Below are 72,089 nucleotides of genomic sequence, written 5' to 3'. Positions count from 1 at the left end.
TCCTGTTTTTCCCCAGGCATCCTGTACTTCATGTATACAAGGTTCAAATTTCTTAATGGTATCAAGTATAGAATGATGTATCAGCAAAAACTTAGCTTCATAGCTGCCATTATGTTTAAGCTCAGATTATGTTGTCCATGGAAGATACAGAATGAGTAGCCTATGGTAGTATCGTTCTACATCTCTTTGCTTTGACACAAAAAAGTAATGAAGTACAACAGATTTCTGTCGTTTGCGTATCCACCCAAGGCCGTTCAAAAGTTTGATGTATGTTGTTTTTGTATTATATTCAGACTCAGCAATATCTGATATTACATCATCATTGTCATTCTCGTCATCCATAACTGTGTTTTTGTAGGTATAGCATGAAGCAAACTCTGCAAGGCAATATGTGTCAAACTTTTAGGTCTTGCTGCATACTTGTCAAAAATGTTTGTCATATATACACTTTCAACGTTTTCCTCCATCTTATCAAGTTGTGTCATATTTTTCAACATTATTGTACGTTCATGTTCAAATCCTGTAGAAACAAACTTAACAACTGTATTGGTTTATTGTTGTGGCAAACCTATCAATCTGGCAATTGCTTCATGCTGAGAAACTTATGATGACCGCAGAAATGCATTTCCAATACATTTGAGTTTGTCAGTTAAAGTGTTGGCCTCTTTCACAGCATTCCTCATAAGTTCTGACATTTTCCTTTCAGGTTTGCACATATAGAACGTAATGTATGCAATGCATGCCCAAACATTTGTTACATACTGTATATCTATGTTTGTTCTAAGAGCCTTCAGAATATATGGATTATATGGATTTATACTTCCCTGGGATGGTTTTCTCTTTAGAATAATTGTTATAGGTTTCTATGATATAGTCAATGCAGTATTGTAGTCAACATAAGAGACATTAGCATCAGCTAACAAGTCTGACAAAGTAATGTTTGTACCACTCTTATCTAATGCTTCCATTATTTTATTGATAATCATTCTTGAAGTTGTGGGAGATGGTGGGTTTTTAAAGTGAAATCGACATTCAACACCTTACTTTTACCTTACTGGTGATGTGTTTGACGTGATAGCACTAAGTCACCAGGGATACTGCATGTCACATATTTGTCAATAAAATATATGACGTCTTCGTCAGTATTCTTATCTAATATTGGTGCATTAATAACATGAACAGCAGCATGAAAATGTGATGTCCCTCTGTTTTACATCTCTTTTCTGATATCATAATTCAGAATTTGCTCAATTGGGTGAATGCCACTCAATATAACAGATTTCCATGTCTTGTTAAACATGTAATCAATATGCCTAGCAGCAGTTACTGGGTTTCTTGCTATCCAATTGCGCTTTGTAACCCAATTCACTTCACTTATCTCTTCTAATGTATAGTGTTCTCCATACTGTGTGGCAATGACTTGTATTAGTTCTGGCAAATATAGATCAGCTACAGAGCCAGAGAGGAAAAATGTATAAGATCCAAATTTTATGATTTTTGCTATCATTTCCTTCCATTATTGTGGGCTGCCACGGATATTTGTAAATGCTGCATATATTTCATCCTGTTTCAATATTTTCAGGGTTCCTTAACTTAGCTGCATTTAATCCCTTTCTTTTTAAGTGTCATAGTAATACTGTTTGCTATATCAACATTCTCTGCCCAGTGCAAGCACTGGAAAGTGTATTTTGTACTTTCAGCAAAATGACCATCATTTACGAGTAATCTTGCATTGATGTACTTCTTAACTGAGATTTGTGTTTCTCTTTTTTCATTGAATGTGTTTTTACCATCTGGGAAAAGTGTAGGAAATGTCATGGATTCCCAGTCTTTTTCATGGAAAATATGTGTTGGCCCTTGACCTAGGGGCAAGATGTAAAATTTCATTTGTTTAATAGTTGTACCATCTTTAGGGTAAAGACAGGTTGCTAAATTCATTGTTTTTCGTATAGCAAGTTCTGTTCTTATATGTTCTGGATTTTCATTGTCTTCAGAATCAATGATAGAAGCAGTGTCATCTTGCTGTGAAGGTGTCAATTGCTGTTCATCACTTGGATTAGAATGGTTGTTTTCCAAAATTCAGGATTTACCATTCTACTGGTATCAGTCAATTCAATAATGACATCCTTATAGTCTGGGTTGCATCGCTGGCGATGCATTATAGCATTATTGACACACTGTGGTCGAATGAACTGCTTGACTACTGAATGTTTGTCAGATAAACGTTGCTTCAAACTAAGTGCCATAACTTGTGAAGTTTGTCTTGGCAGATTTAAAGCAGTCTCTGTCACTTTACTAGGAACAAGAACTACCTGTCCTCTCAGATCATGTTGACTATCAGTTGGTAAAGCTACTATTTTCATAAACGATATGATTCTACTGATTAATTGCCTTTCTAAATGACATAATGATGATAATACACCTGGAACTGATTGCAGTTCCAATTTGTTTGCAATAGCTTGAGCAGGCATCTTGCCAGATTTTAAAGTTTTTTTTACAGGTTAAACACAACCACAACATCTCCTTCTGATGTATCTTCATTAATACATCGTGATAGTAGATCTTTATCAACAAAGCGAAATTCACCTCGCTTAAATGCAACAACTGCACTTTTATACTGTAACATGAATCTATTACAACAAACACATACATATGTTGGACGAGATTTTAAAGAACTGAAATATTCCTTTAAATCAATTTCAAAGGCAGCATGGCTTGTTGAACGATTTGACTGAAAGTTTGATATACATATCTTTTTCTCTTCATTAGTTAGTATTCTTGCTGCATTCTTTTCATGTTTTTTGTCTGTCTTTCACTTTTTCTGATTCAGGTATTTTGGTTCTGATAATGCTCATCTTTTTCTTGTTTTGTTGTTTGTCTTTGGCTATTTTTATTTCAGATCTATTTGATATCTCAGTTTGCTTTCTTAATACTTCATTTTACCTTTTCAATTTCTCTTTCTGCCTCATTGTAAGTGTCTTTTCTTTACTTGCATCATTTTCCTTCTTACTTCTGTATTGTACTATACTGCGTTTTTGTACATGTTTTGCTTGACAATTTTGTTAATCATACTTGACACATTTATGTCTTTCACTTGTGTAACCACCTCATAATAATTACCATTACAATGCTTTAAATATATTGACCTGTGTTCTACTTGCATAGAATTATCCACTATTTGATCCGAATATTGTACCCAACGTTTGTCAATCATGTATGTATAAATACTGGTTTCTAATAAATGAGAAGTAGCAACTATTTCAACTTCACTTGTCCATTTACCCAAGTCAGCTAGTTTGCTCATTAGTAGATATTCTTCTAAAGTCTGTCCTGGAATACAAAGGATATTGATGAATATATATTTATGTCTGATCATGTGCTGTACTATTCTTGCTCTGATATATGCATGATGTTCCTCAGAACCAGTAACAATACAAGATATAGCTCTAAAAAAACAATTGCCATCTGCAACTATGCTTTTTGTTACTGGCTCTGTTAGTGGAAGGCCATGTCCATGAGACGTAAAAGTGTTTTGAGCTGGGAATAATCACATGACTGATCAATGGGGTTGAAAACAAAAAGCAATTGATTTTCACAAATAATGAAACAATCATTGGTGCTATTGTTTTTCAGTACAGGAGAGTGTTGTACTGTAGATGTACATGTACTGCCATGTGCAGAAAAATGTGGCTTGTCATTTTTTTCTTTTTCTTTACCCAACTTTAATTTTTCCCTTTTGCAAGTTTTTTAGCTCCGCTGTCGACTTTGTAGGGTGGAGCTTATCATATGAGTGATTGTCCGTCGTCGTCTGTCGTCCGTTGTCGTGTCAATGTTTTAGTCTTTCGACTTCTTCTTGAAAACGACAAGCCTGAATGCTTTGATACTTGGTGCATATGTACCTTGGGTGGACCTCTCTTAGGCTTGTTCATTTCATGATGATATCTTCAATTATCTAATTTTGGTGAATATTTTTGTAATTTTTGGTAAAAAGTGATATTTTCGTCTTCTTGTTAAAAACCGTCCAATTGCTTTGATATTGCATATATAGGTACTACATGTGGACCTCTCTCAGATTTGTTCAATTTGTAATGATATCTTTAATTCTCTAAATTTGGTGAATATTTTTGTCATTTTTGGTAAAAAGTGATATTTTCGACTTCTTGTTCAAAACTGCAAGTCCAATTGCTTTGATAATACATATATAGATACTACATGTTGACCTCTTTCGGATTTGTTAATTTCGTGGTGATATTTTCAATTATCTAATTTTGATGATTATTTTTGTCATTGTTGGTAAAAAGTGATATTTTTGACTCCTTGTTGAAAACAGCAAGTCCCATTGGTTTGATACTATACATATTGTTCATTTTCTAATGATGTTTTCTGTTCTTTAATTGAAATGTGCATTGCTAACAGCGGAGCTATCTAAGCCGACCGGCTGCTTGTTTCGTCTAACTCAATCATTCGCTTATTATGGTATTGTCTATCAACTATCAACTTCAGGAGATATCTCAAGTTCGTACACCATCAATCCATCTTGTGGCATTCTGGTGAATGTTATTGGTGCAATTTCAAACTGCACAGCACCAAGAGGATTTTATGTTAATGTGCTAAGTCAATTCTCTGAAAGAAGCACAAAGTTCATTTACATTACCAAGACCAACAAGAACAGCATGTCCATCAGGATGCAGGAATCGTTCACCATTCCTACTGTGTGGATCAAAGACGTAGAAACTAGTTTCTTTTTTTAAATACAGCCAAACCAACGCCTTTAACAATTATAATGCAGTACGGAGAACATCAAAAACTATAGTTAGTGCATATTCTAAGGGCTTATACAAATCTTCCGTCCACGATGCATCACTAGCCATGTTACCAAACACAGATAATCCTTGATTACAGTTGAAATGCTCATGTATAAATACAAAGCAAATTTTCAAATCTGTAATTAACAAATCTGGAGAGTCATCAACAATTTCTCTATGTGGCTAAACTTTATTGTAAAGAGCTTCTCCATAGATTAGAAGTGCATCAATAACAGAACAATTTCAATATTGTTGAATATGCAAGAGAAACCAAGGAGTTGGTCATGCATGTACTTGCTCCAGACGAATTGTTTGTATATGTGTGGTTTGGACCAGGATTCGTTTTAATATCACCTCCGAGAATAAGAATTGTTTTCATTTAATTATAGAAAAACATAATCCATACTTTATTCAGCTTATTAGTCACACACTGGAAATTTACAACCAATGGACTGTACTGCTGTAGATAACAGCTCATAACTAGCTGCAGTATCAATTTCAATACAAATATTTGCACGAATACAATATAAATTCAGTAATTGTATAAACTATCTGTAGAGTAGTACTATTTTATCTGGATCTCACAGTATACAAAGTAGAGCAAAATGTTCAGTTTTACATACAGAAATAATCTTAAAAATGTTGCATAGCAACAAGGCAATATTCTGCATATTATGTATCATGTATTGTGTATTTCAGTGATTTCTGGCACGGTGACCAGGTACTTGTATTGTTATTTCATATCTTTTTGACACGGTGACAAGGTATCGTTCTGTTTATATTTCTGGCACAGTATCCAGGTATTGTTATTTCGTATATACTTCTGGCACGGTGACCAGGTATTGTTTGTTAATACGTTCGGCATGGTGACCAAAAGCAGTAGTACAACACAGTGGCCAACTCTGCCTTAGCCTCTAGAAAACAATATTGAGAGGAATGTACTCTGCTTGAACAGGAATCAGCAGTACCAGAATTCTGAAATCAAACACACAAAAAATTACATCAGAGAAATTGTATAAATGATAAGTGAAGATTCTACAAGAAAAGAAGCAGCATGAACATTTTACCCAGGGAAATAATCTGTATCTAAGCATTGATGTACACAATGTACGGGCATATTGAGAAAGCTGACAGCAGCATTAGCTTATATTAAATTACAATATTTATAGCTTCACATCATTCATTTCATACAATCTACGTTTACAACAAACTGGATCATTTATTTGAACTACTAGCAGGTCTGGTAGTTTTGTGTTGCCCTCAGCATGAAATGTTACCAGATGTACAACCCAGGGCATACAAGGTCAAGGACAGACACCAACAATACAAGTATTCTTAATGAAAATAAATGTTATTTATTGTTACAATTTGTGTACCATTATTATCCAAGAAATAATAAAAAAGCGAGTGAAAAACTGATTTGTTCCCAGCACTACAAATTGTTCAAAACGAAGAAATGACTTTTGACTAGGTTGTCCAGGAATAATTGAGTATGCCCTACACGATGAATTAATCACGAATTTAGACGCGGAGACAGATTTGCCGATAATGAATAAAGGTCGGAATCCTATACTTCTGAATGTAAGCAACCTCGATCAGTTGGCAGATTGTTTGACCTTGTTAATGTGTAAATCAACATTGAAAATTATAAACGGTCTTGCAATACAAAGACTACAATATCACAATGGATCAGCAGCGTTGAAAGGCCACAGATCAAGTTCAAGTAGGGGACAAGCCACCAGACATGTAGCGGCGTGTACATCACAATCCCGAAATGAGTGGACCGCTATAGCGAGGAGATTTGTGAACACGAATATATCCCTGTACAAACTATGCCAATGAGCAATGCACTCTACTTCCACGATTAAGTTTCATATCTAAATGGCTTAGAAACAATAGAAATAACAATCCAGCAACGTAAATTTAGAATGACACGTAAATTGAAAAACAAGTAATAATATATACGGCCGATTGTGATTATATTTGTGAAAATAACACGAGACACTACCTCTATGAAGAATAAAGATGACCAGACCGAAAAATCCAGTCTGACAGCAAGGCTATAATGTAATGATAATTCAGCATTCGTACAACGCGATTCGCAATGAAAAATTGTCAGATGAAAAGGCATGCTCAGAATCGAAGTTACTGCCCTCTATGATAGTATCGACAATTTTCTTTGTCTTTATTCTGACCAACTGTATGGCGTAGATAGATTTTAGTTTAGTGGTTTTAATTCATCTATTGCATGATAACCAGGTCGAGGAATAACAACACAATTAATTAATTAACTTAATTGGTCAAATTATAGACACATCAAACAAAAACAACAGTTGGCAGAAGTCATTCATTTCAACTATAAAAATCTTCATGCACAATATAAATTACATTGTTTCTTTAATATTTATTCTGACACTTATGATGTAATATTCATTCAGTTTCTTTGTTTGATTCATATCACTCTGTTTGTAGCACATTGTATTTTCCATTAACACAAATGATATTTTATGGCAAATAGAATAGCAAATAAAAACAGAAAGAAAACAATAGACGTGAACAGTAAAGACAATGTCAGAAGTATGGAACTAAGTATGGAACAACATTGGCCACTGAACTATTTTGAGTGCATTCAGTAAAATAAAATAAATACATACAACAAGTTTTAAAAAGTTTAAAAGTGTCACATGAAGAGCAATATTGCTGTAAAACATGATTGTAATCAGCCAAAGAATGTCAGATACATGGCGAAAGAACAGTTTTCATTGTGCTATGCTTGAATTTGGCAATTTGGCCAGCACACGGATGCATGGACGCACAGAGGACAATCCATAAGTCCCAGTCTTTTGGACTGTGTCCAAACGGCGACTAACAAAATGGCCACCAGTCGGCCATTTTGTATACATCTATATATCTATAACATGATGTAAAACGAATATATAAATTTGAACATAATGAGTCAAAGCATATCAGAGATATGGCTCTCGAAGCGCATTCATTTAAACAAAATAGCCCTCAGTCAGCCATTTTTAATCCGATCTAAAAAATAAAATGACGTGCATCTGAAACCACAAATCTCTAATGTAATGTTCTAGAAGCCAGATTTGTGATGTTTTTTAGCACAAAAATTGCTGCCATTTGGCCATTTTGAATTAGATAGTCAAACCAATATACTTGTGACATGATGTTCAATGAATATATAACATTTTAACATATTCAGTCAAAACATGGCAGAGATATGAAACTAGAACTGCATTCATTAAAACAAAATAGCCGCCAGTAAGCCATTTTAAATAGGGTCTGCAAAATAAAATGACGTGCATAAGGTCCCATAATGTCCAACATATGCAAAATGTTTAAAAAAAATCCATCCATAAATGCTTGATTTAGATTATTTTTAGCACAAAAATGGCCGCCATTCGGCCATCTCGAATCAGATCGTGAAACAAATTGACGTGCATATGTATAATATCATGTATGATGCATGTGTGATTGCGATCGGTCCAGGCATTTCTAAGATACAGGTCCGGACGTACGCACGCACGGACGGGAACACGGACGCACGGAGGTCAAAACAAAAGTCTCCGTTTTCGGACTGCGTCCGAACGGAGACTAACAAAGCGAATTGACTTTAAAAGGATATTTAACGTAGATAAAATCTGGCAATAGAGCACTGTGGTAGGTCGAGAAAAAACTTGATAATGTTTTCCTCGGTTACGTGCATGGGAGTCATGAAATGAAATGAAAATCGAAATTCAGAATAAATGGTGAAGTAGTTCGATAAAATAATAATAAGATAAGTTTCAACCGTTATAATGTATTAGCAAATTTCCCGATATAAATGCTGTATCATAAATAATAAATTTATGTCTTGAATAGGTATAATATTCTGAGTCAATTTCTAAGACGCATAATTTTAAAAAAAAATCATTTTTATGGGATAAAAATAACCAAGCCCAGCGTATAACCGGCAATATATACCTGCTCAGGGGGACAACACGTTGACAGACACTATGAAAAAAAATGTATATTGAGGTCATGTTCCTGTACTGTACCGACGTAAGTTGCAACAATAACACAGTTCAAATTTAACGCACGACTTCACTATATATGTTTCCATTATATTTGACAGATATTTTTCATCCACAATGCAATTCACAGTGAGTTGATACAGACCTCAAATTTGGCTCGGACTCAATTGAACGTCGTTTGTACAACGGTTCTTTTGATTGAGTCAGACATTTTGAGAGATTGCAATCTCCCTGACCCCCACTGACTCTACATGGTGTTTAGTGGCTATACAAGTATAGGTCTAAGAAGCCTGAGATAAGTGCAAGCGGAGAAATCAGCTCACTGAATTTACATTGTCATTAATTGCTATCTTACGATTCCTTCGCCTGAATGACACTTCACTTGGTTACATGCTATATAAATCATGTCGTGTATTCACAAACGTGTCTCCCACTGCATTTTGCGTCGTTGCTCATGAATGAATTTTTGAATTATATAATAGTATAAGCAATGCACCCTTAAAAATCTTGATTTCAATTCTATTGTACCAATTCTATACGTCTTCGCTTTTTGCTGTCATTTATTTTAATTGATTTTCATTTAATTATACAAGAGGAATTCGTTCGTAGATTAAGGTTGAAGATTTAATTAAATCCTTCGAACGTGCCTAAGATGATTATACACACAAACGCCATTATTAAATTATATACCAGAATGTCATATCTAAAACATACATGTTTAGATGATGAGCGAATAATGATTTGAATAAAATAAATGCCTTTAGAAAATTTCTTTTGTTTTTCCAAAACCTTGATTTGTGAAGTGATTAAGAATAATTACAAGTACATGCGTAAATAATGTTTCATCCTCGGTCATCTGCTAACAATTTGACATATGGAATTGTATCTAATGTATATGCATCCCTGCATTGTGAACCAGTTATTCTTGTAGTGGAAACCGGTAATTATTGCAATGTAAACAAGTATTTCCTGCAGTGTAAATCAGCAATTCAAGTATCACGAACCAGGCGTTGATGAATTATGAACCAGACATTCCTGCATTAAAAACCAAGTATTCATCTGTGAAATCCAGAAAAACTTGCAATGTAAACCCAGACGTTCTTGTAGTGTGAATCAGCTATTCTTTAATTGTGAACCAGGCATTCTTGCATTGTGATCCAGATATTCGTGCACTGTGAGACAGGCATTATTGCATTGTGATCCAGATATTCGTGCAGTGTGAACCAGGCATTATTGCATTGCGATCCAGATATTCGTGCAATGTGAGCCAGGCATTCTTGCATTGTGATCCAGATATTCGTGCAGTGTGAGCCAGGCATTCTTGCATTGTGATCCAGATATTCGTGCAGTGTGAGACAGGCATTATTGCATTGTGATCCAGATATTCGTGCAGTGTGAGCCAGGCATTCTTGCATTGTGATCCAGATATTCGTGCAGTGTGAACCAGGCATTCTTGCATTTCGTTGAAAATCAGGAATTCTTGCAGTGTATATTCCAGATAGTCGTGCAGCGTGACTCCTACATGTCTGCAGTATGAACAAGATATTCTCCCACTGTGTATCAGACAATCTTGCATTGTGAACCAGGCATTCTTGTATTATGAACCAAATATTCGTGCAGTGTGAATCTGACATGTTTTCATTGTGAACCAGGCACTCTTGCACTGTGAAGCGGGTATTCTTTCAGTACAAATCGTGCATTCTACACTGTGGTCCGTATGTTCGTGCTGTGTGAACATGGCCTTTTTGCATTTTAATCCAGATATTTATGCTGTATGAAAATAGCATTCTTGCAGTGTGAACCAGGCACTCTTGCAGTGTGAACCAGGCATTCTTGCAGTGTGAACCAGGCATTCTTGCAGTGTGAACCAGTCATTCTTGCAGTGTGAACCAGGCATTCTTGCAGTGTGAACCAGGCATTCTTGCAGTGTGAAGCAGGCATTCTTTCAGTGAAAGCCAGGCATTCTTGCAGTGTGAAGCAGTCATTCTTGCAGTGTGAACCAGGCATTCTTGCAGTGTGAACCAGGCATTCTTGCAGTGTGAAGTAGTCATTCTTGCAGTGTGAAGCAGTCATTCTTGCAGTGTGAATCAGTCATTCTTGCAGTGTGAACCAGGCTTTCTTGCAGTGTGAACCAGTCATTCTTGCAGTGTGGAGCAGTCATTCTTGCAGTGTGAACCAGGCATCCTTGCAGTGTGAAGTAGTCATTCTTGCATTGTGAACCAGGCATTCTTGCAGTGTGAAGCAGTCATTCTTGCAATGTGAACCAGACATTCTTGCAGTGTGAAGCAGGCATTCTTTCAGCGAAAGCCAGGCATTCTTGCAGTGTGAACCAGGCATTCTTGCAGTGTGAATCAGTCATTCTTGCAATGTGAACCAGGTATTCTTGCAGTGTGAAGCAGGCATTCTTTCAGTGAAAGCCAGGCATTCTTGCAATGTGATCCACATATTCGTGCAGTGTGAACCAGGCATTATTGCATTGTGAACCAGGCATTCTTGCAGTGTGAACCAGTCATTCTTGCAGTGTGAACCAGGCATTCTTGCAGTGTGAACCAGGCATTCTTGCAGTGTGAAGCAGGCATTCTTTCAGTGAAAGCCAGGCATTCTTGCAGTGTGAAGCAGTCATTCTTGCAGTGTGAACCAGGCATTCTTGCAGTGTGAACCAGGCATTCTTGCAGTGTGAAGTAGTCATTCTTGCAGTGTGAAGCAGTCATTCTTGCAGTGTGAATCAGTCATTCTTGCAGTGTGAACCAGGCTTTCTTGCAGTGTGAACCAGTCATTCTTGCAGTGTGGAGCAGTCATTCTTGCAGTGTGAACCAGGCATCCTTGCAGTGTGAAGTAGTCATTCTTGCATTGTGAACCAGGCATTCTTGCAGTGTGAAGCAGTCATTCTTGCAATGTGAACCAGACATTCTTGCAGTGTGAAGCAGGCATTCTTTCAGCGAAAGCCAGGCATTCTTGCAGTGTGAACCAGGCATTCTTGCAGTGTGAATCAGTCATTCTTGCAATGTGAACCAGGCATTCTTGCAGTGTGAAGCAGGCATTCTTTCAGTGAAAGCCAGGCATTCTTGCAATGTGATCCACATATTCGTGAAGTGTGAACCTGGCATTTTTACATTGTGAGCCAGGTATTATTTCATTTTAAACCAGGCATTCGTGCAGTGAAGATCATGTATTATTGCAGTGTGTACCTGAATACATAACACTAAACTCAGAACAGATGATGAATTGCTATTCACTGGTATTGGAAATCGATTTTATTGCGCATATGTTAATATTATTATATTTTTTATGTTGCAAAAACAAACAAAACAATTGTTTAACTGCTGATCAGAATATATATATATTTCAATCAATCAGTGTAATGACGATTGGTGCAATTTTAAAAATTTGCGCGACGCGAAAGTCAGCAGCCATTTTAAGCTTTTTATCTTGATGATCGACGTAGGTTATTTTACTTGTTAATGTATGTTTAATTAAATTCTTGTAATGTATAGTTTCCAAAAATGATTGAATATGTTTGTTTAAAAAAAGGACAAGCACTATATCAATGCGTCGAATTTACATGTTTTCAACGGCCTGTTTGAAAATTTTACGTCGATCTAGGGAGTTTTGCGTTAGGGAGATTGAAACTAAACATTGCCAAGCACTTACAAGCATTCCAATCAACCAATCAACGAGCAACGAGCACCATCTCTGTACACACATGATAACGTTTATATGGACTACAGAACCATCCATTATATATTATATTATATTTTTATGGGAAATAGTCGGCGAGCCTAAACGACTACGCGAAATTCAGGTAAGACCGATTTTATTGTTAAGAGCGTCGTGTATATCAATATGTGTTAGGAATAATATACAAGAGATAACGTCAACTAAATTGCGCAAAATAATAACAATGATGCTTTGTCACATTTGAAGAACATTTTTGCCCAAGTTGTGTTTGTATTCATGAATACGTTAATCATAAAGGACTATAAACAAATTTTAACGGGAAAAAAAACAACAATTTAATTTTGAAATATTGGATCTTTATGGGAAAGAACATATTACAAATATGGCATCAACAGAATGTGAGAGTTATAAATATTGTACGACCATACGAACAAACTGTTTATACAAAATACACAAATACTCCTTAAGGGTAAATACGATGTTTAGTTAGTAACAACGAGTGGCGGGTATATAAACTGCCAATATTACGAGGAACTCTCTTAGTGCCCAAAGCTTTTGCCTTTAATTGTGCGTGAGAACGACGACAAACCATATACGAATATTTGGTGTGGATGTGGTGGGAATTAAATCCAACTCTGTTTTAGATTTAGATTATTTTAATCAATCCACCTTGGATTAAATGCCCAGACTTGATATACCAGTTTTAACAACCACTCGGACAAATAAATATAACGAACATTCAACCGCTCAACTTGGTATTATTCAACGGTAACAGACTGTAGAGTATTAACATAATGTGTGTTTAACGTCTGTTGGACTGAAGTACCCACGTTGGTCTCTCTTCGTTTCCCTTTTATCGGCACACACCAAAGTTGTTGAACTGTGGTTAAATTTCAGTAACACGTCACTGAGTGAGTCGCATTGTAATTTATTGAAGGGATGATTTGAGTGTGAACCATATCCACTTGTTTCGTACGTTCAACGACACATGCGTAATATATATACAATAATTTTCCTTAAGCAAATTTTTAAAGTACTTTAAAATATAATATATTGCTGCTGCTCGATTTATTACGATAAAAAAGACTTGAATCAAAGGTCATATTGTGTCATAGGCTGAGTGTTATGTCGTTAGGACGATTGTAAATAAAATAATAAAATATGTCGGCATGATATGAATAACGACCAAATAGTTAGCCTCCCACTCGTGTGGACCTCTTCAAAATCCCTCGATAAACTAGTCCACGAAGCGGTATAAATATATAGCAAATTCTTTCTTGAATCGAAAATAGATTTCATGCTTTGATTTACTTCTAATTTATTGTGTGTTTTGAATACAAATTGAATTAACTCAAATTAAATTCCATTTTTGGGGACCAGTGTCCATTCTTACCAAATTCAGAACACCACTCTACTGTGCCTAATTTAAACATTTTCTATGAAGCCATCCGTATATTTCAGTACATCAAAAAACATTAATTTTATATTCTGAATTTCACACCGTGTGACACCAACTCAAACCGTCTTGTCTGAAATGTTATCAGTAGTGATCACACAAATATGAAGTGTATGTAAACCATTTTCTCGAAAAACCGCATTTCATGTACTAAAGTAAGTATTGTTTTTTGGATATACTTAATACTGTGAATGCGAATCAATTTGCGCAATGTACAATTACAAGGGAGATTCCGCCAAAAGTATTCTTCAAAGCCCATGGTCATTTTATTTGAGATTTATCCCCGTAACGAAGTGTTTCTCGCGGCTTGCCAATGTTAACTGGTGCCAACCTCACTACGCTATATTTACCGTTTCCAAAAGGAGGGTTACTATACAAAACACGTGATACATTTCTCATTTTATTTCCGAATATGTTGCGGTTTAAGTGGAATTCAAATATAGTCGGCGTATAGTATATTTCAAAGATGAGAGCAGAGCGAGTCCGATTGCATTATGTGTTACCATGGCAACAAATTGTTGCTGGTGGACAGCGCTCGTCGTCACGCATAATAATTGTAAACTAATTTACAAACGAATAGCACATGTTTCATTACTCTTTACTTTAGTGTTACATATTTTTATTATTACCGTATATTGTAGAAAACTTGAATCTCAGTGAAATGAAACATCGCTATGCATTATAAAAATATTTTAATCGATTGTTGATATCACATGACAATCTATGATATCTATGCAAATAATATAAAGTGATATAAGATGCTTCTAGCACGGAACAATTCTTGCATTATGAAAAGTATCTGCGCTATTCTAAAACACCTGTGGAAGTATTATCCTCTCTTGTATTTAAGAGCATACATATATTCTTCAAAAGACACTTTGAAATGGGCAGATGGAGGTACACAAAAAGAATCAATATGTCCGCTAACGATACATTTATTTTGATTGATGTTTCCACAGAAAGCTTACATTTCTGAGGTAACATGTTTTGCAAATATATGTACCTTTTCTCCCGACAATGTATTTTGATTTTCCCAAGCTTCTCATCCATCAAAGTTTTAATGTCTAGCGACCTCACAGAAATCGTTGTTTTCCATCTCTATTACAAATGATTGAACCAAATTGCAATATGATATCAATTTCTCTACATAGCTAACCACAGTAGTATTTTTGTATTCAAGAAACAGAATAGAATACAACAGATGAGACTAAAACATTAATTTGCACTAATTAATTACAAACTATGAATGTAAATGAAGCATTTATTCCAAAGAGACATTTGCTTGTTAATATGTTTGCATCCCACTTTTGCATAGCAAGCTGTCTAGTTGGTATGTTTGGCTGTTGACATGAAAACTTGTAAAGTTGAAATCCTTCGTTCCCCAACACAGCTAATTGCCGCCGAGATCTCATTGCGAGCGATAGAGTCACGAGACTTGACTTGATGTGGATTTTTCTTGTTATCGCGTGCAGTATTCCTAATACCATAATGAAGTCTCGTAGTTCCCTTGCTCTCAATGAGATCTCGGCACCCATTTACGTCTGATATCTATTTTCAGTCGATTGACCAATGTTGAAATGCGTGTAATTAAACTAGAACACTTACTGCTAAAGTTTAGAATAGCCACAGTACAGTCAATCGGGATACAGTCATCGATAGATTCGAGGTAAACTCATTCTCGAACATGTGTTTAGAACCGACGCATACGCAATTACACATTCAACTATGCGACTGTAACGCTATTGGTATTATTTTGTTAAGCACATACCTCGTGTCCGTATTTTGACATTTAATAACAAAAGGAAATTTAATCGAATCAGATTATATGATTGTTCCAATTGCATTACCGTCAGCACTTATTATATTGCTAGTCGGACACGGATGGAGAACATAAGCTGGACATAATTTAATACAGGGACTAATAAACCATCTGTTTAGTGACAGACTGGCGACGGATTATTCATGTACGCTTATCTTCATGTCACCCAGTAAAATAATGAACAGTTAACTAGGGCAACGTAACCATATTTTATGAGTGTATAATTTAATGAGTGTATGTTAATTTAAATAAAAATACATTAAATAAAAATAATAAATTTAATTTAATTTATCATTATTTTAAATAATTTTAATAATAAAAAAAACGGTAACCAATCCTATTGATTTATTTACAACTACATCACCAAAATATGATTTTTGAATCAATAGTATTTTTATAGTATGATGTCATCATTTATGACATGTATCATAAAGTGAAAGTGACAACACTGATTGGTACTTGCACGCAATTTACAATTGTTATGTCACCAACTAGTCACCTTCTAAAATACCAAGACATGGCTCGTTTAATGATTAAACAAATTATTTTTATGAAAACTGTTTGAAATACAATCAATTCAAGTGTTCTCGCTATATACCAATATTCTCATGCTTTCATTGGTATGCGTTTATCGCGTTAAATTGCGTTTCAGAGTGTTGCGGCGTTGTTGTATGCAAATGAGTATTACACGTTAAGACGCTCACGAAGCGCTCAGGTAGATGCGATAAATGGGATATCAAATTTCGTGTAATATTGTATTTATTAAACTCGTGTAATAGTTGTCACATATTTCTTACCAAAGGCTTTGAACATTTTGAAATTACTACATCTATTAAGTCTACGGTCACTCATTCAATATTCTCTATTGTCTAAACAACCCCCGTTAAATTACCGTTGTTACACCCTTCGACTCACGCAAATAAATTGTCCCCGCTTTCAATTCCAACCTTTTTTAAATTCGAACTCACACTACAACCAAAATCCGCGCTCCCCGCGCTAATAAACTCCCGCTACATCTCCTCCCGCCCCCTCGCTAAATTCTCGTAGTTACACCATTCGACTCACGCAAATTGTCCCCGCTTTCAATTCCAACCTTTTTTAATTTCGAACTCACACTACAACCAAAATCAGCGCTCCCCGCGCTAATAAACTCCCGCTACATCACCTCCCGCCCCCTCGCTAAATTCTCGTAGTTACACCATTCGACTCACGCAAATTGTCCCCGCTTTCAATTCCAACCTTTTTTAATTTCGAACTTTTACTACAACCAAAACTAGCGCTCCCCGCGCTAATAAACTCCCGCTATAATTACCTCCCGCCCCTCTATATAATTCTCGTAGTTACAACATTCGACTCACGTAAATTGTCCCCCTATTTAGTTCCAACCTTTTTCAATTTCGAACTTACACTACAACCAAAACTAGCGCTCCCCGCGCTTATAAAACTCCCGCCAAATTTTCTCCCGTCCTCCTACCAACCCCGGTACTTATACTTTTCGACTCCATTCACTTCTAGCCCCCCAAAGTGGCTCGCCCCAATCGTCCTACGCCACTTTACCATTCATATTTGGACGGTTCGCGCCCGCTCCCGAACCAGCCTTTCGATTTTTCGTTTCTCCCACACTTTCGATCCCCAAATTTACCACTTTTTCGACTTTTTTCCCCTTAAACCACGTTTCAGTCAACCCCCTTTCGATTATATAACGTTTCAACAACATCCTCTCGTTTTTTTCATTTTATTTACTCCCGCCAATTACTTGACTTGCGTTCAAAAATACCGCTGCTCAACAGCTGTCCCGCCCCCATAAAACCGATCCCCTGTTTGCCGTTTAGTTTAGTTTTTGTTCTATCTCCCTTTGCAATTCCCCTGTTGACACCTCGCCTGGTATTTACACTTCGCATGCTCACCACCCCTTTGAACGACCGCTACCAATCAGACTGTACAAATAGCTATCGCCACGGTGTCTACTCCCCAGTAGCACCACCGACCATACACCGACGCCCTCTACGCCACGGTAAATGATAAGCGCCCCAAATTTTAACATACTGGCTCGTTGTTGTTGTTAACGCCGCCACCGCTCACAATAATAACAACAATGTCGTCTCGCACCTCCCCGCCAGTCCCTGTTATTTCCGTTGATTTATTTCACACTTTTCCTACGAACATTCTCAACAGACTTTTCCAGAAGAACTCCCGGAATAATCGACGCTCCCCCCTTGTATTCCACGTTCCATTAGTTCGATTAAGTGACAACTCGCATTTATTCTAGCCCGATAATTCGCGAGCCACTTCTCGCTAGCCCTTCCCCTACACTGGTGTATAGGTGATTACTCTCTCTTTTAAATTAAATATGACTGATTGATGGCCAGATTAAACCATTTCCATGTTGTTGTTTTTTATTTGTATCACCATCCAAAGCACGACACTTACTCGATCGTAATTCAAATTTATACAAGGAAAAAACTTTGGGTTTCAGAGGGACCATAACGGATGAGAAACGATCTGAAGAAAATTCGGCTTTCACAACATTCACAAGTTCGGCTTACAGTGTTTTTTGTATTGCTTTACATGTTTACATTCGTTGTTAGGCAGCTAGAGATTATATATATCTATATATATCTGAAGCATAACAATACAACGACTAGATTTGGTGTCACAGTTTGCTCCCAATTCATACTGGAATATTGCCAGCAATAATTAATAAAGCTTGTTCAGAAAACCATTTATTCCCGACACCATATTCAATGGCTAGTTCTCAGGATCTACAGCAGTAAATAAATAAACAGAAATCATTTTGATGTGTGGTCTTTAGACGACACTGCCATATCGCACATATATTCAACACTGCCATATCGAATTTGGATTTGGACCATACCATTTCAAGCTGCAGGGTGTCTAAACAATGACTCACCAAACAATAAACACATCTTCCACCCACCACACAAATTTTAGCCACAATTGAACAACCAAGAAAGCAACACATATCAGGCTGCATCTTGAAAACAACGAGATACCGCATTGCAACCAGTCATTACAAACATGAAATCCTCCACCCCTCCCAGTACACCCTACAGCATTAATGGTCCCTATACTCATTTGCATATATGTACAACAAGCTTAGCCAACAGATGCACCTGACTCATCAAACTTTTGACCAACCACTCATTCTAAATATTGTTGAGTGAGGGCGCTATTTACTAATGAGAGGAATCTTTTAAACGAATTAAACAGATCTAATATTCCAAACAGTGAGTATCTAGTTATGCTATAATTAGAGAAGGTATACAATTCACTCACCTGTAAACATACTATGGCATGACATATAACTTTTAGCCATAGGGGGGGTCAGTCTAGCCACAATTGAAATCTTTTGAAATATGATTTCTCAGGTAGTGATTCAGCTTTAGTACTGAAATTAAATTAAATGATTAAAATTAATTCATAAATATTACCAGCAGTGAGTATATAGTTATGCTTTAATTAGAGAAGGTATACAATTAACTCACCTGTAAACATACTATGGCATGACATATAACTTTTAGCCATAGGAGGGGTCAGTCTAGCCACATTTGACATCTTTTAAAATATGATTTCTCAGGTAGTGATTCAGCTTTATTTCTGAAATTAAATTAAATTATTAAAATTAATTCATTAATATTACCAGCAGTTAGCATCTAGTTATGCTTTAATTAATGAAGGTATACAATTCACTCACCTGTAAACATACTATGGCATGACTTATAACTTGTTCCTATAGATTTTGTTGCCTAGGCGCAGTGAATACATGTACGATATACGTCTCAGGTAGTGAATTTGCTTTAGTTCTGAAATTAAAATAAAATATTAAAATTAATTCATTAATATTACAAGCAGTGAGTATCTAGTTATGCTATAATTAGAGAAGGTATACAATTCACTCACCTGTAAACATACTATGGTATGACTTATAACTAGTGAATTTGCTTTAGTTCTGAAATTAAAAAAAAATATTAAAATTAATTCACTACATCTGTTCTATTTTTATAGAAGAACCTTCGCAAATAAAAAAAAATTCTAAAATTTAAAAATATAAGAGGTAGTCACTAAACCATGTACTTTCACACTCAAGCAAGAGAATAGACATGTTGGTGAACTAGCCTTGCACTGTGAGCGTTTTATTGTTTACACTCATAAATAAAAAAATTAAAAAAAAAGAGCTGCAGACTTCTTTATATTTTTCAGTGGGCAAGCCATGTTTCCACATACAAAAATACACATAATATTTCTATTTAATTTATTTTATTTAAAAAAAATATTTTAGAAGCATAACAATACTACGACTAGATTTGGTGTCACAGTTTGCTCACAGTTCATACTGGAATATTGCCAGCAATAATTAATAAAGCTTGTTCAGAAAACCATTAATTCCCGACATCATATTCAATGGCTAGTTATCAGGATCTACAACAGTAAATAAATAAACAGAAATCATTTTGATGCGTGGTTTTTAGACGACACTGCCACATCGCTATATCGAATTTGGATTTGGACCATACCATTTCAAGCTGCAGGGTGTCCAAACAATGACTAAACAAACAATAAACACATCTTCCACCCACCAAACCAATTTTAGCCACAATTGAACAACCAAGAAAGCAACAAATATCAGGCTGCATCTTGAAAACAACGAGATACCGCATTACAACCAGCCATTACAAACATGAAATCCTCCACCCCTCCCAGTACACCCTACAGCATTAATGGTTCCTATACTCATTTGCATCTATGTACAACAAGCTTAGCCAATAGATGCACCCGACTCATCAAACTTTTGACCAACCACTCATTCTAAATATTGTTGAGTGAGGGCGCTATTTACTAATGAGAGGAATCTTTTAAACGAATTAAACAGAGGCGCGGAATGTAAATTTATTATTTTGTGTATACTAGAAAACGTACGTACTAATAATTCAAAATTTCGTACGTATTGGAGGCCGTGGCGTGTGTGTTTATAATGATGTGTGCATTTTAAAAACGGCGTGACTGTGCGTTTTAATGGTGTGTTTCAAAATGACTGATGTGTGTATGTGTTCATTAAATGTAAGTGCATTAAAAAATGATGTGTGTATTTTAAATGGCGTATGTATTAAAGTGACGTGTGTATTTAAAAAAAATATGTGTTTAAGAAATGACGTTTTAAAAATTATGTATGTTTAAAAAATGACGTGTGTGTATTAAAAACGATGTGTGTATTAAAATGACGTGTGTTTAAAAACGACGTGTGTTTTAAAAATTGTATGTACATTAAAATGACGTGTGTGTATTAAAATGACGTGTTTAAAAACGACGTGTGTTTCAAAATGAAGTATGTTTTAAAAATTATGTGTATATTAAAATGACGCGTGTGTTTTAAAAATTATATGTATATTAAAATGACGTGTGTTTTAAAATAATGTGTGTTTAGAACTGACGTGTGTTTTTTTAAAAATGACGTTTGTGAGGTTGAATGAAAATTTGTGTGTGTAAAAAGCAAAAAAAAAACGCGTGCATTAACCTTTTTTATGCCTGTAGGAGGCGTTATTTTCGAATGATTATTTTTTCGTGTGTGTGACAAAAAAACGCGTGCATTAACCTTTTACGCCTGTGGAGGGCGCTATGTTTGAATGATTTAAATATATATATATCGAACTGGAATTAATGTTCGCAATAATTGCGCCCTCTAGTGACGATCTGCTACTGTGACGTCAAAATTACACAATGTGACAACTTTTCCCGTAGCTAAACCAAATTAATATGCGATTTCTGCTCAAGTAAATGGCACCTCTACATATTATTAATATTTATTATTGAGGTTTATTTCAGATTAAAAAGAATAGTCCATAGAAGTTAAAAAAGATGTCACATCAAAAACACTGTCCATCAAAACAGAAATAGAAATTGGACGTGAAACATGGAGGAAAAATAAAACACGTCTTCCTAACAATTTCGTCAAACGTTAACAGAGATAAACCACCAAACAACAAACTGTTGCTTTGAACATAAGAGTGTTTAAAACCGGAAAATTTTCGAAAAACTTGCGAATGAGCTCTGTGTATATTACGATACGACTGAATGGTGAAATTACACTATAAATAAGAACAATATTGAAAATCACAAAAAACAGACACAAATTACACTTAACAGGCAATGATGCAAACTTAAAATCACGAATAATAACATTGTGTCTAACATAACACATTCTATTCTTGTTACATATTTCACTATCATCTTTAAGATCAGAGGTTATTAAATGACTCAGATATTTATACACGTCAACATACTTAAGAATTTTCCCATTTAAAAGGATATACACTGGATTTATTATTCTAATACAGTCTTATTTTCATTGAAGAGAACTAAATACCCATAAATCCATAAACATCTGCTGACCATATGACCCAGTAGAAAAAATTACTACGTCATCAGCATATATCAGGTGGTTGACCTTATAGGCACCGGGTAAACAACTATATGGAAGAGCTGATAAATTGTTACTAAGATCATCTTAATACACTGTAAATAAGATAGGGGACATAATGCCCCATTGTTTCACACCATTATGAGCACCAAACAAATCAGATAAATGACCATTCCAACGAACCACAAATTATTGATACCTATACCATTAAGCCAATACTTTAATTAAGAAAGGCTTACCACCCCTGGCTAATAATTTTTCAAACAGAATATCATGGCGAAAATAATCAAAAGCTTTAGAAGCATTTATAAAAGTAACAAAAACCGAAGTATTCCGAAGCTACAATAGTGTGAAATTGAACCTGGTACAACATTCTTTTTGGAATAACTAGCACATGCAATAGACCTTTCTGCAGCATGCAATAATGCAGAAATCATCTCGCCATGAGTATTACAGTGACGATCAGTACAAACAAGTACTTCACTGGGTACTTTAATGACAGGCAACAGTAGGTCACATAATAATTCATAATTATTATTGGATGCTCGATTCCAACAAGGTTTATAGGCAGTATTGTGCATGGATGTACTCAGTTTTGGCAACAACTCAGACTGGAGCGGAAACATTTTAGGAAAGTGATCAGATGACATATTATTATAATTAACAGGAATATTACTATAATATTATGGGGAGATTTAGAACTAATAACATTAAGTACTTGAACGAACCGATTGTTTTTATAACAAATGTCATTGCATGTGGCATATAATGCCAAGATGAGCCGATGACTTATTCAAGCAGACGTGTCAATGCAGTGTGTCACGCTTGTATATGACCACGTATATATTGTTGTTATTACACACAGTTTGATTGCGGAATTCTAAATCAATTGTAAAACAACAAAACCCAGACCAGGAGACAAATTTGAATCACATGTTTTTCTAAGTTGTTAACATCGAAATTCAGATTCAGAAATTCAGACTTGACGAGGTTTAACGCTTTGATGTTTTTCTTTTCTTTTCAAAACTCATTATGTTTAAGATATGTTTAAGATATTTATACATCACGGAAAGACACAATTTTATCACTTTAATGAGCAATTTATGTATCGTCATTTAAATTCGAAATAACGAAAAAAATGCCTGATGCGCAAAGTATACGCAGAATATCCGATAATCAATGTATAGTCCATGATAACTATACGATATAACCAGACGTTACGGTCGTTCTTTCTAAATGGTAGGTCTGAATAGAACAATGTACTACACAGTTGTACAATGATTATTTAGTATCTGTCTTTTTCATTTAAATAATATATTTCGAAAGCTGTAATACTAAATTTGCTTTGGCGTCGACTTGCAAAAACACTAAACGTAAAAGCTTGTCGTAAGGCAAAACGTCGACGTCAAGATCTATAACCATTGAATACATTAAACTAGAAATCATGCATGTAATAAATAAGCCAGTTGATTTATTTCTCACCACCTGAGCAATTAGTTTAGAAAACAAAATACGAACCAGATTTTTTTTATCAACTTTTATTTTTCTTGTTGTTGTTCTGACTATCGCGAATTGTCATGGTTGAAACTACTAACCAAATTACTGTATAAGTTCTGAAACAAAATATTGACCGAATCACTTCATTATGACCCCGTGGTCGTTAACAAAATACGGCTTAACTAGTCACAAGTGTTATAACCCTTTCACTCATCCAATTGGCAGGAAAAAACAATAAATACAAGTTTAGGCTTATATTGATAATTGTGTTTGGGCGTACCTTGTACTGCACTAATTATATTTCTCGTACAGCCCCGGTGATGAGGTCATTAACACCGCGCTTGTAACAGCGCTACTATTGTTAAATCGTCCCAAATTTGATTAAACAATTTATTTCATACGCTGTCACATGGTACCCATATCGATAACGACACGGCTCGATGTGACAACTGCGGTGCTTTTAGTACTGGTTAAAACAGGGACGAAACACATGCGAGTTTCTCGAAGTCATGTGTGGGCCGCTTTTTTCAAGACTCATTTTAATGAATGTAAATTTATTGATCTTTGTTAAACAAAATGTATATAATATACGTGGAAAACATGTAATATGCTACATATATGTAAACACCATCAAGACAGCTGGAAATTTTAATTTAATTTCAAAAAAATGTATACAGCCATTTGCATGTTATTATTTTCAGTATCACATTGTATGCCTTGCAACTTGTTTATTTAGTTACGCACAGAAAATATTATTATTATAATATTAGACAGATTACTCATACCCCTAAAAAATATGCGAACATGTTTATATTTTCCTATCCTCAATGAACTGGTTGTAATCAGAAAATGTTTGAGCAGTTTTATTTAAGAGAAGTTCAAAAACGAATTCAGGAAACATCGCTGTTCCCAACATGTGGTGAAGCCACCCAAAAGTATGTATTCCCAATAATACAACTATATGACTGCAATGTCGTTTTATTTAAAACGGTACATGCGCCATCTGTTGGCCATTTTATTTACTTTACAGACGTGTGTGTACACGTTTGGAGACAAGCACGGTTGTGAACTTTGTCTATATATTAAAACAATGCAATTTGATATCTGGCCAATGTGATATCTAATTTAAAATATGGGGTCATTGAACTACTGTTTGACAGCCAATTAGACTGAATGTTGAGTGAACGGTTTATTCTCATCGCAGCTTGTTAAATATTGTTAACCGCGTTTCGCAGTATAGCGGGTAACTATTGTCTGTGCGAGATGGCAAACAGACGGGTATGGTATGTGGGGGTCATGTGACAAGGGGTATTTAAGTGGAGGACAGAATGTTGAATGCCAATCTAGGCCAGTCTCGCTACAGTGCAGTTTTCGGCGGTTTCCTTTATTAGTCACACTTTGTTCATTCCTGTGCTTCTCGTGTGAATCATCATGAATCAGGCAGTGCGGCACTATCAGCCCAGCAGTAAAACTTTAACATCACGACTATGTTTTTTCAAGTGCAAGTAGAAAAGACGGTTGATAGAACTAGCAGATCCAGTAGTGTCGGGAATGCACGACAACGTTCCCTCCGGTTAGTCGATTGGGAAGACCTTGGACGAGATGTCAAAACATACAAGACGTACATTTCGACCTATATTTTGGGCGGCTAAAAAGCAGGCAAGAAACATTCTGAAGCCGAGAAGCAGACTGCAATATTAATTTTATTTACTATGCAGCCTCGTTGGCATCATATCCGGCACCACTGCAAGATTGCTTACAAATGGCATCGAGTACTGTTTCGAGAGCAGAGAATTCAAAGAAACCATGAGCATCTTTCACGTGCCGTATTCGTTACGTGTTCTCCAATCCAAAGATGTCGAACATTAAGTTAAGTAACACTTTATGTAACTATTTTAACACTTATGCCGATCTTGATTGTTCGTTTTTTGTGAGGTAGCATCCCTAATTTATGGGGTGTCAATTGTCGCGGCAAAAAAAAAAATTCATGTATGCATTGAGTTGTACGATGTGAGTGGTGTTACAGTCACTCCACTATTTGGCTGACTTACTATTTTGAGATTTGCGTTCCTTTGCCATGGACTCTTGTGAGCAGGTTTAGAGTTTGGTAATTTGTTTGTAAAGTGACAACCACTTGGTCTAAAGTGTTGGACGTGTATGCCGGTTATGGCTACTTCTCCACGGTATGTATTTGCGTCAACCGAAATTGATAATTCGATCTTGGAGTACTGAAGAAATATGTATTCTCCCACGTTATTAGTTGATTGTCGATATAATATGGCAGGTAAACGTTGACTGGTGTTAGATTGTAGGAACGTTATTTTTTTTTCGCTTGACAATTATTCGTTCGTGTGGAAAAATCAGGGCTATTTTGGATTCTCCCAAGATTCTAGTTACGGTCGTAGGTATTGTGTATCCAAGGCGTTTTACTTTGGAATTTGGCATTTCCATCGCGCCATATTTATTCACAAAAATACCAAAGCGAAGGTAAGTTGTTGGTCAGTTGCGTGTGTGTGACTTGTTTTTTGGTGCGCTTGCATCAACGTATCGATGAAATCAAAGCTCGTAACGATTTATTTAAATCTAGAGCTATGTCAAACCGTGCATGTTTGAAGGAATCAGTAAAACACTGCAATTCCACAATAGGTATATTTGTGCCTGTTTTCATCATGTTAGACAAGCGAGTTAGGAATTTAATGCGCATGAATGGGACTACGCCATGCTTCCGTACATGACGGCCATGGTGGTTTATAATGTTAAACAAGAAGGTAAGAGTGTATGTGGTAAGTGTTCTGTATAGCATTGTTGAAAGTTCAACCTGGCGAGCACTCGTTGAAGCTCACTGTTTGTTATTTAGGAAAGATTTGAGCGGATAACCAGTGGTGAGGATTGCATGTAACAGTAAATACTTAGAAGGTCATACACCGTGTGTGTTTTTTATACTGACACGTCCTAAATTGGCTATGGCCGATGTATTGATCAAAAAGGTAAGTGGTCTCTATAAGGACACGTTGGAAGTTCAACCTAGAAGGAACTCGTTGCAGTTCACCGTATATTATTATGAAACAGTCAAGTTTTGAAGGCTTAAACGTGCAATTGTGCACAAATAACTAGAAGGTAAGTGGTCTCTATAAGGACACGTTGGAAGTTCAACCTAGAAGAAACTCGTTGCAGTTAACCGTATATTATTATGAAACAGTCAAGTTTTGAAGGCTTAAACGTGCAATTGTGCACAAATAACTAGATCGTGGCGAAGATGGCGAGAGTCTAAAGTAGAGTACCTGAGTTACAGGATATAGCGTTATGCAATTTGATTTATGCGATAGCATATACGCTGCTATGCCCAAGGTGTGCGCCTCCGGGGCAGAATCCTCTAGCCAACATGCTTAGTAAATATGTTGTTTACAACGATTGTAGTATTTGGTTTTGTTGCTTTCAATGAGCTTGATGCCCTGTGGGATCCACTTTTCAGTGGATATGTTTGCTTTTTGACAGTTATGTACATTCCTGCTGTGGCCATTTACCTACAATAGCAACATCACAAGCATGATAAGAGCATTTTTGGTGTACACATTGCAGCTCTTGCTGTTTCTTGCATGTGACAAAAATCAGCCTAAATCACAAGAAAATTATAGTGGGCCAAACAATGTACAGCCAGCCATGCCAATTCATGTGCAGAATGAAATGCAATTATTGCATGACTTTTTGCTCAATATTATACACTGTGGGGTAGCCTATGCCGAATAATCAATGGCGTGGTCACAAATGATCATGAAGATTAATGATCACTTACTTTATATAAAACAGTAAATCATTACATTAATTAATTAATGGGCAAATACTATAAATCATATGCATGCCCCTAGACATGGCTACATCCGTGGTCATCATTTTGCAATTGCCATTTTTGCAATTTCATTATTGCTGGCTGCATAGACCACACTATGAATGTACAGGTACTAGTATTTACACATATCGGCCCTAATTTTTGGTTTTAGATGCTAAATTGGATGCATCGTGACAACGGTGGCCGTGAAGAACTGGTAGGTTAGGTAATTGTTACTAGTCGCGCCGTGCACGTGCACATCACACGAATCATATGAGTTCGCAGGCCATACGCCTAGTAAATCGCTGTCATCATTTATGTACGATGGAATGCTTGGCGATGATATGCTGCCGTGGCCGCAATGATACGTCACGTTTATTTTTGGCCATTAGATATCCTGATTCATGACATCATTGCTAAGCGATGAAGTCGTTTAGTTCAAATCTCTGAATAATCATAGCATGGCGTGCAGAGCTTTAGAGGTAAAGCAATTGTTAAGAATACATTTAAAATCGTAGAAAAGGGCACGAACTCTTACCTATAGTACAGTGTCTGTTCGGCTGGCTTGCAAAAAAATCTCAGTCATCGAAAAGTGCGTGTACGTGTACTGTAGACTGTTTTCATGACGCTGCATTGCATGCGTGGAATCGACGTCACGATTTTTGCGTGTCAATTTATCTCCGCCTTTTTCAACAAATAATTCACTTTTTTTCTCCGGCGAAAATGTCGTCAATTTTATTTTATTGACTTGACAGCGCAAATTACACCTAAATAAATAAGCGTCTTTGGTTGATTTCTGGCACCCAAAATTGATTCTCGGTTCAGTCCTAATTATGCGTTTAAGAATGACTGCTGCCTATGGCGGCTCCCAGAATCGTTGCGTCTAGCGTGGAGGAAAGAGTTCATTATGGCTAAGTACACACAGTGAGTCTTAGAATCAGTGGCGTTGTAGTGTGGCATTGGTCATATAACGAGACTAAAACAAATGCAAATTTGAAAAATAGTATACTGGCTAGTCATGTTGGATGTATGCAAAAAGGCTATGGTTTACGACGACGCCATATGCACGATGACATTCAAATGAGCGCAATCACTCTAATACCTGTATTATATGGTATATCATTCGATAACTAAAACTGTATTTTTTGTCTCTTTTGTTTTTATAGTATTGTGCAAGTTCGAAGAACTGTTATAGTGTTTTCTTTGCGTTTCACTGCGAATGCTGCCGCTACCGTTTGCTTGGGAGAATGTTACTTTTTATTACCGAACAAGTGAGTACCAAAAACGTATTTGAGTCTAAGTATATATGCAAGGTTGAATTAGTTACGTCGAAAAAAATGTGAATAAACGAACTGCTCTCTGATTGGTATTTTGGCAGTATGTACATTGCTGAATTCGTTCATTTGGATAATTTCAGATATCGAGGCTTGGTGAAAATACTGAAAATCGGTGTCAGTTATGACATTTGAAAAAAAAAAAACGTTGCATACAGTGGAGTGTATTTCACCTGTAGGTCTCCCCCGATTTTTAACGTTTTTTAGCACAGTCAGCGTATCCGCCATTACATCAGACGAGCACCTCAAAGAAAGATGAATCTATTTACACTAATAAACGGAGGTCATTGAGTTGATAGTGCTGTATGAGTATTGAACTTCAGGGTTTGTCGCATCACATGTATGTTGATGACACGCAATTGCACATGTTCTTTAAACCATGGAAGGTACTGACGGAAGGAGCCACGACGCCTATCAAGTGGCCACTTAAGCCTCTTAACTGGTTTATTTCCTTTTGTTTCAACCCAAATTAATCCTGATAGGGACATTGTCTAGCTAATCTTTGATGTCGATGATAGTTTGCGAGTTAACGAGTTAGCGGAGTATGGTACGGTTATCACACATGCGCACTCAGCTGGTTTAGGTGTGAAAGGTCAAAATACGTATTTCACAACCGGAAATTCAACACATGAACGTTTGACTTCACACATTTCACATGTTTTAATTATTAGCAACTGTAATTATAACAAGATTCCGAGTGCACACAACAACAATTCCTAAGGACTCCTAAAAAATATTATTACAGAGAAAGTTTCTGTTGGTGTTCGCCGATGTCCGGTGGTCAAAAATTTCGACAGTTTCGGGCACCAAACCCACGCACTGACAATGGTACCATCGAATAATGCAATCGTCACAAGCAATCATTGATGAACTCTCATCACCGTTACAAATACAAAATTCACGATATTTCATCAGTTCTTCTTTAATCAATGTTATATGTGACAATTTTCCATGAGAGTTCGCCAAGATCTACGGAAACAACAGCATTCAAACTAATATTTGTTTTTCAATATTGTACATGCGAGGTACGACTATCGCTTCCGAACATGCTCCGAATATTACCGAATGCTTGAGATTAGCGTAACCCATTGTACGAAGGTGCTAAAAGCTAAAAAGAACAATGTTTGTGAATAAACATTGACAAACGATCATGGGGTAAAGCTAAAACAATAGCGTCGTGGCTCCTTCCGTTAGTACCTTCCATGTTTAAACCGAAACTTTGTAGAATGTCAATCGGATGTTAAGCTAAATCACAAATGTTGAAAATCGAGATCAAGGAAAATAAGCTTCAATTAAATCCAGATAAATCAGATAATTTGATAGTCGGCAGGCAACATTTCATTTATATTGATCAACTTAACGCCAGCTCTGTTAATTTTCAGACTACTATAGACAGACTAGAATCGCGGCATTTTTTTTATAAGGTGCGTGCCACGTTTGTTCTTGGGCTTAACTTTTTAATCAAATAAACAACCCATCGAACTGACGCGGCTATAACTTAATGACGCGATATCCATTATTATTTCATCAAATAACGCGAGATAGTACGAGATGTACCAGGAAGCAGTGAATGATGATGCTAACTTGAATTTTCCCTTATATTCGTTAAAAACTCTTCACAAATGCACTAAAATGTATGCTCCATTAAAATATCAGCTTCCTGTTGAATAATTAATGACTGCAATTGCTTAGTTGTGTGAGCATATACATGTTTAAACGAATTGCCCACATACTACTAAACTACGAAGGGTCCACAAAAAAGATCACTCTCGACGCCAACACCGCAATTTGACCTTTATAGAAAAATGTTCACATATTCCGGGAAAATTCAAAATAATGAGTAATGCTACTATGAAGTTGCTCATTATATTTAAAAAATATCGTAGATGAAAGTAAGAGATATTAAAAATGATGATTTCATTTCCAGTTCGATCGAAATATATGCGCCTGTGCGTTTGGCACGAGAATGACATTACGAAAACACACAATGCAGGTAAATGCAAGTGCGTTCGGGAATCTTCAGGTTAACGTGTGTCAATAAACTACCAGCAAAATATGCCCAATCACGCATCCTACGGGCGTAATCCCCAATTTACACATACAACAATAGGCGTTGCTAGTCTGCCTGTAGTCTGAGATTAATATTGACAATAGTTTAATTACCATCTCCGATAATGTAAGCAATCTCGGTTTTTTGAGGTTGAAACCCAGGTTCGTGGCATATTATTTGACATTTTTTGTTGTTGTATATTTTCAAATGTAACAAAATTATCTTCACACTAGTAAAACAAAATAGTTAATTTTGTACTTAGAAAAGGGTTAAATATTTAAAAAAATGCGACGATAAACAGCTACGCGTGTCATTGTTTTTCTACGGGCTTAACGATACGAGGTGCGGAATGTGAATTTATTATTTTGTGTATACTAAAATAAAAGGGACCAATAATTCAAAAATACGTACATATTGGAGGCCGTGGCGTGTGTGTTTTAAAATGATGTATGCATTTTAAAAACGGCGTGACTGTGCATTAAATGTATGTGCATTAAAAAAATGATTTGTGAATTTTAAATGGCGTGTGTGTTTAAAAAAGACTGTCTTTTAAAAATTATGTGTGTTTAAAAAATAACGTGTGTGTAATGAAAATGATGTGTGTATTTAAAAACATGGCGTGTGTGTATTAAAAATTATGTGTGTATTAAAATGACGTGTTTTTAAAAACGACGTGTGTGTTTTGAATGGTGTGTATACTAAAATGACGTGTGTGTTTAAAATAACATGTGTATTTTAATATGTGTGTTTAAAATGACGTGTGTGTTTTAAAAATGACGTGTGTGGGGTTGAATGAAAATTTCGTGCGTGTAAAATAAAGAAACATCAAACGTCAAGTACCTTGTCCACCAGAGGGTACTTGTTGTCATGACTTCTTTGATGATTGTAAAGGTAGTGTAGACATTATTGTCGTTAGTTTTATCATATTACAGATATCTGTAAATGTATTTTTTCCTATGTATATCTGGTATAGCGTGTTTGAGTGGGCAACCCTGTTATTCGTCCCCGTTCGGACACAGTCCGAAAACTGGGAGTACGTTTTGACCTTTGTGCGTCCGGACATGTATCTTTATAGGCACGCCTGAACCAATCACAATCAAACTGCGCACATACATCATAAATATTATTATACATTTGCACATCAATTTGTTTCACGATCTGATTCAAGATGGCCAAATTGTGGTCATTTTTGTGCTAAAAAATAATCAAAATCAAGCATTTATGGATGGATTTTGTTTAAACTTGGTGCACGTGTTGGACATTATATGACCTTGATGCACGTCATTTTATTTTTCAGATCTAATTTAAAATGGCCGACTGGCGGCCATTTAGTTTTAATGAATGCAGTATAAGTGCCATATCTCTGCCATGCGTAGCCTGATTATGTTTAAATTTTATATATTCATTGTACATCGTGACATAGAAAAATTGGCTTGACTACTTGATTCAAAATGGCTAAAAATCATCAAAAATCAAAAATTTCGGGCATTTCAGAACTGGATCTTGGCGTGCATGGATGGATGGATTTTGATCAAACTTGGTACATGCATTAGAGATTATGGGTACCTGATGCACATCTTTTTATTTTTCAGATCGGATTCAAAATAGCTGACTGGCGGTCATTTTGTTTAAATGAACGCACTTCTAGAGCCATATCTCCGAAATGCTTTGACTGATTATGTTCAAATGTTATATATGTGTTTTACATCATGTTATAGATATATATATATATGTATTGAAAATGGCCGACTGGTGGCCATTTTGTTTTATATAATGCTGTTCCAGATTATTGTTATCAAATCGTCATAATCAATACTTTTGACATGTTTATGTTCCTAGTATATTACTATAAACAAAACTATATATCTCAAATTCTATAACTAACGGGGACTGTGCCATGCAAGGCTTGTTTCTATTGTTTTAACTTTCTAGTATGTTTGGTGTAGACTAATAATAAATTGCGCCTTTTTACTAATACGGTCGTTGTGTTTACTGTACTCATATAAAGGTTTTATTTTTCGATCTTTTAGCGTCAGAGACTAATTAACAGGAAAATTAATGCTTCAACAATGCATAGACACCCGGATAAGAAATTTTAAATCGCGTATCTAAAACATGTAACAGACCAAGTTTGCTTGTGTACACTAATGTGAAGACACTAATGTTTGTATTTGGAAATACAGAATCTTACTCAAAATACGTTTATCACGTTGTTTAAAACCAAACATGAAAAATCTCCATGTATAATACATCTTCATCTAAAGCAGATGTTAGTGTTTGTGCCACTAAACCCCATCGAAGAGCAGAATTGGCAGAACCAATTCTGTGCAAAGCTGCACTACTAAGCCCCTTGATTTTAAAATTCCCAGAATCATAACACCAATATATGGATGATTGTGATAATTTCGTCAAGACGACCATCACTCAAACTATTATACCGTGTAAACTCCACACATGCTCACCGGATATTCTGCCACAGTGTTGTTCTGTTTACAAGCTAACATTGCTGAAATAATGGTATATATAACAAACAGCCGATAAAAAGGAACTCTACCTGTTCTAAGTCGATACAAAGCCCTAGACGTCCAGGCGAGTTCACCTGTCCTTCACCAATCAGTGCAGATATTGTACATCGTTGTACTGATAAATGCAGAAGACGTTCATTACAGATGTCTTAAGTACCGTAAACTGTAAACAAGATTGCCAATGCGTGGCTGCATATCGGCACTATCAATACCACTGTCATATATAAACAAAACTGTTCTTAAACATCGATTTAGACGTTCAATATCATACCGCAAAAACACAATGGCCTCACTTCTAAAATTATGGTCGCATAAATTCAGTATATCGGCAATATGCTTAAAGAAAGTAATCCATGCATCTACGGACAGTGTCTCGTGATCTTCTGCCATTTTTATTACATGCACTAACAGCGCCATCCACGTTCACAACACACGAGCAAGTGGCTTCAAAGAATGGCGATTTTTACAAGTACAAATGAAAGTTTAACAAATGGACATTTTGGCAGAAATAGTAATTTTAGTTTCACAAATACAAATAGAGTTTACGAATACAAACGGAAATTTCCCGAATACAAATTGAGACTTAACTAACATAAATAGATTTTACGAATATATATGGAGATTTTACGAATATAAATGGAGATTTCACGAATACTGTCACAGTGTAAGGCCTGTATATCGCAATTGAGAGGGCCGCCCACAGAACTCATACTGGACAGGGGGTTCTTTCACTGCACAAGACAAGACAATATTACTGGAAATGAAATACACATACATCAAAATGTCAAGTTAAAGCTCCTGGCTTTAATACCTCTCAAAAATAATTACAAGAAATAAAGCACAGAAAAATACAATGAATAAAGTCACTAAAATTGGGATTGCTTTGGGAAGTGTGCATTGGTGATAACTCACAGTTCCAGGATGTATTTTTGGACGACAGTTAATGGCTTACAGGAGAAATACAGGAGTCTTGCTTGCAGAGGAACGCTGGAAATCTGGAGGGCACCACTGGAAGCAGGAGATCGCAGAGCAGTTCATACAAGTCTCACAGAATGATGGTTGTAGCCTGTAATATCGTATCGTAGCAGAACACACAGGAAAGCAAGTTGAAGTGACGGACACCAAGTTGAAATGATCGACCCAAACTGTCTTTATGCTGTCCAATGTATAGTCAGTGACACCACCTGGGTTTCCACATGAGCCAATCAGAATGTAATCTTGATAGCAGCTGTGTCACGTAGGCAACTCAGTAGACCATAAACATCCTTTGTTATTCAAATAACAGAAAACCTGGTAGATTCCAATTCTCCTTCCAAAGTTGTAAACACCCTTTGTTATGTAAATTACAAGCACACCTTTTAGAACACACTGTCCATCCAAAGTTGAAAATAAGTATGTCCTGTCAATCACCTTTATGACAGTTATCACAATGCACACCGTCTCTTCCCATGATTCCATGCACACTTCCATTTGCAGGGTTTGAGGTAATATGACAAAAACATAAAATAATGGATGCTGACAAATACAAAGGCAGATTTCACGAATACAAAGGGAGATTACACGAATACAAAGGGAGATTTCACGAATACAAAGGGAGATTTCACGAATACAAATGGAAATTTTGCGAAAAAAAATTAAAATTTTACGAATACAAATGGAGATTTCACGAGTACAAATGGAGATTTCACGAATACAAAAGGAGATTTCACGAATACAAAGGGAGATTTCACGAATACAAATTGAGATTTCACGAATACAAATGGAGATTTCACGAATACAAATGGAGATTTCACTAACACAAATAAATTTTACGAATAGAAACGGAGATTTCACGAATACAAACGGAGATTTCACGAATACAAATGGAGATTTCATGAATACAAATGTAGATCTCACAAATACAAATGGGGATTTCACTAACACAAATAGATTTTACGAATACAAACGGAGATTTCACGAATACAAACGGAGATTTCACAAATACAAATGGAGATTTCATGAATACAAATGTAGATCTCACAAATACAAATGGGGATTTCACTAACACAAATAGATTTTACGAATACAAACGGAGATTCAACGAATACAAAGGGAGATTTCACGAATACAAATGGAGATTTCACGAATACGAATGGAGATTTCACGAATACAAAGGGAGATTTCACGAATACAAAGGGAGATTTCACGAATACAAATGGAGATTTCACGAATACAAAGGGAGATTTCACGAATACAAATGGAGATTTCACGAATACAAAGGGAGATTTCACGAATACATAAGGAGATTTCACGAATACAAATGGAGATTTCACTAACACAAATAGATGTTACGAATACAAACGGAGATTTCACGAATACAAAGGAAGATTTCACGAATACAAATGGAGATTTCATGAATACAAATGTAGATCTCACAAATACAAATGTAGATTTCACAAATACAAAGGGAGATTTCACAAATACAAATGGGGATTTCACTAACACAAATAGATTTTACGAATACAAATGGAGATTTCACTAACACAAACTGATATTTTACGAATACAGATGGAGATTGTACAAATGGAGATTTCAAGAATATAAATAAAGGTTTTATGAATATGAATAGTTATTATAGGAATATAAAAATGTCATTTATAAATATGAATTGAAATCCTCGCACATAAATATTTGTAATGAATATTGCACACGGCCTTACATATGATATTGTACTTTGTATATATATTATTTTATTAAATTAATTGCGCATTCATGAGTGGACGGACAGCAATGTTTTTTGGAAAACAATTTACCGAAAGCAGTTGTAACAAAAACCACAATTTTCCACAATCATGCCTTGCAGATTATACATTTTACCGTTTCTTTGGTGTAAAACAATAACGTCTTTGTGTTTTGTTTTACTAATAGGCACCCATAGGGTTTATACAATGTCGGTGACCTCTGACCCGTTCGATGGTATCAACACCTTTCGTATTATGCCTGTTCAAGTTTATATCTCTACTAATCAGCAAAAACTGCTTATCAACTTATTTAAAATGTAAGGGGGAAATGTAAGCAACCTCGTACACCATTGCTTTAAACTGCACTATTCTGATGAACTGAATTTACAACTGATATGTTTGAAATCGGTACTGTCTACAAATATCAGTTTCATGTCATATTCGCTTTATGAGCCCTCAACCTACACTAGTATCCTTGAAAATACTAAAGCTAATTTCAAGGATTGTTATGAAGCACCAGTAACACGAAAAATAGGACCCTGCAGGAGCTGATTTCTGTTGGATTTCTGTTAAAAGCTCGTCTAAATATTTCCAATACGTACTCTTTCTGTGATGTGGCGACATTTGATTGCTCATCGAATAGCAACCTACTTTTCTATTTTAAGCAGATCATGTGTCGTCTGGTTAAACGACGCAGGCTTCCGTTTCTCAGCATGGCTAAAATTACGAGCATAGAATGTATTCCATGCGTCGCAACAAGCTACGTTCTGGAAATGTCTGATCAGAGTATTACTTGTGCTCAATACAGAAATATCAAGCAACCATCACTATCTGAATCGACCACCTGTGAGAGCAGCGATATATTAACAACTCTCTTCTCAAATCAATCTGCTAATGAGGTTTGTGCTTTGTTGAATTAAATAATAGCTTTATTAATCCAGCATGATATTTATTCCATTAGATAACACGCAATTCCAATTTCCAGAGGCTGCCTCTACGATCCTTATTAATTAACGTTGCTCATGAGATCTCAAGCAGTTCGATATATGGATCCTAATATATAGCTGTTAGATTAACAAATATCACGAATAAGGAAAGCCTTAGCTTGCACACCGCAGAATCAAAATAAAATGCTCCCCGGCCCAGTACATTCACAAAAATAACATTGCGTACATAAAGAGTAATGGCTATAATAATTTAGGAACATCCAATGCGCATGTGCAAAGCAGTATTTTCAAGAAACATTGATTATAGTCCTGTGATTCCATAAAAGTGCAATATTTGGCATGTCTGTGTGTACCTAAGACAAAAAATAAACTGCAGTCCTTCTCACTAAATACCGAGTCACCTAAACCTGTAACCTGCCGCGTTTTGTACATGCCGTTCTGGTCATGGCATACAAAAAACAAACTTATTGAATACAATTTTAAAAGAAAAAATCCGAAAAACTTGTAAAATAATACACATAATACACATCCGACATAGCGATGATGTACTTTCTATCAACGATCCTAAATGTAGGGATTATTTTTGAATCTGCTTCAAACTTAAAACTTCAAAATTGTGTCCTAAATTTGACCCCATTGGGCAAGCTCTCTACCAGACTATACGACAAGAGTGATGATTTTATTTTACTATCATTGGTTTATCACGTCTTTACAGAAATACTCTTCTACATATGGCGTACTTTCATAGCTAATATTCATATTAATATTCAAAACGTGTTTGAGTAGATATAGTGACCTTGTGGTTTAATGAAACTGAAACAAAAAATGTGTCAGATGACATCATTGTCATTTGTCTGAGGTAGACATGGGGTTTCATTCTGAAAAAAACTTAATTACAATATAATATATGGCTGGTGCCACATATGAACCATGTTGTGTTAAATTTATTTAACACCTGACTGCATGATGTGCATGAATAACTCTTCATTATTTGGATATATAATGTAGTGTACTTGAAAGTTGCCATACTTGTTATGTTTTTGAACAATATATGGTTTTTAAGAATTTAGAGTTCAATATGTAACAAATAACCTAAATGCTTACGATATAAAATTTGTATTCTTTTGATAACGAATTTCAAATCAGTCAAATCAGATTTGTTAATGTTGTGGGAATATCTGTTTTGTATTTTTTTTGGAGAAATCACAATTCTGTATGTGATAAATATCAATATTCTGTATAAAATTTTATGTATAAACTTATTTAGATTATGGTATCTATGTGACTATTTTCAGTATGATGGCTTCCCAAGAATTGCTGACTCATGTTCACCTAACAAGATTCCTGTTTTAGTTTGTTTAAAGTATTATGCTTTCATTTTATATCACTTGACTAACAATAATACAGCCAAGTTGCATTACTTATCTTTCCCGTATTTGATGGCAAAATGTTATGTTAAACCATGAAAATTATTTATATTACGTACAATATATATGTAGTTATAATGGCTCTTAGTTATGCCACCTATTGTTCAGGCCATCCAGTTATTCTTTTTAACCCGAGCTTGTTGTATTGTGTGTGTATGCCGATTCGTAAACAGCCACACTTTAGTCAACGGTACTCGTAAACACCACACAAGGCGCGATGCATAGATAAATTGTAAACGTCACATTTTTCGCAAGGAATACTGTAACTGTCACACTTTTCCCAAAGGGGCTTTTACATTTGTTTTCAGGTTTTGACTCTTCCTCACTACTGTAAATAAACTACGCCAAAGAGTGGCGTTTTAAGACTTCAGACAGAAACACATTACAACCCTCTAACATCTGACTTACTAATTCAGAGAATACCTTTATTAGAATGAACTTTTGCATTGAGTTATTGATAATAAAATGGCAGAGTGTTGAATAGACATTTCCATTTTCTATGTTAATTACAGTTTTTTGAGCGTCGTGCACTTCTTAGGGCAATTGTTGGTTTAATATTATTGTTTTCGTCGTCGCATGTGATAAATAATATTTAGAGCTTGTTATCGTATGTAAAGGCCACAGTAAAAACACTCAGCTTTATTGTGCAACTGTGGGACCATATCGAGTCACATACATTGGCTATGTATTGACGTGCACCCTCTATTGACAATTTGTGGCAAGTGTAACATGTGTCTGAAACACTGCACATTATGGAACTGTAATCTGTCAAAGCATACATTAATCGAGTTAGTCAATTATTGGCAGAGGTATGTTCTGTAAATTTATAGCAAAAGAAACGCATTCACGTGATAATACCAGAAACTCCTCTGACCAAAATGGTTCGGTCACATTGGCCCAATTCAAAATGGTTACGCTGTGTCGCTGATTCTGTGTGTTTGTATAATCTTGTTGCGCATTGGTGAGTATCTGATATAGTTTGTGTTCATTGTGTTTCATTAGTGTTTGCAGCCACTAATGAGATTCTATATCTTCACACTTTTTCAACACCTTAGATACATAAACATAGTAGGCAGGAAATTGGAAAAGTTCTCATATTCTGTTGCATGTCCTCCCAGCATCCTGATACAATATAATACTTATATTTCACAGGATACATTTGTTTATTCATTGTCTGTTTAGATATGCTTTTGTTGCAAGTCGTGAACATTTATTTCTTTTTATAGTTTTTGTTTTCAGAGACCAATCTGGTATATTAATATTCCCCAGTTAAAGAATTCAACTCTCAGCTCATGTTTGTGATGTAGCAGTTTATTTTATTTTTATTTGTGGAGGAGAGGAAAAAGTAAAAGAAAAGTAAAAGCAAGAGTAATGTTAAAAAAACACGAATAAAAACAAGAACAAAAAGGAGCTTGTAATACATACTACCTAATTAGAAGTGCGTCTTTCAGGTCTGTGTAGTCATTTGAAAATGTTTAGATAGATTTTTTTTAAATACAATAAATTCCACATCTTTCATATCGCAATATTGTGTTGTTTTTTTGAGTAAAATGTTGAATCTTTGCAACATTAATTCTTACTCTATTCAATGACAGTATTACATTTATAGAATCATTTCTTGACAATAATATTCTGAAATTATTAATTGTTGTAGCTTGGATCCTTTGGCGATACAACAATACATTTCAAATAAATACTTGAATTGAGAGAACTTTTGGAAATATATGATAAAATAAAATGAAGAAATGTGTTTACGTATCGTTTTACCGTAGCAATTTTCGAAAGAGAGGAGTTTATAGCCATGGATTTATTTGAATATTTTTTGGCAGAGAAAAAATATCGATTTCCTTGCCATAGTAATACATGTTTGACATCTACTCACAGTATATGACCATTACTTGTACAAAGATATGATATATAAATAATATCTCTTGCAACAAAATCGTTGTAACTAACTGTTATATCATTCATAAGAATAGTTTTGTTACTGATAAGTTTTTAGCCTAATTAATAAAATGCTGCAGTAAAATATAGGTAGATTTTGTGAATAAGTAGTTTCGTCATAAATACCATGAAGCACGGACAGGCCAAAGAAATCATTCAGAGTCAGGTCAGAAGTGAAATAGATTTAATCATCTGCAAATCCTATTGTCTTACCTCATTGATAATGTCAAAATAGCCTGTACTCAGACCAAGATTCATTCGAAAACGTTTACACAATTTGTTGTATAAGGTTTTAATACATTTGCACAAAGAGGGACCAAAGTTAAAATTTTATAGAGCTTTTTTAATAAAATTTCATTACGTTCAATTGCTCACACGATGCCATTAATATTATGGGCTTTGTTGTAATTGAGTATTCTATGAGTTATATGTTGGTTTTTCAAATCGCAGTAAGCGTGTGTGTGTGGGGGTGTGTGTGTATGTGTGTGTGTGTGTTAAGTTCAATTATTTTATTTTTAACCCGTTGAAAATGTCTTTTTGCTCGAATCCTGAAACACAGTTGTCTTTGTTTCCCCTTTATTCGTTCTCACTTCTTTTAAACTCGTGGCAAACTTGTTTAGAGTGCAACAACCGCTGAACCGAGCACAATTTGTTTGAAATAAAAAAAGACCACGTATTATGTTTTATGAAAAAAGTAACACGGCATTACGATTCACGTTTTCAACAGAATAATGTTTTGTAATGTAACTAGTCCACAGAAAATTAAAGAAACGTCATCAGGTTTTGTTTTATTTTGATGAGTAGCAATAGTTTTCTTAAATATAAAGAAATACAGACAATTTAAAACACATGTGGAACTGCCATAATCAGCTACTACGAAATGTATTGAATAAAGCTTTTGCCTTTTTCTTTATTTTGATCGTACTTCATAAGTTCAATTATTCACTTTTTCTTTAACTTTTATAGAAAATATAAATGTCAATGACAATTTTTGCTGTAACATACCGATTAATTTATTTAACATGATATTAATTCTTATTACCAAATATTAGACACAGATGTAACATAAAGAAAAAAGAAAACAACCTGTATTTTTGAAAATTTAGAGTCTGTTATTTCAATGTAAATTGTGGCCTGATGCGATGACAACACTTAAAGTACGGTTTTGAATAATAACACACGTTTTTGAGGGTAATATCACGGTCTGATGGTCATGCCCATAATACTGAAGATGCCAGAGCCAAGGGCAGACAAAGCATGATATTTCCCGAATGACCATGTGTCATTTATTGTATCACATCGACCAGAAATCCACCATGACAATCACAGCTACCATACATCACTCACACGCGCTCTCCCACAAAATAACAACACTTATATTTGTAGTATGCAATATTTTATTTTATGTCTTACATTACTCAATAACATACATACTTTGTTTGCTGAAAAAATTGCGAAATACACACAGTAAATGTTACTTTCAGCCACTGATACTTTTTTTTTCAGTAACTGTGTTTCAACAGTGTGAATCGCCCAATTTATCGAGTATACAATTATTGAAATGAATTGAGAACTTCTCAAACGCAAGTTATTTCACTACTCACATGATAAAAATGTGGCGTGGAAGTGACTGTAATGGCTTTCTTACGAACGTACCACACTTATTCACAAGTCACTCAGCTCAGAGTGTTCTCGGTGAGCTTCGGTGACACGCACACAGCTCATAGATATCTAAACATATCGGATGGTAATTTTAGTAATTATTTATGGTGAAATTATTTTTCTTCTACAGATGTACCCGATCTCACTTAATTTCAGGTTACCAGAAGGGTACTTTCAGAAGCACTAATTTTTAAGAATTATTCTCACTTAATGAATAATTAAACAAATGGCGATGAAATGTTTGTGGGCCTTTAATTTCAAACTTATTTCTTAATGAAAACGAATTTCGACCACCCACATTTTATATATGTTTTGATTAATACTTTACTGAATTTTGTGTGGAATTGTATGCTCAAATCTTAGATATCTGTGCCAGCTTCATTTGCAACAATCATGTTATTATTGTTCATCAACAACCTCACTAGCATATCTAGTTCTGATGCATTTGAACATATCATTCAGTGTAGCACATCGACACCATTCAGTCATTGAGTGTTTCATTACACCAGGTTTACACCATGATATTTACTGAGTAATTTAGTGCAGCATGTCAACACCAAACAATCGCGGATTAAATCATCATGCCACGTTTAGATTAATCCATTGTAGCACATCTAGACCAATAACCCATTGCGTAACTCATTATACCAGATTTGCATCAATCAATCATTGGGTAATTCATTATACTACGTCTCGATCATTCATTCACTGAGTTATTCTGTGCAACAAGTCGACATCAATCATTATTTGTGTTATTTAATGTAGCAGGGCCATATCATTGAAGGTCATTCAATGAGTATACCACATTTAGGCCAATCGTTCACACTAGAATAATTGTATAACGACTAATTCACTGTAGTCTAGTCTGAGAAACCCCGTTAAACACGTCTACCACATCAATCGTTCTTTGAGTAATTCGGTATACTTCCAAACCAATCGTACTATATGTCCAAACCAATTAATTCATTGTAGCACGTCTACATCAATCATTAGCTGAGTCATTTAGTCTAGCATGTCCACACCGGTCATCACTGAGTAATACATTATACCACGTTTAGACCAATCATTCACTGAGTAATACATTATACCACGTTTAGACCAATCATTCACTGAGTAATACATTATACCACGTTTAGACCAATCACTCACTGAGTAATACATTACACCACGTTTAGACCAATCATTCACCGAGTAATACATTATACCACGTTTAGACCAATCATTCACTGAGTAATACATTATACCACGTTTAGACCAATCATTCACTGAGTAATACATTATACCACGTTTAGACCATTCATTCACTGAGTAATACATTACACCACGTTTAGACCAATCATTCACTGAGTAATACATTACACCACGTTTATACCAATCATTCACTGAGTAATACATTATGCCACGTTTAGACCAATCATTCACTGAGTAATACATTACACCACGTTTAGACCAATCATTCACTGAGTAATACATTATACCATGTTTAGACCATTCATTCACTGAGTAATACATTACACCACGTTTAGACCAATCATTCACTGAGTAATACATTATACCACGTTTAGACCAATCATTCACTGAGTAATACATTACACCACGTTTAGACCAATCATTCACAGAGTAATACATTATACCACGTTTAGACCATTCATGCACTGAGTAATACATTATACCACGTTTAGACCAATCATTCACTGAGTAATACATTACACCACGTTTAGACCAATCATTCACTGAGTAATACATTATGCCACGTTTAGACCAATCATTCACTGAGTAATACATTACACCACGTTTAGACCAATCATTCACTGAGTAATAAATTATACCATGTTTAGACCATTCATTCACTGAGTAATACATTACACCACGTTTAGACCAATCATTCACTGAGTAATACATTATACCACGTTTAGACCAATCATTCACTGAGTAATACATTACACCACGTTTAGACCAATCATTCACAGAGTAATACATTATACCACGTTTAGACCATTCATGCACTGAGTAATACATTATACCACGTTTAGACCATTCATTCACTGAGTAATACATTACACCACGTTTAGACCAATCATTCACTGAGTAATACATTATACCACGTTTAGACCAATCATTCACAGAGTAATACATAATACCACGTTTAGACCATTCATGCACTGAGTAATACATTATACCACGTTTAGACCAATCATTCACCGAGTAATACATTATACCACGTTTAGACCAATCATTCACTGAGTAATACATTATACCACGTTTAAACCAATTATTCACTGAGTAATACATTATACCACGTTTAGACCAATCATTCACTGAGTAAACATTATACCACGTTTAAACCAATTATTCACTTAGTAATACATCATACCACGTTTCGACCAATCATTCTCTGAGTAATTCAGTGCAACACGTACAAACTAATCATTCACTGAGCAATTCACTGTAGCAAGTCGACACCAATCATTAACTGAGTGATTCATTAAACCATGTTTTTGACCATTCATTCTTTGTGTAATCCAATGTAACACGTCAAGATCAATCATTCCCTGAGTATTACATTATTTGGTCCAATCAATCTCAGAGTAATGCAGTGTAGTAAATATAGACCACCCATTCACATCACGTATAGACCGGTCACTCTTTGAGTAATGTAGCACGTCTAGACCAAACATTGATTGAGTGATTTATTGTACCATGTATATACCAATCACTCTTTGAATAATTTAGTGTAGCACGTCTAGACCAAACATTGATTGAGTAATTTATTGTACCAAGTATATACCAATCACTCTTTGAATAATTTAGTGTAGCACGTCTAGACCAAACATTGATTGAGTAATTTATTGTACCAAGTATATACCAATCACTCTTTGAATAATTTAGTGTAGCACGTCTAGACCAAACATTGATTGAGTAATTTATTGTACCAAGTATATACCAATCACTTTTTGAATAATTTAGTGTAGCACGTCTAGACCAAACATTGATTGAGTAATTTATTGTACCAAGTATATACCAATCACTCTTTAAATAATTTAGTGTAGCACGTCTAGACCAAGCATTGATTGAGTAATTTATTGTAGCGTGTATAGAACAATCATTTACTGAGTAATTCTTTGTAGCACGTGTAGATGACGCATTGTATCATATAAAGGCCAATTATTCACTGAGTAATTTATTATAGCACGTCTAGACCAATCATTGATTAAGTAATGCAGTATAGTATTCTAGACCAACGTTACTTGAGTAATTCGGTGTAGCACGTCCACGTCAATCAGGCACCGAATAATTAATTAGAGCATGTCTAAGCAAATTGTTCACTGATTTACTCTCTGTGGTACGTCTAAACCTATTGGCCACTGGAAACATTTAATGCAGCAGTATTTGCCATCGTCACTTCACCCTCCACGTTACAGCGATGCTCATACATAGGATATTGAACCATGCATTCCTTCTGTTGTTGCCTTTTATCCTACATATTGCTAGACGCAAGATAAACTATTGAATTATTGTATTTCCTTACAGGAAAGTAATACGTAGAACCATGCCTATCTCACACGGATTGTTCTTGCTAAAATGGCATATTAATAAAAAAAATATTTGCTCATCAGTGTTTGTCAAACTCGAGTGAAATAATTGTATTTTCAATTTTATTTGTTCATTGTTCCAAATTTTATCAGAAATTAACCACAAATTTGGCATGCATGTGTGATGGGTAATAATCTTCTTAATTGATTACTAAGGTAGATATCATACTCATACTTTTCTACCAATTCCATTTTGAAAGTGCTCGTTAGTCTCATCTCACAAGTGCTTATAATGTAATTGGCCTCAATGATAAATACAACCTGTCATTGAGTGAGTGTCTTTTGTGCACAAACCTTGACTATTTCAGTAGACTTGTTTTTATTCTTATTCTACAGGTTTTTTATTACCCATCTATAACATCTGACAGAGAATATGTTGGTCAAGGGATGGTACTACACAAATCTTCAAAGTGGGAATGTAACTTTTAGCTGAGGTAATGAACTACTGTTGTAACGTCGACCCTTATTCTGTCGCGAATACGTGCTCAGTATTAAACGTAACAACCAAGAAACTAATCTATTACTATTCAGCAGTATGAGAAGTATTCATGTCACATTGACAACCAATGTGTTATTTGCCTTTAATTGTTATATGATATTCATTATTCAAATATTATCATGGGTATGCCAAAATCACCCATGTAATTTACAGTTATTGTCCAATTTTATTTTAATTCTCGTTTGAACGAAGTCCAACATTGTAGATTTATCTTTGTGTTCACGTGTGTGTTGTGTGCGTACGTGTGTGTGAGTGTTTTTCTGACATTGATTGATTATTTGATTAGTTAATTCCGACATACACGTTTGACATTTTGATATCAAGCATGTGAATATACAATACATGTATTTTTATGGCGCACTACATACTGGAAAACTAAAATGACATTAACAAAATATGACATTTATGCACGGGAAAAAATTGCACGTTTGTCATTTCGAGTAGCTTAGGCATTTTTGAAACTTTTATATTTTTGAAATGTTGGAATTTTCATATTTTGATTTTTTTTAAATCCCGCTTTGATATAAGGTTTGCACGTTTGGCATACTTTAGACACATTTGGTATTTTGGGAACGTTAGTCATTTTTAAAAATCTTTATAATTTTTTGAAAAGTTTGCATTCTTGAAACGCGCGGTTAACATTTATGAATTTGAGCAGCAAAGGCCTGCACGCACGATATTTTAGACACGTTTGCGTTTGACATTTTTGAAACCAAACTTTAGCTTGGGATAACTGCTGCGTTTTAAATTTTAGACACTTTAAACATTTACCCTTTTGAAATGCACGTTTGACAGTTTAAAGCTTTTATATTTTGAATGCATTATTGGTACGCATGCTCTCTGGCTTGCCTGCCTATGATGACAAACCACGATGTTTTAGGAAATGTACTTTAAGGAATGGAGTCTTCGTGCGAATGTTGATTGATTGATTGTTGACAAGTATTTTAAGATTGAAAGTATATTGATTCTCAATACAGAAGTGAAACATATTAACATATACGCTAGAATAAATGTAAAATGTTATCGCTGAGAGCTCCATTGCAATCAACATTTCAAAATTTATTTACATGCATGGTTCAGAATTCTACTGTTTACCTATGTATTATAACATTGTATTACATTGTATCTTGTTTATCATTTAATGTTGCAATGTTAGGTGTTGGTCTTGCCGCCTCTTTCTATAACCTTTGACTCGTAACTAAGACTAATTATTTGTTGCTATGATAGTGGAATCTTCCACTTTGAATTGAACCAATCATAGTTATCTATTCTATTTTGACAACATTATGCAAATACTTCAAGCTACCAGATTTTTGGAGGGAGTAGTTCTGGTTTTGACTTCAATGTAGTCTGACGTGTTGTAATAAAGTGAATCTCACGGAATTCTTACTTTGTCCCATGGAAGTCTATTTCTCTACACAACGCAACCCTATCTCATCCACTACAAATGTCAGTGTGGAAAATATATAGAAATAAATAAATTTAACTGTCAACCACCCCTGTGTGTAGGTTTTTGTAGGAGGAAGTGGCCATTGGTCAGGTTATCAGCCATTGGTCTCATTGGTCAGGTTATCTCTGTTTGCGGGTCACTGCAGCCTTTAACCTTTGTACAGAATTACCTAAAATTTGGCCTATGGGTCACATTATATGTGTATATTTCTCCGATGAAAGTTGAGAAAATATATTTCTCCGATAAAAGTTGAGAAAACTGCAAAACATTTTGTCGAGATTTTTATTTTGGGTCCTGGATCCTGCTACTGACGTAGACGTATAGAATTGCTAGACATGTATTGTATGTATTTTATGTAACACTGTTGTGATATTCATTTCATAATTCCCCTTTCAGCACATGCGTGTGATATTGTTCCGGACTACTTTTTGAGTTTACACAGTCAGGTTACCCATTATTGTTAAAATAAACCTACAATTTGTAGACTTAACACTCCTGGAAAATTATGTTTTTCAACAAGTCATTTCTGAATAAATTCTCAGTTTCAATATTTTAACAAAAATAGTACAAAATATTAGCATGCCACACTTTCAAAACGCTGTTTTAAAATTGGCACGCGTCGTAATACAAATTTTAACATTGGTGAAATCTATAAATGTCATGACTCGTCACATCTCGGGTCAGAACTTGCAGCGATTGTCCATTCAGGTAAGATTGTTATTGTCTACTTCATAGTGCGAAAAAAGTATTTTTAATTTAAAGTTTTCTATGCTTTTGTTTATATGTGTTTACTGATATTTCCTGGTCATTGACGATTAAACAAACATTTTAATTTCTACTTCAATCACGGGCCATTCGAATATAATTTGCCGCACTTGTAGGCTTGCGTTTTTTTTTGTTTTTTTTTTTTGGTTTTGCAGAAAACAATATTCTCGGGCTGTTTGCGAATATACTTTGAAAGTTTCATGATATTTCTGTTTTGAATTAATTATATTTTTGGTGCACACAACATTTTTATTCAATTTATAAAGTAAGTAGTTTAGTGTATAACCTAATGCTTTTCGAGAACTTTGAAAATATTACCTTTTTCTAAATGTAAATAGTGCACATTTTGTTCTAATCGACCGAATATCGTATGCAGATTTAGCGTGCAAAACGTGTTATTAAAGTAACCGGGAAAGTAAATATCATTGTGTTAAACCACATAGACTTTTAGTTCGAACATATTCGTATCTGCAAATCTGCTTTTTGTAGCGATGATTATAAGTAGTGCTGATCGAACAGTTTATTAGTTCCGTTTTTTGTTAGTTCCAAGGTGGAATATAGTTGTCAGATAACAAATACCTGAAATGCCATGCACATTCCCGGTATTGCAACTGATCTTCTTTTCCAAGCATGAACTAGTTTCCTCTTCAAATTAGTGTCACCTTTCCAAGCAGTAGTCAGCCTGTTATTTGCTGAAACGTGGAATATTAAAGTGTTTGTGTATTATATTCGGTTAACGTTAACGTTTCAGTATATCGAAATTTACATAATGCTTGTTTAGTCAATCTACGTCGGTAGTCGCATTTATATTAAAAGAGACATAACATATTATCCTCTTTCCGAAAATCTGTAACAATCGCTATAAAATCGACACACACGGAAATTGGTTTAGAATCCTTGCATTTAGTTGGATAAAATAATTCACTTATGAAAAAATAGGTTACGATCGCCGTCGACCCAAGTATATATATCAAGAAAAGGTAGCGTTACTTCTGATGTATCCTGTGAGCACTGGCTCTATAGCAAGATTTTAATCACAAAATCGATGAACTCTCATAACTGATCCCAACGCCCCGAAATGACGCCGCGTGCATCTTTAATATAGCAAACATACAAGGTTGTGTGCCCTTCGTGTATCCTGGAAACACATGAAAAACTCTGCCAAAGGCAACTACACATTGCGATTTCGCGTTTCTAGAAAACACTCGTTAAACAAATATGCTCTGTTATAATGCTCATAGTCTAATTTTGTGAGAAATAGATCCATGAAACAGAATAAGTCTAGTCGTCTGAGCGCACCAGTAATACACCTAACATATGTAGGCTGTGACTACAGAATAGGTCACAATACAGTATCATAATATCGTGTCGTGACTCGAAACGTCTATATATTTTGAATAGTTACCTATAACAACGATTGGGAAATATTATCTACTTAAAAATCTCCACGAGTTCAAGTTATTTTCTAGAACAGTTTGGAAATGTTGGGAATATACAGAAACTTTAGAATTCATTATATCTCAGATGCTCAATTTCTTGGTAATATGTGAGAAGAATGTACCTACAATATGAAGTACCATGTTGTGGTTTATATATCCATAACAAATCTTCACATTTGAAGGTTTCAGTTCTAGTTATCGTATTACCATTTATTTGTATGTTACGCGTTGTTTTGTTTGTAATTGTCAAGTTTAGTCAATTTAAAAATACTTATTGTTTTTTTAATGTGCCTCTTTTTAGCTCCGCTGTCGACTTTGTCGAGCGGAGCTTATCATATGAGTGATTGTCCGTCGTCGTCCGTCGTCGTCGTCGTCGTCCGTCGTCGTCGTCCGTCGTCCGTCGTCCGTGTCAATGTTTTACTTTTTCGACTTCTTCTTGAAAACTACAAGTCTGAATGCTTTGATACTTGGTGTATATGTACCTTGGGTAGACCTCTCTCAGATTTGTTCATTTCATGATGATATCTTCAATTCTCTAATTTTGGTGAATATTTTTGTCATTTTTAGTAAAAAGTGATATTTTAGACTTCTTGTTGAAAACCGCAAGTGCAATTGCTTTGATATTACAAATATAGGTACTACATGTGGACCTCTCTCAGATTTGTTCATTTTGTAATGTTATCTTTAATTCTCTAATTTTGGTGAATATTTTTGTCATTTTTGGTAAAAAGTGATATTTTCGACTTCTTGTTGAAAACCGCAAGTCCAATTGCTTTGATATTACATATATAAGTACTACATGTCGACCTCTCTCAGATTTGTTCATTTTGTAATGATATCTTCAATTCTCTAATTTTGGTGAATATTTTTGTAATTTTTGGTAAAAAGTGATATTTTCCACTTCTTGTTGAAAACCGCAAGTCCAATTGCTTTGATATTACATATATAGGTACTACATGTGGACCTCTCTCAGATTTGTTCATTTTGTAATGATATCTTTAATTCTCTAATTTTGGTGACTATTTTTTAAATTTTTGGTAAAACGTGATATTTTCGACTTCTTGTTGAAAACCGCAAGTCCAATTGCTTTGATATTACATATATAGGTACTACATGTGGACCTCTCTCAGATTTGTTCATTTTGTAATGATATCTTTAATTCTCTAATTTTGGTGACTATTTTTTAAATTTTTGGTAAAACGTGATATTTTCGACTTCTTGTTGAAAACCGCAAGTCCAATTGCTTTGATATTACATATATAGGTACTACATGTGGACCTCTCTCAGATTTGTTCATTTTGTAATGATATCTTTAATTCTCTAATTTCGGTGAATATTTTTGTAATTTTTGGTAAAAAGTGATATTTTCGACTTCTTGTTGAAAACCGCAAGTCCAATTGCTTTGATATTACATATATAGGTACTACATGTGGACCTCTCTCAGATTTGTTCATTTTCTAATGATATCTTCTGTTCTTTAATTGCCATGTGCATTGCTAACAGCGGAGCTATCTCAGCCGACAGGCTGCTTGTTTAAACATTCTCATTCATGATTTGTTCATACCACAATTATTGGCCACTATTGCATTTGTTAAAATAAGACCATAGAGCGTCTAGTAACTTCTCACCCAATAATATGGATATGACACTTAGTCTACAAAATTTCGCTTTTATTGCGTTGCAATTTTTATAACTTTACTCGGTCCACATTTTATTGAATGCGCTATCCCGGCCAAATAAGTGATCATGTCATATATCATAATATTATGATAGCTTATTTTTGCACCCCCTTGGCCGTTCATTATTGGCACGCTTACAAAATAGTGGCCAAATACAAAACATAATTACCTGACATAGGTTCAACATAATGAGAGCCAGAGAGTTGATGCACTTGTTTATTACAGACTCGCGCGTTGTAATATCGAATAATTTTAGTACCTTTTTCGTAAATTGCTAATTCTATTCAAACTGTTGAATATCAAAAGACTAGTTACTAAGAACGTTCGACCGGTTCAATAGGTAAGTTAAGTGCCAGACACGGTGTGCGTTTCTATCTCTAAACATTATAAAATGATCACGTTATATATATATATATATATATGATATACCAACGTGTCAGCTCAACGTATAATACGATACACAACTCAAACATTGTGATAACTAGATTTCTATCATGAAATAATTTTAGAACGATGACAACTTGAGAAACTAAATTTGATCTGAAAACTAATCCAGTTCGCGAAGTATTCTCATTTTTTTCTTTCTATAGACTATATGCAAAATGTCTAGACTGATCTTACAAGTTGTTATCTTGGTGGCGATGCTGAGTTATTGTGGAGGGGTTGAGACATGTGTCCGCGAAGACTATGAAAAAACGTACGAGATCGGTGGAACAAGAATCACGGTCAATACTGGCCAGTGTGTGTCCTATATACGGTAGGAACATGTGATGTTCACCTTTTGGACTGAGGCAGATATCAAGTCTGGCTGTCCAAGTAACAGTTATTTGCCGAATCCGAAATATTGGTGAGGGGGGGGGGGTGCAATGGCATCCACTTGAGAAAAGTCTTGATGTCACTAGTTACCGTAGAAGAAGACCAATAATGCATGGCACATCCAGAAAATAGAGGGCTCTTTTTTGTTATGATTATACAAACATTTACAGGTCATTATTTACATTTAGGTAGTTTTGTTGTTTCGTTGTCACAGTGGAGTAAACTGTCCCTTTCTGGTCCCTTTTCCTGTTTTGAATGTTAAAATTGAAAATGTTACGATTGCAAATTTAGGTTTCAGATTATCATTAGAACGGAATAGGCTATTCCGTGGATATACTGTAATTATTCTGATTGTGTTATAACCACAAAAAATTATGTAGTTACAACTTAGCAGCCATATTTAGAGGATGTAACAAGACAGGATGTAACATCATTGTTGACATGGCTTTGTTTAGTTTAGGTGTGAACTGGGTAGATGATTAACTGAGGTTATACGAAAGGAATACCTACAGTTGTATGTCACTGCTTTCTCACAATCATTGTTTTTTTTCACAGACCACGCGTTATCCTGGAATACAAGTTATTGATGAGTAACGTAACATATCGTGAGCCACCAAAACAACGTTGCTGCCAAGTAACTCGTTTCGTTGAACGGTCAACACGCATTCAACGTGATCATTTATTGTACAACAAAGTCTTGAATTGTGGCTTCAGACCGTGCTGAGCTTTGACGACTTGTTCATATGTCTAGCCAAAATCTCAACCGACTAGGAAACGAAACAGAAACTGTTATTGTCTTCAATGTATAGCTATGATTTTGTGTTTCAGATGTGTTTCATCAGAAAAATAACTGTATGCTATTTTTTCTCAGTAAGCTAGTTGTTTGCCGGTTATTAGGTTGGCTCATAATGTGATAATTTTCACTGATTGTGATTCCTACGTAATGCAATATGCTTAATTCCCCAGATACAGACAAAATGTGTTTCAATAAACTAATACATATAGTAGTAGCGTGGTTACTTAGGTGATACTAGTACTTTGCATACATTATCCGAGTTCAACCACAATCATATAACGTTGAAAACTTGGCTAACTTGTTTTATTTTATCTATTTAAACATTTATTTATTGGTCGATAGAAAATTGTCAAAAAACACATATCATAGAAAATATCACTTATTACAAGAGTAACTTTTCCGAAATATTATAATAATTCCAACTTTCACCTCAATTCATGGTTCAACAATTCCGTAACATACAATTTGACACAGTCCGCATGCGTTCCATGAATTTAATTAAGTTTTCTGATGGAAAGAGAAAAGCGTTTTCAAACTCTCAAAGAATTCAGGTTTGAATTTCGTTGGAAGCACCAGAGTTTCAAACAGTATGTGGTAGAGCTAAACTTTTAAATAACAGACACTTCATATTCTGGCTGCTCTTACGAATTTACGTCAAATCAAATGTATTTGTGTTACTTTTGTTTACTTGTGACTATTTTTTGGTTTAACTTGCTGCTATCATGTTTTGTGCACATATTTTTATATATCGTATTCCGGTCGCCTTAACTACATAACATTACGCGTTACAGACTCCTGAAAACTACAATGTCAAGTTAAGCAATTTACCTGATCTTTCAGAATGATGTCAGAGGCACTTACCTAAACCAGTGTGTAAGATAACAGGAACATTACTTTGGGCTAATCGTCTACACGCCTAACATAGATATACGAAGTGCATAACGAATACAATAAATCGCACACAGTCACAGGTTTTACAATCAAATTCATTGATTATAAACAAACTGCTTACAAAGTTGTGAAACGCGATTGCAATGGTGGTAGATTTACATGGAAATGTGACCTATGTTGTTATATTATCGAGACCGATTGTTAAATGTTCGAAAGAGTGTATAAATATGTTGTAAATGGCCGTTTATTGTCGTATTGCCCCTTGAAGCATATGGAGCTCATAGGTCAACTTGCGAAAATGCACACTGCAAAAGGAAGCAATTTTGAGCATCCTAACATCGAATGATAGAAAATTCGGATAAAATGCAAATGCCCCTCCTAGCCGAGTAGTCAGGTGATCGACGCATCACAAACGTCAAGATCAATCGGTCACGGCTAGTACTTGCATTGGTGACTACCTGGCCCAGCTCTTGAAATGTTTTTTTTTGCTTTCGTCACACACATGTAAAAGACATAAAGAAGAAATATTTCGTGTATTTGTATTATTATGATTTCACTAGCTTTTGCGGTCGGCACATAATGAATGTAAGCTGTAAGACGGCAAAGTGAGTGCAAAGTTGGTAGATTTGCGTGTATACACGGACTAATTTTCTGTCATATCACGAAGTTATGAAGTAGAAACAATTTATAAAATTCAAGCGAAGGCCCAGTATATTTGCAGAGTGCCATATGAGCTGATCGTAACATGTTCTAAAACAGCCTAAAAGACTTGAAAAGCAATTGAACAGTTTGTGGGTTTGCTAATATATTTGACCTACGTCATCGTCATATCGACCCCGCAGTTAAATTTAGAAAAAACAAATAAGTAAAAGTCTTGGAAAAGCCTTTTATATTAGCAGACAGACTGCTCACAATGTTGTGAAAAGCGATTGCTAAGTTGGCAGATTTACATGGCAATGTCGTGCGTAAATATGTCGTAAATGCCCGTTTATTATCGTATTTCCCTCTGAAGCATGTAGAGGTCATATGCCAATTTACAAAAGACGCAAGGGCAAAACGAAGCAATTTTGAAACATTAAATGGTCGTCAATTCGTAAGAAATTCAAGTGACACTCAGTGCCGAGTTGTCAGGTTGTCGACGCATCCCGAAAGTTAAGATGAAACGTGCGTGGCTAGTACTTGCATGGGAGACTTACTGAGCGAACCAGTAGGTGAAATACTCTTCCTTGTTGCTTTCGTCACAGTAATTTGTGATACGTGATGTGGTAGTAAAATGAAAGTTGATCTTTGGTGCCTGTTTTTGAAATATATCAATCTACATTTATGACAGCTGTATGAGAAATATAATGTGCCCTGTCTAACTTACCATGTACCAATGTACTCGGCCACTAGACTTATTGGAAGGTGCACTACCATTGTCTGTGAATGCCCTCACGTTCATTAGAACCGTAGTCACATGTGATATGGTACATTTGAGAACTATTATTATCCTTGGCCTAGTTTTGGCGTTCGGAGGAACGGGCAGAGGTAGGATTGCCTTACACACTGATGCGAATTGGACAAAGCTCGCTAATTATAACTGATGCCAAATCTCAGTATGACTTTGGAACTGGGAAATATTAGACTTGACTTGAGTTTATTAGCACATACACTGCAATCAGAATGAAACTCTTATGAATAATTATACAAAATACAATCAAATTCTTCTCGAGCTTCGAAAAAAAGATTATGATCTAAACATTTCAAATGCAATTCAAAACTAGAACTGGAAACTGACTACCAGCAATACTAGCCAGTTCTAGACATAGAACCATTCAAGAATGGTCAGTTGTAGATTCAGAATAAGCAACGTCCTCACGACCAGTATATGTATTCCAAGGAGCAAGAAGTGTCGGGTTTTTGACTTTCGCTGGATACCTGGGCCAACCGCTCCGTCGACGTTGATTTCTTGTTTTTTGGTGTATAATAACAAGCCGTGTGACAATAGCTAGTTTTGCCTAATAAACATAAACTCGAAAACTAAGTGAGATTAATCACAACTATTATTGTTATATTTCTAATCGTTAATAACCGTGCTGATATACTACGTTTGATACGTCAATCTCTTATCAAATAACGGGTGGGAAAACAAGGAAATGCTACAACTACATGCTTATTTGTATTGCAACATTTCGCCGATTTACTGAATGCTGGAAACAGTCGGAACAGTTTTGTAAATGATTGGCTACAAACATTTAACTGATATTGTCCTTGGCATACTTGTATTTTATTATACAGATAAGTGGAATACGCAAGAATGGAAGTAGTATTTTCTATAGATTATGACACTTTGCTAATTCTATATGTATAGCCGTATAATTTCATGACAAACACCAACCCCAATATGTTTTTGTGAGAGTATACACTCATATCAATCATCAATTAGTTTCCCGGTAATAATTGTACTTCGGAAAATCCAGATTATGTGTAAATCAACTTTTCAGGTCAAAATATTTAAAATGTTTGACCCCGCCCTAAACTAGACTCTGTTTGGTGCGTGGATATTATCCAGTTACTCCCAAGACGTGATATTAAGAGAACAGCATTACAAAAAATTGGCATACTATAGCTTGTGCATTAAGTTGGGTGCGTGGATATTATCCAGTTACTCCCAAGACGTGATATTAAGAGAACAGTATTACAAAAAAGTGGCGTACTATAGCTTGTGCATTGAGTTGGGTGCGTGGATATTATCCAGTTACACCCAAGATGTGATATTAAGAGAACAGTATTACAAAAAAATGGCGTACTATAGCTTGTGCATTAAGTTGGGTGCGTGGATGTTATCCAGTTACTCCCAAGACGTGATATTAAGAGAGCAGTATTACAAAAATTGGCGTACTATAGCTTTTGCATTCAGTTGGGTGAGTGAATATTGTCCAGTTACTTCCAAGACGTGATATTAAGAGAGCAGTATAACAATAATTGGCGTACTATAGATTTTGCATTCAGTTGGATGGGTGGATATTATCCAGTTACTTCCAAGACGTGATATTAAGAGAGCAGTATTACAAAAATTGGCGTACTATAGCTTTTGCATTCAGTTGGGTGAGTGAATATTGTCCAGTTACTCCCAAGACGTGATATTAAGAGAGCAGTATTACAAAAATTGGCGTACTATAGATTTTCCATAGAGTTGGGTGCGTGGATATTATCTAGTTACTCCCAAGACGTGATATTAAGAGAACAGTATTACAATAATTGGCGTACTATAGCTTATGCATTCAGTTGGATGGGTGGATATTATCCAGTTACTTCCAAGACGTGATATTACGAGGGCAGTATTACAATAATTGGCGTACTATAGCTTGTGCATTGAGTTGGGTGCGTGGATATTATCCAGTTACTCCCAAGATGTGATATTAAGAGAGCAGTATTACAATAATTGGCGTACTATAGCTTGTGCATTCAGTTGGATGGGCGGATATTATCCAGTTACTTCCAAGACGTGATATTACGAGGCCAGTATTACAATAATTGGCGTACTATAGATTTTGCATTCAGTTGGATGCGTGGATATTATCTAGTTACTTCCAAGACGTGATATTAAGAGAACAGTATTACAATAATTGGCGTACTATAGCTTTTGCATTCAGTTGGATGGGTGGATATTATCCAGTTACTTCCAAGACGTGATATTAAGAGAGCAGTATAACAATAATTGGCGTACTATAGATTTTGCATTCAGTTGGATGGGTGGATATTATCCAGTTACTTCCAAGACGTGATATTACGAGGCCAGTATTACAATAATTGGCGTACTATAGCTTTTGCATTCAGTTGGGTGCGTGGATATTATCCAGTTACTCCCAGGACGTGATATTAAGAGAACAGTATTACCATAATTGGCATACTATAGCTTGTGCATTGAGTTGGGTGCGTGGATATTATCTAGTTACTCCCAAGACGTGATATTAAGAGAGCAGTATAACAATAATTGGCATATTATAGATTTTGCATTCAGTTGGATGGGTGGATATTATCCAGTTACTTCCAAGACGTGATATTACGAGGCCAGTATTACAATAATTGGCGTACTATAGCTTTTGCATTCAGTTGGATGGGTGGATATTATCCAGTTACTCCCAAGACGTGATATTAAGAGGACAGTATTACAATAATTGGCGTACTATAGGTTGTGCATTCAGTTGGTTGGGTGGATATTATCCAGTTACTTCCAAGACATGATATTAAGAAAACAGTATAACAATAATTGGCATATTATAGATTTTGCATTCAGTTTGGTGCGTGGATATTATCTAGTTACTCTCAAGACGTGATATTAAGAGGACAGTATAAGAATAATTGGCATACTATAGATTGATCATTCAGTTGGATGGGTGGATATTATATGGTTACTCCCAAGATGTGATATTAAGAGAACAGTGTTACAAAAATTGGCGTACTATAGCTTGTGCATTCAGTTGGATGAGTGGATATTATCCAGTTATTCCCAGGACGTGATATTACGAGGCCAGTATTACAATAATTGGCGTACTATAGATTTTGCATTGAGTTGGGTGCGTAGATATTATCCAGTTACTCCCAAGATGTGATATTAAGAGAGCAGTATTACATTAATTGGCGTACTATAGCTTGTGCATTCAGTTGGATGGGCGGATATTATCCAGTTACTTCCAAGACGTGATATTACGAGGCCAGTATTACAATAATTGGCGTACTATAGATTTTGCATTCAGTTGGATGCGTGGATATTATCTAGTTACTCCCAAGACGTGATATTAAGAGGACAGTGTAACAATAATTGGCGTACTATAGCTTGTGCATTCAGTTGGATGGGTGGATATTATCCAGTTACTTCCAAGACGTGATATTACGAGGCCAGTATTACAATAATTGGCGTAATATAGCTTGTGCATTGAGTTGGGTGCGTGGATATTATCCAGTTACTCCCAAGATGTGACATTAAGAGAGCAGTATTACAATAATTGGCGTACTATAGCTTGTGCATTCAGTTGGATGGGTGGATATTATCCAGTTACTTCCAAGACGTGATATTACGAGGCCAGTATTACAATAATTGGCGTACTATAGATTTTGCATTCAGTTGGATGCGTGAATATTATCTAGTTACTTCCAAGACGTGATATTAAGAGAACAGTATTACAATAATTGGCGTACTATAGCTTTTGCATTCAGTTGGATGAGTGGATATTATCCAGTTACTTCCAAGACGTGATATTAAGAGAACAGTATAACAATAATTGGCGTACTATAGCTTTTGCATTCAGTTGGATGAGTGGATATTATCCAGTTACTTCCAAGACGTGATGTTAAGAGAACAGTATAACAATAATTGGCATACTATAGCTTTTGCATTCAGTTGGGTGCGTGGATATTATCCAGTTACTCCCAGGACGTGATATTAAGAGAACAGTATTACAATAATTGGCATACTATAGCTTGTGCATTGAGTTGGGTGTCTGGATATTATCTAGTTACTCCCAAGACGTGATATTAAGAGAGCAGTATAACAATAATTGGCATATTATAGATTTTGCATTCAGTTGGATGGGTGGATATTATCCAGTTACTTCCAAGACGTGATATTACGAGGCCAGTATTACAATAATTGGCGTACTATAGCTTTTGCATTCAGTTGGATGGGTGGATATTATCCAGTTACTCCCAAGACGTGATATTAAGAGGACAGTATTACAATAATTGGCGTACTATAGGTTGTGCATTCAGTTGGGTGGGTGGATATTATCCAGTTACTTCCAAGACATGATATTAAGAGAACAGTATAACAATAATTGGCATATTATAGATTTTGCATTCAGTTTGGTGCGTGGATATTATCTAGTTACTCTCAAGACGTGATATTAAGAGGACAGTATAAGAATAATTGGCATACTATAGATTGATCATTCAGTTGGATGGGTGGATATTATCTGGTTACTCCCAAGATGTGATATTAAGAGAACAGTGTTACAAAAATTGGCGTACTATAGCTTGTGCATTCAGTTGGATGAGTGGATATTATCCAGTTACTCCCAAGATGTGATATTAAGAGAGCAGTATTACAATAATTGGCGTACTATAGCTTGTGCATTCAGTTGGATGGGCGGATATTATCCAGTTACTTCCAAGACGTGATATTACGTGGCCAGTATTACAATAATTGGCGTACTATAGATTTTGCATTCAGTTGGATGCGTGGATATTATCTAGTTACTCCCAAGACGTGATATTAAGAGGACAGTGTAACAATAATTGGCGTACTATAGCTTGTGCATTCAGTTGGATGGGTGGATATTATCCAGTTACTTCCAAGACGTGATATTACGAGGCCAGTATTACAATAATTGGCGTAATATAGCTTGTGCATTGAGTTGGGTGCGTGGATATTATCCAGTTACTCCCAAGATGTGATATTAAGAGAGCAGTATTACAATAATTGGCGTACTATAGCTTTTGCATTCAGTTGGATGAGTGGATATTATCCAGTTACTTCCAAGACGTGATATTAAGAGAACAGTATAACAATAATTGGCGTACTATAGATTTTGCATTCAGTTGGATGGGTGGATATAATCCAGTTACTTCCAAGACGTGATTTTACGAGGCCAGTATTACAATAATTGGCGTACTATAGCTTTTGCATTCAGTTGGGTGCGTGGATATTATCCAGTTACTCCCAGGACGTGATATTAAGAGGACAGTATTACAATAATTGGCGTACTATAGGTTGTGCATTCAGTTGGGTGGGTGGATATTATCCAGTTACTTCAAAGACATGATATTAAGAGAACAGTATAACAATAATTGGCATATTATAGATTTTGCATTCAGTTTGGTGCGTGGATATTATCTAGTTACTCTCAAGACGTGATATTAAGAGGACAGTATAAGAATAATTGGCATACTATAGATTGATCATTCAGTTGGATGGGTGGATATTATCTGGTTACTCCCAAGATGTGATATTAAGAGAACAGTGTTACAAAAATTGGCGTACTATAGCTTGTGCATTCAGTTGGATGAGTGGATATTATCCAGTTACTCCCAGGACGTGATATTAATAGAACAGTATTACACAAATTGGTGTACTATAGCTTGTGCATTCAGATGGGTGGGTGGATATTATCTAGTTACTCCCAAGACGTGATATTAAGAGGACAGTGTAACAATAATTGGCGTACTATAGATTTTGCATTGAGTTGGGTGAGTGGATATTATCCAGTTACTCCCAAGACGTGATATTAAGAGGCAGTATTACAACACTAATAAAAGCGATACCATAGCTCTCACATATACTTTCAGTGTAAACTGGTGCAATTGAAAACAATTGCCTCTGCAAACAGTTGTTATTTTTGAACTGTTTTACTGTTATGAAAGGAGTTATGGATCGACTGCCACGTTGGTTAAAGAAAACCAAACGAGTTTACAAGATATTGCGATGATAATGGCAATATTTGGCGGTGAGGCGGTTTTTGAGATAGCTATATTTTGCTGTCCATGTATTCAAATATATCGTCGTTCTTACTCATGGATGTTTATAATTGGGCCATCTGTTTCATTGTTTGCCATAGGTAAGTAGTCAACTCATTTGTTCATTGAACAAAAATATCATGGATATTGAGTTAGGTCAGTGTAGACTGCCCGTATAAATGTGTGTATATTACCAACAGTTTATAACAACAAAAAGCGCTCCACTGTAGCAACACAACTATTCCAAGGTCACAGGATAGTTTGTATTCATCGAAGTGTCGTACAGCTAAATATCTAATTATGGAAATCGTCAGGAACATTTTTAGTTATAATTAATATCGAAGTGATTTTCTTTAGTATACGCTCTTGATCAGAATTCTGTAATTATTATCGATATTAAACAATAGTGACGACAAATAAAACTAACTTGTTTGTAGGGGTAGCTATCTCAAATACAACATGGAAACTTCTCTCTGGATGTTGTCGTGCACCAAGAGGGATTCTGGATTTTTGCAGACCACGTTATACTTGCTACGGAGGATGTTGCGGTCTAGTGCAAGTCACTGCACAAGCCACTGTAGCCGCATTAGTGTGGATATTCATTGCATTAATGAACGGCAGGTATTAAACTATTTATTGAATATATTAGTTTAATGTAAAGGAATAACAATACGATCTGAATTGTTTTATATTTGTGGGTGTATTTTTAATCCTCAGTTACTTTGCGTGTGGAATATCAACTATAGAATGCAAAAACAATGAAACAACTCCGGTGTTGAACGACAACGACAGCGCAATATTGGATTGGCCATGCTGTCAGTCACCGGTGGTTTAACTCTTATTTTGATGTTCATTTGGAGGATGTGTTCGACGTTCACATTCGAACATAAACGATATGCTAATATTCACAATGACATAGAAAAAGAAGTGTTTGTCAAGAAATCAAAGGTGATATATTGTTATAATAGCTATTTCACGATCACATATTCGGTTCACACGCCGTTAAACTATAGTTTAGAATCAACAACTTGCATGTTTTGGGTGGAGATTATAAACATATATTACAGGAATTGTATAAATAGTTTGTTTACTTATTGTATTTAGTAGTGCCAACTTGCAAGGCTTTAACCGTGGGACACATGCCTGGTAATCACGTGATCGGGCCAACGACTGCAGCGATTGGCTGATCGCATGTTTACTCCGCCGCGCCTTAGTGTTTTGACTTTTAATATAGAGAGTTTGTAACCTTTGTAAAAGGAGGAGAACGAGAGAACGGTACAGCAAGGGTTACATCAGCTGACTGCTTGTGTGACTAAAGCTGGACTACCTGTAAGAAACCATTGTGTATTCATTTGAATCGAATCTGGTACCTCGTCGTCTAAGTGACATCACCCAATCGAGGCGAAGTTTCCCGATTCCCGAACACAACGCTTGTGTTCACAACAATATAATTCCTTTTAATTGGAATGACTTTCACTGAGCGTCAATTTAAGCATAATCATTGTAGGTCTATTAAGTATTTCAAAACTGTTCAACTGATTAATGAGAAATCATATAACGTAATGTAATACACATATTGTGATTTTTTAAACAAATTTTAAATCACACTGAAACCGATTTTACAAATGTCCAAAATACGTAGCTTGGGATTTGTTTAATCTATTTTATTTAAATTATCATATTAATTTGTTTGATCTTCATTGTCGACACTATCTAAATTACGAACTTGTTCTCCTCTTAGGAAATTGCTAGGGCGAATATACAGAAAACTCTCGATAAATTCTTCGACCAAGAGAAACTGAAATGTAGCGATGCAAGGTCATGGGGTCAGGTGCAGAACGCGTGGTCCAAAATATCATTTGTTGGTTCAGAATATACAGCTGATTATGGATATACGCCCCTACATGAATGGGCTATCGACGAGCAAGAGAACAATAATACGGAAAATCGAAAAGAACCGGCGCAGTTTAATTCAAGTTATGGTAATTCAACATTGGATACCACGGAGAATAAAGAGGGGACTTTTGAGATGAGGATTGTTCCTAATGTGTCAACCTAATGATTATAATGGTACTAATATGCAACAACTAACAAACAAACAAACAGTAAGCAAACGGCCAAACCTTTTTAAAACCTTTTTAAAACAAATATTTATAATAATGGGTCCTGTTGAATGAACTAACACCGATAAAATGAAATTACAATTTCACGTTTGGAGGCACCTACTGATATTTTTTCGCAGAAAACGCCTTGGACATACACTCATGATCGGTTGAAGAACTCATGAGATAAAAAATCTCATTCAATCCATAATAGCGGCCTCATTATGTGACTGACCCGATTTGTGTGTTTGCCGTCCGAGGTCCAGTATAAATATGCAGCATGTAGCGTCTGTAAAAAATACTTCCTAATTTGCAGAAATCAAAGATGACAGACAAATCACATCAAGCTTCGCAAACACTTTAATGTAAACAAACAAACAAACAAACAAACAAACAAACAAACACCAATGTATTTTACACGCATTGCATACATTGCTATGCGTCGAACAGAACGCTGCGCGACTATCGCCCTTTATATGTGCTAATAAACACATTTGAGATCAATGTGTTTGGTGGTTATGAAAAAAAATTTCAAATCATGTGACCGCTTCCTAACGTGAAACAGGAGACACATATACCGAAAATGCGACTACAAACAATCAGAAGGCCAAAACCGCCAGAAAAGAATCAAAATGCCCACTTCCGATTTACCTTAAATCCCGAACGGCCTGCAAAATCAGTTCTTACAGTCCTCAAAGTATAAATATAAATTTGCAACCAGCGATATTGGAAATAACGACCACGGAAAATGATTCTAGCCATTGTAAGCAGCATGATTTCCGTGACACGCTCTATTCCCAAAACCAAGTTTTGAGATAGCTTTGAATCTAGATTAGAAGTGAAATTTATATTTAATGTTGTTGTGGCCTTGTTTTGGAGAGTTCAAATGTTCCCCCTTTTCAACTGCGTAATTCGCCGTGATGCACTGTTTTCACATTTTGATGACGTGTTCACTCTGCCAATGTTCATGTTTTCTACACTTAAAATATATGTTCAATTTCATGTACCTTGTTTATTCATGCCTATTCAAATTATGATGACTCAATTAATGCATACTTATTATTTGAGAGTGTGGCATATTATGATCAGAAACACTACTGGAAAGTGTGGATATTCGAATATAATGCTATGCGTTTGGTCAACTTATGTACGTAGGCCGCGTTATATTCAATAGTCTACACTTTCGAATGAGTGTTTCTTGTACGAAGACAAACTGATAAAGTTGAATATTAGCAAAAGAAGTATTGTACGCTTTGCTATTTGGTCATGAATATTTCAAAGCATACCTTTTGACATTGAAATGACTTTTCTAACCCCCTTTTCCCCATTGACGATGCACCTTGCCTTAAACTGCCCAGTCGCGGGGACATGAGTTGTCCAAAAGTGGTATAATTCATTACATTCTTACTATTCGATGAGCTGTATATACTTGTGAAATAGTTGAAGTAAATTCTGCATGTCATAGGTCAGATCGCAGTTTTTTTTTTCTGCGTATGCGTATTAATTGCGAACCGCTGTGCAGGATAACCGAATAGAAGTTAAATATTCACGAACATTGAAGACGAGTCTTATTGATGAGTCGAATTCCAGTTTTGCAACTACTGTTCACATTTCTGTACGTACGACAATGCTTTTTGGAAGTGAATTTGTAGATACATTCAATTAAAAAAAATCATTAAAAAAATAAAAAAATGTTTTTGATTTTTTGGACGTATGCACACTGAGTTTGAAAATGCACGGAGCCTCCACATTACTGTCTTTGGGTCGCAATGGTCTAGGTTGGTTCGTGGCTCTGGTTTCAAGTGACCATACATGTTGAACGACTCTGTCTGTGAGTTGATTCAGTTTTACGTGGCTCTGGATGTGGGTCTCAATGGTTGGTAATTAGTTCTACTAGTGCCCGAGCTGGTTAGTGGTTTTGACTGAGAGTGATAATAGTTGCAAGTGGCCGTGCTCAGTTATAAAGTGTGGCTGTATGTGGAGGTGGGTGTCAATGTTTTATGCGTGGATCTGGTTGGTTATTGGTCCAAACACCACACAAAACAACAGCGCATCTTAGTTACCGACTTAGATGAATCATCGCGTCATCAATTCAATAAACATTTTATTTATTACCCTGAGTGTTATAACTTTTTTTTGGACGATATTTTGAACGATATCTTTAATTTTGATGAATATTTTTGTAATTTGTTATACTAAAACTTTCAAACATTTCTCAATGATTGCTTTAATTTGTGGTATGTACATTTGTTAGGTTGACAACCATTAAATGTATCCAATAACAATATCATCAATCTACTTCTGAGTATGAATCAGATTATTTTCATAATAAAAAATCAAATACAACAGAGCAACGTATACATATGAAAACATTTGCTACGTTTACATAATGAAATATTGGCATGTGCAGAATATTTTTAAACGGCAGCTTTCGTCGTGCCACTGTGACATTTGTGTTGATAAACATTGATTTCCCCACAATCCAATGTTCTCTCCTAATGGAAATCACGCTAATTATCTCTGGTGACTCCTTCAATACTTTCCAATCACCTAAACAATTACCTAATTAAAGCTTTGAAACATGTCAGTTTCTATTTGTCGATCCGTTGATATTTCACATAATTGCAATATTCTAAGTTAAAAACACCTGTAAATGTGTCATGTCTGTAATTTTGATTTCCCTGTAGGTAAAAGACCTGGTCGAAAGACCATATTATGATAGGATATATGAATTTTATTCAGTACGCTGGCCTTTGGTACAATAAATCAAAAAATAGAAAAAACATACAGAGGGATTCCTTTAAATAATTGTTGAATCTACTAGTCACAACTGGTTAAGTAGATTGACTCTGTTTAGAAGCGTAGAATACAAATTTTGAAATTTGAAGTTACAGATAAGTTGTCAAACTGCATTAAACGAAGAAATTTTTCGTATAGGTAGATATTTTTTTCTAAGATTTACATAACGTGGACATACAAGACAAAAATGCTATTCATCCTCAACCAACCCTAAATTACATAATTTACAGATTCTCATATTCCTCAGTATGTTTAGTTTACGATCAGATTCAACCCGAAGGTTGTGGGACGATGTTCTAAGCTGACATAGCGCAGAATGTAACTTGTTATCGATCTTAAAACCTCTGTATTTATCAAGTTTAGGATAATTGTTGAGATCTGTAAAACAAGTTTGTTTATACATATCATTAACTCTTTGGGTGATTAGAGACAAAAATGAACAGTTATCTTCCACGCCTTGGTTTAACCAAACAAACCCAAAACCGTGCGAAAACAGTAGTTCTTTGACTTGGAAAGCCCAACATTTATGGTTGTTTTCCGCTTCTTTATACTGGAAAAGGTAACATTGGTAAACATAACGCTGTGTTTGCATTTTTAAAATTTTCAACCAAAATTTAATAATACGTATGTAACGCAAATGGATTAGTGGTAGTGTACCTAATTCTCCATAAATTCTCCATAAACTTGCGATGTGCTTCCTCAATATTTAACCCTTTGTCAAAACCCCAAACTTCACTGCCATACATCAATATTGCTAAAATTTTACAGTCAACAATCTTTAAATACATTTGTACATCAATATCACTGTATTTTGCTAGTATCTTTTTTAAAGCAAATATTGCTTCACTCGCCTACTCGGGAATCACTTTTTGGGATTTAAACCAGCGATCATTATTCGAAAAAGTAATACCCAGATAACAAAAATGAGGCACAACCGGAAGTTGTTCACCATTGTAGTGCCATTTCTCATAATGCCTTAATTTGCCGGCATTTCTAAAAACTACAATTTTTGTTTTACTAATATTGACTTTGAGTTCCATTTGCCTGAATACTCTGATAAACCGTTCAGCAGTCTTTGTAAACCAACTGCATTCGAACTAAATAATATTAAATCGTCAGCAAATAATAAGTAAAACAATTTAAGTAAACCAACATATACACCTGCAAGTCTGTGCTCCAAATAGTCACCAAGGTCGTTTATAAACAAAGCAAACAGAAGAGGTGACAAAATAGAGCCTTGTTGAACCCCACAAAGACATTTAAACGTTTCCGTTACCCAGTTTGGGCTTCGTACACGAGACTTTATATTGCTATACATAGACTGTACAATTTTGAAAAAGCGACCATGAAGACCATTTTTTAGTAATTTAAAGATTAACATATAATGGTTAATATGGTCGAACGCTTTTTCAAAATCGACAAACACACAATAAAGTCTACTTTTAAGAGTGAAATATCTATTTATGATGGTGTCTAATATAAACATATTATCTAGCGTGCTATACGAATTGCGTAATCCAGCTTGATTTTCGTTTAAGGGGGAATTTCTTTCGACCCATTTGTTCAATCTGGTATATATTATAGAAGCAAATACTTTACCCAGCAGTGATAATAATGTAATTCCCCTATAGTTGTTAACATTGCAAATGTCACCCTTTTCGTGTAGCGGTACAATCAACCCCAATACCCAATCACTCGGAAAGTAACCAGCAGAATATAACTTATTAAATAATTTAACTAATAAAACTGTAAATTCAGTAGGACATTTTTTTAACAATTCAACTGGTATGCCATCATACCCTGTAGCTTTACCCCTTTTCATGTCATGTCATGACCACATTATAAAAGAGGAATGGTACTGCTCACCGGTGAGTATAATAGGCAGGTCGACTTGAAGCTATGGGGGACACATGCACAAAATTGCACTTTGAAAACAAATGAAATAATAATTGCAAAACCACTTGAAGTCAGTCTATTCATTAAAAACAAAGTATAGACAGTGTCATTGACACCCAAATACAGGAAAGTATATGTAATTGTAAGTTTTTCAAAATGATTCATGTTCATTGTATGAACAAGTTATTTCAATGTATTTTAAAATTTGTTTCATACCATACAATACAATACAGATACACAAGTAATGGGAAATGGTTACACCCCTATGACATAGAGAATCCCCAGGCAGCCTGTTGCATGTTGCTGTCAAGACTATGCCCATTACCCATTCCTCTTGGTCTGATGGCTTCATCAGACTAACTGTCTGATAACTTTTTAGAAGCTGTACTATAACTCTCAAATATAACAAAGACAACCCAAACCATTCAAATTTTCACTTTTCTTTATTATTAATATTCCTTTCATTTCTGTCAATAATAGGATGAAGACACTGAGAAAAGCACAACTAAATCAGAATTGTTATGAAAAATGACAATAACAATTATAGCTTGTACTGAAACGTAAGTATTATTAATTAATTCTTAATTTTGTTAAAACCTGAAAGTTGAATCACCACAGTCATATTGGATCAACATAACTGCACCCATATTGCAGTGTGTGAAAAACAACAAAATGATGGCCAGCAAAAAAATAACATTGCCACATATAAAACATCACTCCAACTTTAAGTTTTTGCGATCAATGAAAGAGCATTACTTGCACATGTTTCCATTCAAAGTTTGATACCAATTTAATGTATTATACGAGATTATGTCAACATTCTTGCCAAGGGGGACCAGATCCATCATAACGTACAACTTGTAGCACTTCAACAGAAAATGTATCTCATTAATAAGTACTTAGTTTGACATTTTGTTACTATTACTAGAATTGAATTTTACAAATTGGTGACTGTTTTTTATGAGAAGAAAAACAATATAGGAATTGTATGTTTAGGTTTCAATTTATTAGTTTTCACATAGGTACTGTATAAATGTTTAGCATTTCAGCTGTACTCATTGTATGAACATTATTAAAAACAGAATAACACAACTGCATGAACTACATTCAATGCTCCACCATAAAAATGTTTTTACATTTCAAACACTAACCATACAAGAATTATTGTATCAAATAGACTTAACCTAACTAATGTTTTCAACTTCAACAGGGAAGTATTAACAGAAGATGGAACTCTTCTGAATAACACCAATGGTCACATACAAAAAAACATGACTTTCCAGGTTCTGTTGCTAAAAAGTACCTCGACGCCGCAAATATTCCACTTCAGCGGGAGAAAGGTTAAAATAAAAATAATGCTGTTCTAATATTTTGATTAAAGGGAAGAGACATTAACATATGAACAACATAATGCGAGTCCATGTGATTGCTGGCACAACCAAACACATAGCATGAAATTGGCTGAACATGAAAGATTTGAATTTAAAATGGATATCAAACAGCAATGTTTAGTGAATAACCAGACACAACACGGAATTTACACCCAGTTTCGTACAAGTTGTCTCTAACTGTACTTCATAATTTTTGGTCTGTTCCATTCATCGATATCTTGGAAAAACCTTGTGTTCACATATTAATTACCTTCATTGCATAAATTAGACATGTTTCTGATACTTCTGTTGTTTGATAAAACACATTGCAATATGTGCAATCAAGCCTTCATTAGTTCTTGTTAATAGTTTGAACTTCAACACTGAATCTCATAGCCCTCAACATAATTTCATTAGCCTTCACAAGCTTCAAAATAGCAATTTATTTTTATCATTTTTGTGTGTAGCTTAAATCTCGTCACCAAAGAAACTTCAGGTATAGAAATGTTTGAATAAACTATTGACTTTTAGTCTGGCAAAATTACAACTAAACAAATTACAAGACACTTTGACACTTCCAAACCAGATGCAAAGCACTTGCATATATCAATGAAGAAGACTTCCAGGTTTCCAGGAAATCATACTCGCATATTTCAACTTCAAATATAATGGACTAGTATTTACAAACTTTAAAATATGCATTTATAAGATACACAATGTTTTTGTTTTTTTTCTTATAACCAAATATAGATTTGGACAAGCAGCCAAACAGGAACAAGAGCTCCTCCACAAAAACAAAACAAAAAAACACTCAAACAAACAGTAGAATATAATCTTACAGTAACCCCTGACTCATGAACTCCCGGTTCATTTTTAGAGGAGTAATTTACTGTTTCTAGTGAATATTTTTTGTTTTGTATAAATATTTATGATTTGATATACGCTACTGCCTGGTGGCTTTCAGATTTCTTTTGATAGTGTTGATTTAGATATGTGACTTTCTCTTTATTCAGCAATTCACTATTTTCCAGTGAAAATGTTTGTTTTGCAATTAAAATATATGTGATTTCTTAAAAACAACTAGCCTGATGTTTATATTTGATGATTGTGTTATCAATGGGTGATTTCCAGTTTCTTCAGATCCTCTACTACCAGAGAAGTTTAAGCAAACATAGATTGTTGATAGATTGCAAAGAAATATACAAAATATAATTTAGACATTTAGATTCCATATTAGCATTTGTAAAATATGTTTTCAGGTCAACTGATGTGTCTTTTAATTTGACCCCCAACCCCGCTACGTACATGCTCAGTAATGTAACAACCAGGAGCTGGAAAATTGTTCATTAGAGATGAACAATTTAAGTGAATGTGAATGGACATGTTCCGCAACTAGTGATGGCCATTTGCCATAAAGGATTTGTATTCGTTTGCATACGAGCTGAGGCTAATAGTAATAATAATAATTGTAGGCTGAGACACGAACACAATGAAACTTACATTTGAGTGAAACTGGGTGTCGCACTCACCCTCTATCGATACATTCGCGGCACAAAAACTGCACCGAACGAAACTATGAAAACATTGTGAAATATATACATGACGTGAATTTAAAATGCACATAATTGCTTACCTTTGTCTTGTCACCTGCCCTAACAGGCTTTAATTTGGAGTTTCTGATGTATTTAACTATTTGACGGTGGACGGCTGTGATGACGATATTACGGCTCCTGTATAAAATTTGTCGCCGATGGCATTGAACCGCCTTTCCAAGCGTCCGATCATTTTCAACTGGTACACGCTCTTCATAGACATAATGTTGTACACTTCGAATAACTAAACGGGAGCAGCGCCACAGTGGGATGTCACATCTAGTAACTCATGACTAGAAATGCCTAAAAACCTTTTCACGTATTAGATCACGTGATTGTTTGGTGCGTTCGTTCGTTTTTCGTTCCCATGTGAAAATATTGATAAGGAATTGAAGATTGTTCGTCCATGTTTCGTTTGACTGCTTTTGTTTAGGAAGAAAAATAGATCATTACAACAGCCAATCAAAAGTCGTTGATTTGTTTTATTTGCTTATCACTATAAGAATCTGGGAAATACCAGAGAACTACGGTCAAACTTAGTGTCAAACTTAGCGGAAGGACGTCTATGTATGATTTTGTAATTATATATTCGACTAACTAACCAGCGAAGGCAAAGCCCGAGGTTATTCTCAGTGAGAAAGCACAAGGTTGTTGTGATGCATTTAAAAACAAGCTAGTAAATCACAAAATGGTAAAATTACTGTTACTGTTGTTTGTTACAATAAAGTACAATCATGAGCCTGAGTACATGCTT

The 72,089-nt window shown here is 35.3% G+C and overlaps 2 protein-coding genes across 2 annotated transcripts; both read left to right on the top strand.

The window, feature by feature from the left end:
* The first annotated feature begins 12,504 nt into the window (after positions 1–12,504).
* LOC144353288 (uncharacterized) lies at positions 12,505–53,400 on the top strand. The gene is made up of 3 exons (XM_078009840.2): positions 12,505–12,635; positions 52,170–52,336; positions 52,951–53,400. The coding sequence occupies exons 1-3, from the start codon at positions 12,537–12,539 to the stop codon at positions 53,117–53,119; spliced, it is 435 nt and encodes a 144-aa protein (XP_077865966.2). The 5' UTR covers positions 12,505–12,536; the 3' UTR covers positions 53,120–53,400.
* Positions 53,401–54,661: 1,261 nt separating this feature from the next.
* Positions 54,662–63,635, top strand: LOC144353291 (uncharacterized). The gene is made up of 5 exons (XM_085494080.1): positions 54,662–54,687; positions 61,484–61,677; positions 62,014–62,193; positions 62,397–62,524; positions 63,318–63,635. Exons 1-5 carry the CDS (start codon positions 54,662–54,664, stop codon positions 63,633–63,635), a joined length of 846 nt encoding a protein of 281 aa, XP_085350206.1.
* Positions 63,636–72,089: the final 8,454 nt, after the last annotated feature.

The sequence above is a fragment of the Saccoglossus kowalevskii genome, chromosome 19 (assembly GCF_978046115.1).
Source record: "Saccoglossus kowalevskii chromosome 19, keSacKowa6.1, whole genome shotgun sequence".
NCBI classification, from domain to species: domain Eukaryota; kingdom Metazoa; phylum Hemichordata; class Enteropneusta; family Harrimaniidae; genus Saccoglossus; species Saccoglossus kowalevskii.
The sequence above is the reverse complement of the archived record's forward strand: the minus strand, read 5'-3'. Positions and strand labels throughout refer to the sequence as shown.

What these genes read in the sequence shown, in the direction of transcription:
- LOC144353288 (XM_078009840.2), top strand. Translation starts at nt 12,537, where the DNA reads ATGATAACGTTTATATGGACTACAGAACCATCCATTATATATTATATT. An exon ending in AACGACTACGCGAAATTCAG is followed by an intron (nt 12,636 to 52,169) that starts GTAAGACCGATT and finishes TTCTTTCTATAG; the next exon opens with ACTATATGCAAAATGTCTAG. An exon ending in CAGTGTGTGTCCTATATACG is followed by an intron (nt 52,337 to 52,950) that starts GTAGGAACATGT and finishes TTTTTTTCACAG; the next exon opens with ACCACGCGTTATCCTGGAAT.
- LOC144353291 (XM_085494080.1), top strand. Translation starts at nt 54,662, where the DNA reads ATGAATGTAAGCTGTAAGACGGCAAA. An exon ending in GTAAGCTGTAAGACGGCAAA is followed by an intron (nt 54,688 to 61,483) that starts GTGAGTGCAAAG and finishes CTGTTATGAAAG; the next exon opens with GAGTTATGGATCGACTGCCA. An exon ending in TGTTTCATTGTTTGCCATAG is followed by an intron (nt 61,678 to 62,013) that starts GTAAGTAGTCAA and finishes ACTTGTTTGTAG; the next exon opens with GGGTAGCTATCTCAAATACA.